This window comes from Rhipicephalus microplus, chromosome 6 (genome assembly GCF_043290135.1).
Source record: "Rhipicephalus microplus isolate Deutch F79 chromosome 6, USDA_Rmic, whole genome shotgun sequence".
Taxonomy (NCBI): domain Eukaryota; kingdom Metazoa; phylum Arthropoda; class Arachnida; order Ixodida; family Ixodidae; genus Rhipicephalus; species Rhipicephalus microplus.
The window spans coordinates 95,685,050-95,757,138 of record NC_134705.1 but is presented as its reverse complement, the minus strand read 5'-3'; positions in this window follow the sequence as shown (position 1 = coordinate 95,757,138).

Genomic DNA, 72,089 nt, shown 5'->3' with positions numbered 1-72,089 from the left:
TGCAAACCTCTCTCTCTCGACCGCCTCTTTCTCCTTCTGGCTCACCAACTTTCGTAGTTTGGCACCGGAAAGACCCATCTGCTCAGCTTCTCCCGATTCATGGTGCCTCTCAAATAAAATTTTAGCCGCGTGCACAAGATATCTACCAATCTCAGTCTATCGAAACACTCTGCACACTCGTTAACGAGAACACTTAGCAACAGCCGAAAATCGTTCCGATAGCACTATCAACGAGTCAAGGCTCTTTCTCTCTACTTTGGACACAATGTGCACCAAAAAGGTCCTGTCGCGGACGCCAGGTTAATTGTCACAGGTCCCGTTAATTAGGGAGGCAATCGTTGGGCTAATTCCAAGGGAAGAAGTATCGGCCTCCCGAACTGCACCCGGAAAGCACGGACCATTTAGAGGTGGTCCTATTTGGCGCGCCAGCGACGCCAGCTGTGGCCCAAAGAATAAGTCAGAGCCGAGAGTTGATAAACAAAACCAAATTATATTCTCAAGTATGGCAGATCAAACGATACACACATAGGCACACTCGGCAATAGTTGAATACGATATGTCAACAATCAAACAACGTACTACACAGTACGATCAGCTACACTCGAAACAACGGACTCAAACAACAATACGCGCTACAATGCAATCACATGCATCGAACAACCAAGACACTTAGGCTAAAGAGCTCGAAAACTTAGTCAGTCCAAAGTCCTTGGAACAAAGTCTGAATGACACTTCCAAAAATCACTCACTCAAAGTCCAGCGCTGTTGCCGTTCCGCTGCCGCCGAAGTTTCTCTTCCAGGAAACGTCACGTCTTCAATTGACCGCTCTCCAAGCTACTATCTTCTTCGCCGGTAACACGTCGGCTTCCCACGCGCTGCTGCGACGCGTCTTCGCTCGCTGGCAGTAGACACACTCTTCTGCTTGTAGTACGAGTCTTCACCTCTCAGGTGAAAATCCTCTTCATTACCTGCTTTCTCACTGAAAACAGAAGCCTTCGCCGACAGAGCGGAACACCCTATGCACCCTGGCGCAAACTTTTTTCTCCTCCTTTGTCACTGAGGACAAAAGGCTTCGCCCACATGGCGGAAAGACCCTACGCACACTGCGCTAAGTTCCTTCTTCTCCTGTTTTCTCTTCTGTGCTGCTCGCTTGATGACCTTCTGCGCTAGATTTCAGAAAATTCGAATCGTTTCGTCGGCTCGATGCACAGCCAATGCTGGGGAAAGAGCGAGACGTATCGAGGGCTGTCCGAGACACGTGACGAATTTCTGCATCACCACGCCCCTTTCCTCCGAGAACCTTCGAGGGCTTGCTCGGCCGCCGATGTGACGAGGTTGGTCGGCAAAACTACGCTTCCGATAGAGCGAGGGAGACGGTGCGCCCGGGGAGTCTTTGGATGCTTGTTTTTTCTTCATCGCTGACATTGAGGCGCCTCTCTGGCGCTTGGTCGCCAGAATTCGGCGGCGCGCCTTTTTTTGAGCGCTCGTTTTGACAATGGTATTCTGGATGGATGGATGGATGGATGGATGGATGGATGGATGGATGGATGAATGGATGGATGGATGGATGGATGGATGGATGGATATGGCTGTACCATTTAGATCGGGCGGTGGCTAGCGCCCCCAAGCCGTAATACTTAATGAACAAAAAAGTAGATTTTTATCTCTTGAAATAGTGAGGTTGGGAACTCGTATTTTTGCAGTGAAGGGTTTAATTTTCACTCGAGCATTGACTTTAGCCACCAATCAGATAACCTCCTTCTAGTTAATTCTACCCGCTTAAAGTCTATTTTGCCCTCCTTGTCCCTAAACCCCAGTGCTTTGAAAAACTCTGCGCCATCATCTTGAACTATAGATTGAAGCCCTTTACAGAACATTATGAAGTATTCGGCAATGTCCTCTTCCTCTCCCCAGGCACTGCATACCGTATATATCCCTTCGTATTTGGCCCGAGTTATCTTTGTTCGCAATACTCCCGTCCTGGCCTCAAACAGTAGAGAACTACCCCGAGTATTACCAAAGATCCTTTCCTAGGCAATCTTCTGCTTAAAAGTTCGGTAGATCTCTATAGTGCGGGCTTCTTAATCATTCCAAATCTCCACATATCGCTTTCAGCTTCCTACACCTTCTCTTTAACCGATAACTATTTTTTGGTTTGGCCCCCTGCTGTTTTCTAAGTATTTACCAGTCAATTTTCTGGTTCGCTTCCTCCATTTTGTGTCGACATTCTTCATGTACAAGCAGCTGAATACCTTTGCTAGCCCAACGCTCCTCCTCCTTCTTCTCTCAATCGCTTCTCAAGTTTTATCTTGGAGGCGCTGCGTTAGAGTGCCTCGAGCGTGCAGCGGTGTTGAACGAACCCATAAAGGCACGTCACTCGTGAGACATGAGCGCCATCTGGCAGTTTTCTTGGAAAACGAAGCATGCGGCTTTTAGGCGGGTCTGCGTGCCCGTGTCAGAGGTGATAAGGTGTAGAATGCAAGGCGACGGGTGGGTGCCACAACCATCTCGGCTTAGCAAAACGTTGGATACACTCGCCTTTTCATGGAAGTGTTCCATAGTCAGCGTAGCGTGATAAGGACTACAGTCCTTAGAATTACTTATGCATGCCTTCTCTAAAAAAAAAGCGCATTTGCAGAATCCATTTGCGTTGTTGTGGTGCCCCAGATATGCGCAATAATCGATTTCAATTCTCAATCGCACTAGTATGAACGGTTAAGCTTGAGCAACATTGGTGGGCACTGCGGATAGGGTTGGCCGTTTGAGGTATCGGCTGGCGCCGTTTCAAGTACACGGTGCTGTTAAGAGTGGACAAACAGACAAATGTACAGGCAGACACACCAAAATTTTTGCGTTGAAAGTCCCCAAGAAAGACTATCGTCTTTAAAATTCAGGAAAACAAATGATTCCTTGTAACACTTAAGGTACTCGGCTGCTGAACCGCAGATAGTGGTATCGGATCCCGACCTTGGCGGCCGTATTTACGATGCAAGCTAGAATGCCTGAGGCCCGTGTTCTTAGATTTCGGTGCCTTTAAAGAACCCCAAATGGTCGAAATTTCCGGAGCCCTCCGCTATGGCGTTTCTTATACTCATATGGTGGTATCGGGACATTAAACAAAAAAGTGGACTTAAACAATCCAGTCCGCTTTGTAAAGAATGTACATAGCGGAATGTTCTGGTTATGGAGAGCGACTGCTGACCCGAATGTGGCAAAATCCAATCCCGGCCACAGTGGTTCCTACTACTGCGCATCCGCAGAAAGTCGCCTGCGGTGGCCGAATTTGTATGGAGGTGAAAATGCCAGGAGCCCGTGTACCTATATTCAGCTTGAAAGTACTCCAGGTTGTCAAAATTTGCGGCTCCCTCCATTATTGCGTCTCCCGAAAACATATTGCGCTTTTGGAACATTGAATTTCAACAATTATTATTGTTATGTGTCACTGTTACGTAGCCCGTCCATTGAAAAACCGCACAGCTTATTTTGACATCTTGACTGGTAGAATGCGTTTGTGAACAGCACACACACATTCTAATTGATGTGCTTTCAAAGTGTCACAAGTCTGAACACACTCGTTTTTTGGAAGCACTGACACATCTCTGCACAAAGGTATATACAAAGAAACACAAACATTCAGAGAGTCGCAGTCATCAAGGCGTAGTTGAACTGAGTGGCTATTCGCCAATGTGTCATTTGGTGCCGCGAGCATGGTGTTTCAGCGAAGCTGTGAGGCTACAGCTTTGAGGAAGCGAATGTTATGAAAAAGGAATGTCTAACAAGTTGAGAATAAATCAGATATTGTAAAAACTTCTAATTGTCGAGAGACAGCTTAGCTCCCATGCCTATACCGAAGGGCGCTGAATTTTGAAAACACTTTCTTGTTTTGCGAAAAGAACACGCCATGTCGACATTTAAGCAGTCGTTCTCTGCAGGTCGACTTACTTCGACATAATAGATGACCCCCCCCCTTCCTTCTCACCTCTCACACAAGAAAATCACATGAAATCAGCGCTTATTGCACGAATGTTTTCAAGCGTAGGAATTTAGGAGCACGCTTCTATGATTTCGTAGCCTCAGTGTGAGCCCGTGACATCGGTTCAGGTGAAGAAGACGCTTGTTAAAGTAGACATATTGGAGATATTTTTGAAAAAAGCAGAAGACGTGTGCCTGTGTACACGTTTTGTACTGCGAAGACAGACAAGACAGACTTCCAGCCCATTTAAATAAACATAAAGGCGGTACATGGCCAGGTGTGCTATTAGGTTATTTACATTGTCGCGTTCTGATAGTTGGCTTTATATTGCTAAGTACACATGCAGGAAAATAAGAGAAGGGGCATGCCATTCAGTGCTGACATCGATGACCTTTTACAGTGTGAGCTGTTCAGACCAAACAAAAACAGAAAATTTTAAGGCGCAAGCCATTCTACATCCCCTTATCAAGCACATAAATGGACCGTCAGTGACGTCAACACGAGGTAAGATAGAAATCATTGTCCCGTGACGACGTCCCGATATAATGTCATCATGACGCCACAGATTGCCTGCTAGAATTTGTGCCATCCCCTTGAAGTCGCACAGCATCTCGTCACCTGGCAACGCCAGCACTTGGCGTCCTTGCATGGTAAAAGGATGTAGTGCTGAACCGGGTGTGGTTCAGGAATACTGGCGGAGCTTGCACAAAGGCGCGAAAACCTTGAAACGGCAACACATTAGTAATCTGGTTGCTTCTGCAGGTTGTTTCCAGGCCTTACGTAGGTGATGCAGGCTGACTCTGTAAGTTACTTCTGAGTCGTTTCCGTGCTTTAGCTAGATGATGCGAGGATGTTTTTCCTACGCTGATTCTTCACGAAGGAAGGTTTGAGCGAACCAACGGGAAGCCACAGACACGACGCCGATGTCCACACTCCAGAGATAGAAACTTGGTGTGAAGCGAAGCATTCGCACACGCCTCATGGATCTACAAGCACGCCGTCGTTAATGTGTCAGTGTTCCATTACTCCGACGTCTTCTCGCAGCCACCGTTGCAATTCCCGTTCCTTATAGCATTATCTCGCTTGACGCACTCGTGGTCTTCGGGTCTTTGCGTTCTCTTCACAGCCATATTTTGTTCGGTTAAATGTTAGATTATTCCTTCAGTGATGAGCATCTTGAGATTTGCGGAGTTGCTGTGGCAGATACCCGTTGATGATGAATTGATGATGTTATTTTTATTGTGGGACAAGGAACGGCTTGCTAAACGGCTTCTCTGCTATGTATATCTTACGCATATGTCATGTTAGTAAAAAAATGCATTAACGTACGTTCTTGCGCGGCAGTAGAGTATAATTGCGCCAGGCCTTACATTATGTGAATCACGTCACGAATTCATGGTTTGAACATTTCCACGCAGTACAAGTGGCTCATAATCCTCATGATGCTCCTTCACAGCAACAACAAAGTGTGAAACTACGTGGGTAAACATAAAACGAAGTTTTCCTATAGGGGCCCCAAAAGCTTGGTGCCCAAAAGCTTTTTTTGTAGCATGCTTTTCATGAAGCAGGATTGAAGAGGTTTCGAATAGGGTCTATGGTGCCGTCGCGACACAATGGGTGCCGCGGCACGTTTACCTGGCGCAAAGCTTTTGTGGCCGGCTTTGGGGCCTCCAGTAAAGTCGAGAAATAGAGTCCCCAACGAAAATCCAAATCATGCTTGAGTTTCGCGCATGCGCAGTGGCCTCGCTATTTCTTCGTGCCCCCGAAATGATTGGGGTCCCAGATCGGGCCCATAGCCCGAATGCTGTTGCTTCTTGCATGTCGGCACCGAAGTCCGCAGGCCCTGTGCTGGAGTTTATGACCGGATAGCTATGATCCTGTGGAACAGGAACGTGACGGCAAGAAGCCTCTGTCGGTGGAAGTCTTCTTGGCTTGGGTCCGAAACCCGACGGCCCATCTTCAGCGCCCGGTCCGGTGACAAGCTTCCACTCGCCACGTCCTCTTCGAACTCCCCGGCTCTTCTGTGGCCCATGATTCACTTGCCTTCAACCCTGGCCCACTTGTCCTGTTCTCATTGGCGATGCTGCAGTTTCGTGGTGCCGAACCATTGCCCCTTGAATATTCGTGGTGATTGGTGATTTGGCCACTTTCCTTTTATGTTGTTTGCGTGGCGCCCTCATGCTGATGTTCGTCATTGTCGTTTTCATCCAGTTTCTGTCTGCGTGTGCACTGCTTGTCTTCTTTCTTTTAGTGTCGCGCACTTCTCCAAGGGACTCAGAAACGCGCACTAGTCTAACGCGCACCACTCATCACAAATAAAGGGGGAGAAAAAATACAAAGAGAGAAATACACGAAAACATGACTATGCCGCCACTTCCTCTGCTTATTGAAAATACAGTATGCCCGTCCGCTTCGTCAAAAACTGATCAAGGAAACGGACAAATTGGTGACACTTTGCGATCTTAAGAACGTTATTTCTTGCGTCTAGATTTGAACTTTCTTTCTTGGCCTTGGCAGCTTGGAGTACCTTCAGTTACTTTGCACAAAAGGAATAGAAAGAAAATCAGCGACGTAAACCCCGAAGAAAAGTTTTTGACACTTCAGCAAATGTAAAATGATAGAAACCATTGCACATTTGCATTCGCGGACCAATGTATGAAAGCTTGATTGCGGCTTTTGACATGCTGGCATATCAAATAGAACGAGATTTGTAACTTTTCCGAAAGACATCATCCACAGTAGTGGCGCTTGTTGCGATGTTACAAGCGTCAAATTTATTGTATAAGGCAAGCAAATGCACAAGTATAGGTGATAGATCCGACCACAAAGGAACCCTACTAATGTAAAAGGAATTTCATTTTGATATAGACGATAGCGTAATGTATGTGACCCTACAAACAAGTACATTTTTTCTGTGACCGGTCACGAGATTTGTTTTGAGTGGCTTCCGAGTCACGTATACGTAATGGGAAATGAAATTCCAAATAAATTGGCCACTGCAGCGTGCGAAGAAAAATCACTTGACACCAGGGCTCATTCTCTTCTCAGCGCGTAATAAATTTTTCTGAGCTGTGCCACAAACTGTTCAAGGACGCTCGGTTTAATGAACTTACAAAGCCTTTACTCTTACATAAAATAGATCCGTTTCTGCGGTTTAAAAGCAATCAAAAGATCGATCGGCCATTCGACTCACTCTGCAACATCTACGATCATGTGTTGCGTACACACTTCACCCCTTATGCCACGTCAGAAGAAGAATGTCCCCACACTGCGACCACCGTAATCAGGCCCATTCGTCGGGGGAGAATATCATAATAGAATGTCCTCAATATGACGACAAATACGCTCAACTGAGAGATAGATTGAACCGCTTCGTCAGACGACCCCTTCTAATTGGCAAAGTGCTTGTACCATGGCCAAATACTGGTATTCAAAAGCACGCAGTGAGCGCTCTTCATGATTTCTTAATGGACACAACGAAGGAAGGAACAGGCGAGGACGGAGAGGCAGGGATGTTAAGCAGTCTAGACGGGCCGGTATGCTACCCTACAACAGAGAAATACATGAGGGAGTCTATAGTGCTTATAATCCTTGCCATAGATTGCGGAGAAAAGAGTATATTGCATAGACGCAGTAAGTACCATAAAACATAACTATAGACGAACTCTATCTGTGATGCGACCGCGCTGTATTAACAAAACTATACCCATGGACTGTGCTCAGACGTTATATGCCCTACATTGTATATATCCACACAGTGCTTCTGATTAATTTTTTAGGGGCGAAGCTTTTAAGGGCATGGGTCTGTACATCCTAAGGGGTTCGTTGTTGGTTATAAACGTAGTCACCAGTAGCTCACCGGTGGTACATACCTGCTCTAGAGCGGCTATGTGCCACCGGTGGCGGTACTTGTATGTGGATCTAACTGGCGGTACTTTTAGTTGGTGACGTTTGTATGTGATAAAATTTAAACATAGCACAAGAATGCACCGCTCATGCTCTTTGTTGATTTCAACGTTGATATCGCTGACACGACCAATAATTGGCTTATCCAACATGTGGCTTGTAGATATGCACTCAGATGTATATCGTATGAACATATTAAACCAACCACGATTCGAGCAACATGAATTGATCCAGTATTTGCAAATTTTCAACTGCAACCTATACAGGAACCGCTCATCCTTCATTTCACGGACCATAAAGCCGTCAACATGAGGGAACATCACTAGTCATCCGTCGTCTCTAAGAGCAAATAAAAGTTGATTTCTATATATACACACATAGTGTTTCTCATGATGCCTTTAGATCATGATCTACTGGGCGAATTACTCACAGAAGATTCACGGTTTCACAATGATTCTCTCTAGAGCTTCGCCCACTCGTCATCATTCACGCCGAGGATATGGCACAATTTTTTTCTTATTTTATTCTTTTTATATTTCTCTGATATTTGTGTGTATCTTGTTTAGTACTACTATGACATTGGGGTGGCCGGTCCTAATGTAACGTACCTTCCCATGTTCTCTTTTGAATATATATGTATTTAAAAGAAAAAAGTTTTTAAAAGCGAAACCAAAACTGTGTCACACATTTTGGGTGCAATGCTGTGACGAAAAAAACAAACAAACTAGCAAGTAAATCTTCACCAGTGATGCACTACTAAAAATATTGGCTGGAAATTTACACACTGGAACTACAATACATAGCTGTGAGGTGCACCGTATAAGAAGACTGGACCCCCCCCCCCCCCAAAAAAAAAAAAAAACTACAGTCCTACAGCACGCGATTAGCACACGGCGGCTTTCTGGCATTCCATACCGCAGCAAAGGAAAATGCCGGAAATTTAATAGCGTAGTGTTTTTTGATGGTCATTTGCACCTCAGTACACACATCTAAACCTAAAAACTCTACGATGTTTGCCTCCTTCGAAAAGGCCAGAGCAGCGGCCAGGATCAAACCCGTGTTCCTCGGGTCAGCAGCAGAGTACCGTAACACCAGAGACAGCCATTCCTCCAAAAAATGAAGGGAAGAAAAAAAAAACACCGTGAAGTTGTCACGATTGAAACCTGGACTGCAGAAACCCCGTGCGAATTGTTATCTCACTCGCTCGACCAACTAAACTACATCGCAGCCTGTCAGGACGTGATACAACGGGCATTATCAAGCAGCTGTGGTTGAACACATTAGACGAAGACGCGACTGTACTTTAGGAAACTTCATTTAGAATTTAGAACGCAAAAACATGACTGCCGGCTCAAATGAAGATTTCGTTTTCGTATTACTTAGACTTCCGAGAAATTGGCACGTTTCCGTTTAGCTTTTTCAGACTGCCCGTTTTCGTCTCTCAAAAGAAGCCACCGTTCCGGTAGCGTCCATAGGTTCCTACTGTTTGAACTTGGGTAGTCGTGGGAAGAGAATATGAAGCCCCGATGTTAACAATGCCGCGTTGGTGAAGTGCGGAACAGCTCCCAGAACGTGCCCCTTCAAGAAGGTTTGGCATTTGTCCCTATGCAATTTTTTATCGCCGAAAATGACACTGTCTTATTGATGATTTATGATCGATGTTTTGTGGCGCGAGGGCCGTTTCATGGCGAAAGAGTGCGAGTTCATAGGACTAGAGATATGGACAATGCTTGAGATAAGCGGCCGTATTGTCCCATTGTACGGTCCTAGTGGAAACATGGGAACTTACAGGAGTGGTTGCTAGGAGCAGTGATCATCCAGCGTCTCTGAAAGCTGAATATGAGTAACAGCGAAGCTTTTAAGCTAGCTGTAATTTGTACGTGTGGCCTATCAGAAAACAATCCCCTTCATAAAAATCTGACTGCTAACTACTGGTCGACTATAAATGAAGAAAGCGATAGCTAACTTCAGAATAAATGACTGCGAAGCGACGGCGGTGAGCCAATATCCTGAATGCGTAGAAAAAGCGAATATTAGGTAGCGAGAAAGACAAATGGTGGCTGCGAGTATACCGCGAAGCTGTGGAAGGCATATGCCAACGAGAAAGGAAGGAAAACGAAAGAGAAGAAAGGCAGGGACATTGACCAGTTTGGCATAACCGGTATGTATACCCTGCACAGGGGGAAGGCATGGGGGAGATTGAGAGAAGAGCGAACAAAGAGAGAAACAACCTGCCTGTAAGTTTACGAGATGTGCGGACGCTTGCTTTCAGTGCGAGTATTCGTGTCTGAAGTGTGAAGATGCGTGACTTGTTTGCGAATGTCTGTTTCTTACGTTTAATGTTCAGGGAACACCAACTGTGTTTGAAGTTTCGGCTATCAGCAGTTGTAATAGTGTAATATTCGTTATCTATTGCCACAGAAAGCGCGGGTGCTCGAGGCACACCACACTGTGAATTGCAGGTGTCGGGAACCAAGCGAAATGCCTACGGTCCGCTTGCGACAAACGAAGCCAGTTGCAATGTACCTGCAATCCCTGCATGCGCCGTATCTCCGAGCGAGGGGCCAGCGCAAGTGACGAAGGAATAATGTGAGGTTCAAGGCCAGTGGCGCAAGCTATCGACAGACTCTGAGGTCGCTTTTCTAACAGCCAAGCTATTGAGGATATCCGTAATTTGGAAGGTCTACCGTTACGTGCCGTGTTGCGCACGCGAAAATTATCGTCACCAATGGGTACGCGCCATCGAAATTGAGTAAACTCAACTTGGTCCACTAAAGATTAAAAACACACGCCATCAAACGGGTATGTGCAACTGTGCGGCCTATCAGAAAGCTGTCATCCTATGGTGTCATCGATTGGCAGATTCGGAGTGGCTGATGAACTCTTCGCCGGAGCACTCCACTCTGGCGGAGGCATAGAGTTTCTTAATATACACTAGAGGGAACTCTGGCGCTAGTGTCTATGGGAGCTGCAACACACGGCGCTTCAGCGAGCATGGGAATGATGGGTAGTACACACATTTGTCTAATTTTCGTACTTATGGCCTGCTTCTGGCTCCGTGTGTGTTCGTTTGGCTTGGAGTTGTTTTTTCTAGAAAACATAAATTACCAAATGTTCACCGTTTGCGCTTCACAACCTTGTTATTTTCGGCTTACCCTTTCGAATCAAGTCACTATGTTCAAAAGGGTTCGTACTTTATTTGAAAACAAAACCGTAACCAGCAATAAACGAAGTCGCCCGCAAGTACGAAGACTAGGCAAATGTGTGTACTACCCATTATTCCCATGGTCGCTGAACGATCGCAGCGCCAGAGTGCCCTCTAGTTAATTTTGGGAAACTCTATGGGCGGAAGGACACAGAAGGGACTCTATCAATGGAACACACGCGCTCCCTCTGGAGCAAACGGCAAGGTCAGAATGGAACGCGATGCGCGCGTCTCTCTTTTTGCATAAGCGGGCACGCTGGGCGCAGTGACGCTACGCTATCAAAACGGGAGCTCCGACGCGAGGCGCACCTAACGTGGCCGGCATCCGTTAGCGCGCCCAAAGTTGGCGCCGTTTCAAGGCACAGGGCGCGCTTGCAACTTCCGGGCGCATCTGAAAATTGATGCCGACATCACAGAAGCCGAAGTGTATGCAGCCATTCTAAACTTCGCACAACTTCGGCACCAGGTCCAGACGGCGTCTCCAACAAAATAATCCGCAACCATGACGCGAGGTCAGTAACTGCCCTCACTGAATATTCCAACGACTGCTGATGTGCCAGCCGTATACCAGAAAAATGAAAGTACGCGACAATAGTGTTTATAAAAAAGCCCGGGAGAAGGGCAGATTTATCAAATCCTTGCCCCATCTCGTTAACTACATGCCTTGGCAAACGTTTTGAGCACGTGGTCTTGGCTCGGCTAGAAACACTTGCAAAAGAGCAAGACCTTTTCTCTCCAACCATGCTCGGTTTTCGCGTCCACTTATCTACTCAAGACGCCCTGGTACAAATCTACCACAATTTATTGAAAGACCCTGCACGTGCGGGCACGCGAGAAATGCTAGGCATTGACTCACGCAAGGCGTTCGATAACATGACACATCAAGCGATAGCCCAGCACTTGGCTTCAAAGAACCCTGGTGTACGTATTTACAACTACATGTGCTTCTTCTTACAAGACCGTACTGTGGAACTTTTCCTGAATGACAGAAACGCCACGAAGTGACTTGCCCTATCCAACAAAAGTCCGCCACAGGGGAGCCGTTCTTTCACCTTTCCTCTCCAACTTTGTAATGAGCCAACTCCCACAGCTACTAGACCGCATACCATACATCCGACACACCCTATACGCGGACGACGTGACGGTATGGACCACTACCGGCTCCGACAGACAGATCGAGAAGGCACTGCAACGCGCCGTGGACACAGTCTCCGAATACGTCGCGCGTGCGGCTCTCGAGGGCTCAGTGGAAAAATCGGAACTCATCCTTCTTCGTCCTTCTCACTACTGTAAAGTTAAACACCCGTCACTACCAACCATCACTCTCAAGATCGCCGGATCCGAAATACCAATAGTACAGTACATGCGCGTTCTCGGCCTTCACGTTCAAGCCGTCAGGAGCGATACCATCGCACTAGAGAGGCTTGCGGTCACCGTCACTCAGGCTGCCCGTCTGTTAGGAAAAAACTCTGCGCAGAAACATGGCACGAAAGAAAATAAACTTCTCCAGCTGTTAATGCCTTCGTAACCACAAGAATCACTTACGCCTTACCGTACCAACGACTCCTTAAGGCTGAAAAGAAAAAGTTGACAGACTTATTCGCAGAGTCCACAAGATCGCCTTGGGCCTCTCCCGCACCACATCAGCCACGCACCTGCTTAGCCTTGGAATTCACAATACAATAGATGAACTTATCGAAGCACACCGAACTGCACAGATCGAATGATTGCGTGATAGTAAAACCAGAAGATGGATACTCCAACGTATCGGCATTCCCTCGTCACAAAGCAGACAAGACATGATCTCGCTACCACCCCTCATCAGACAGCGCTTCATTGTGCAGCCATTGCCGAAGAACATGCTGACCGACAATCATGATGGTAGACGATCGGTCCCTGCCAGAGACCTTCACAGTACTTACGGCATGAACACTAAGACGGCTCACGTCGACGCGGCAAGATACCCCGCCTCCAAATAGGCATATGCTATTAATGTCTCATCGAAACGTACCCCAGTCGATAAAGAGCCTACCACGATGTGTGCCGGCTCCATACACACACAGGACCCAACCGAGGCTGAAGAAGCTGCCATAGCACTCGCCGCAATAGCCGGATTTGAAACAATCATTAGTGACTTCAAATCTACCATCACCCGATTTGCCCGTGGCACTGTTTCCCCAACCACGGCGCGAATACTCCGTCCTCTGCCCCAAGCGGCACGCAACGCCTCAGGCGACACTGCTTCCAGCAGCACCGACGATGACGATCACTGTTTAACTAAACTCGTTTGGGTCCCAGCGCACGCAGGAAACCCGGGTAACGAAGCCGCCCTCAGACAAGCTCGAGGACTCGTACGCCGAGCGGTGGGCCAGACTTCGGACCACGGTACCGAAGCAACTGAACCACTCATCAACTTTCACGATATCACGCAGTCCTACAAGCTATCAAGGCAAAACAGACCACCCCCGCACCCGCAACTAAACAAAGCTCAACAAATCATTGGTGGCGGCTTCAAACGAACTCATTCCCTTCCCTGTACATATACAGACACATATACCCAGCCTTATTCAGATCTACTCGCACCCTTTGCAAGACACAGGCCGCAACCTTGGACCACATCATCTGGGGATGCAGCAAAGACCCTCTCCCACCAAACCTTCTAGGGACAGTCACATTCAGGTGAGGCCTGGGAGAGAATCCTCACGACTACAAGCCTGGACATCCAGCTTTGGGCCATCAATCGTGCTGACGAGGTGATGACCAGGCATGACCTGACAGCCCTTGCCACTTTGGAAACTGTCAGCTGCCTTGATAAAGTTGTTTACTACTATTGCCAATTTTCGCGGAGTAGAAAAAGTTGCTCCGCGGAGTGGGTGTCATGTCGGAACTGCTCCAGATCTGCTAATGGAACATACAGGGAGCACTCTCAATCTTCCAATGAAATAGACTTGCTCCGCATGGATCAGAAGAAAGTATTACTGGAAGTACTCTGAATCTGCTAATGATTGACAGCACTAGAAAATGGAAGGCCAAAAATTATCTCAACAAATGGCGACCCCGAGTGCGTCCAACGAGGGAATACCAGGGAACGCGAAAGCCGACGGCGGCTCTGAGAAGATAATCAAATATAGAAGGCCTACGCCAAAAACGACGAGCCCGTAGATCAATGACAGTTGCGAGCACCTCATTTGCGTGCTTCCGTCTATGCACTTCGCACATCCGAGTCATGTGTGTGCTTTGGCTCTAACCTCTCTGCGCTGAAAATCAACGCTAAAAAAACTAGCATTAGCTATAGCTAAAACCTGAAAACGACCTAAAAATAACCTGCATCACCTATATAAGGCCTAGAAACATCCTAGAAGCAACCATATTAGCCTCAAGAATCGTCTAGTTCCGTTGTTTCAAGCCTTGGGTGGCTCAGTGCAATCATCGTGATTTGTTTCATCCTCGTTCGCTGTTTCAGTTACACCAATGGCTACGCCGGTCACCGCTCAATAACTGTGCTCTAACAGACGATGATTTTTCACGAAGGCCTTGCGGAATATTATGCTAATAATTTCAAGTTATCTCTAAGCCATCATGCACTGCCGCCACCGAAGACTGCTCACATCACCAAAAATGTAGACTTTGCGAAACGTCAAGGCCAAGCTCGCGTGTCTATCGTCGCAAGAAGCGCCTCCTAGAGGGCTTGTTCAATACGCTGACGAACACTAGAACAAAGACGCCAACGGCACCCGAAAACAGCGTTTTAGAGAAACTCGCCAAAAGCAATACAACTTCAGGAGTACGCATGAATGAAACATTTTATTGGTCCCTTGGTAAAGGCAGAGGAATGATAGCACGAAGGTTGGTGGGGCTGGAACTACTTGAAGTAATCCTCCGCTACCTTCTCATTCCTCTCTAGCATGGCCTCCTGAATGACGGACTGCGCAAGCCAGCCGGCTTCTCAGTAGAAATTAGGTGTTTCAGGAAAAGGGGAAGAGGTTACTTAGAGCGGCAAGCGCCGCATTATGTGCTTTAAATCTGCTGTTGTTTAGACAAATCCCAAAGTGGATATTTCGTAGATATTTTTAGCGTAAGATCTATAGAGATTACTTTGACATTGAAATAGGCCTTAACTCAATTGGTGTAAAAGATGTACTCCATTGAAGCAAGCTTCTAAAGTAATGCAGAACTACTATTTTCCCATGGTATTACTGTTATGTATGCCGGTAAAAACCACACAAGGAACTTGTATGACCACGAAGGTAAGGTTAGATAACAGATGAGTATAAATTATATTTAAGCAGTGTGTTTTTGCAAAATTGGTCAATGATCAGGAGCGTGGAACGGGTTTAATGCTCTGTTAATGTAAAGTACATAGTATCTTAATCGTAAACCACTTTCTAAAACACAAGTTGTTTACCGATACATGTGTGCTCATGACACGCAACGTGAACTCAATCACGGCGGAATTTTCGTCAACACGGCCACATCAAGTGTGAGGTACACGGGGCGGCTTTAAGCACTCCCATTGTAGAGTACCAAGTATACTCGAAAGCGTTACCTAGTTTTTCTAAACACTTATGATCACTGGAATGCCATAAGGAAACTGGCTTTCTTAAAGAAAGCGTACCACTCTCCTCAGCAGAATAAGTGGTACAGCAAATATGCGAATATCTTCTTTGAAATAAGTTTCAAACTTTTCATTTTTATGAAGCTCAAAGCCAGCTAAACTTTGAGACGTGGTGGTATTGTGACGATTCCGGTAGGAAATTTAGATGCTCTCTTCAGCCTTATTGAGCGAATTGAGGAATGCGCGCAGTCATAGGACGGGCAGTTTTTTTTTTTTTGCGCATGAAGGGCATTGGCTTATCAACAGGGACCAACGGCTTCTAAAGGTGAAACATTTAGCACATAGACAACCTGTTGTTTCAAAATGAAAAAAAAAATGTACGAAGTTCGTCTGTTAGGTATTTGATCTTGTCCTTGAAGCTAAAGTTATCTCGTCATTCTGCGTTGTCAGCCGGTTCATACACCTCTATCTTGCCTTTTGAGCACGTCTAGCGCGGAAAAACTTTGCATTTTTCGAGTTGCACCCTTGTACGCAGGCAGCGGCATAAACCGTGGTTAACGTAACTGCCTCCACGTGTAGGTATAACCACAGTTCGCGTATATTGCATGGCAGGCGAAACCGCGCGGCTATGCCCCTAACCTGCGTTGTAGGAAACCGAGCTCGGTAATCTCGGTTTAGTGGGGAACCGAGGAAACGCTGGCGCCTATAGAAGATGGGTTAGCCACCTTAACCGAGACTGCTTTCGTGCTGAGTAATGTCAGTTGACGTGGTTGGCGCTAACGGTGGTTCAACGCTGTTAGCCGTGGTTGGTCGTAACTGTTATTAACTTGCCAGTTTAGCAAGATTAGAAAATGTTTTTAGAAAATTGCCATTCTACCTGACTTTCGTCCACCGACCCGATCCTCCAAACCTATCCACATTAGGCGCGTCACACCAGAGTTCTCGAAACGTGCGTAAGCGGCGCAATGCCACCTGACATAACTATTTTCTCGCGCTACATCTGTGTCCTAAGCTGCAAAAGTGAGGAGGCTGTATCTTGGCAGGCGCATTTCAAGCGAAAACGAATGTGACTCGGCTCCGAAGATATTTCATCTCCGCCTGCAAAAAAAAAAATACATGTGGAGCTTGGAGGCAATGACCACTATTGTATTAAGAGGCACACGACCGGCACTTATTAGCACTGACTGTTGTTCGTCAATACTCTCCGTCTACTCATATAACACCAACACTGTCTCTATTCAATGTTACTACAGAGACTGGGTTGTCTGGATCAAAAATCCTGGGAACGAAAAGTGCCAAAACAATGTATCAAACCATAAAAACGCATTCGACGAATGCTGGATATCAGCAGTAACTGATTTCAAGGAAACTCAACCGTACATTTTAAATAAAGAAAATGGTGTTATTAAACTGATGACTACTCAGCTGGAACAATAATGTTTACAAAAGATTGATGACGCGGTACCTGTCAAGTAAGACTACTCGGTATAGACAAAAATGCGTTTTATTTAAGTGTATCATTATACAAAGAAGTAGTATACGGTTCTTTGAGGAATAAATTGAACTGAAGTGTGGCCCCGTCGAGGGCAGCCCTACAATAGAGTGCAATAGTGTGAATGCAATAGTGGAATAACGTGATAATAACTCAAAGCTAAGTAGATGCACTCCTGGTGTTTGAAGCTCGACCTCGCCGTGGCTGATTTTGCCGCCCTCTGAGGTGGTTTAGAGAACTTGATAGCTTCCGAGCAATGATGAGGCTGCGAGGTAGACAACAATTAGCGCATCTCCTCCCAAACGATCAATCTGATGATCTCGCGCAAGGTACCAGAATGCAGTGCTCAAACCTCCTCGCAGGTCATCAAGAGAATGCGGTGGTTGAACTGGCTGGTATGCATCTCAAGCGCCCTTTCAATCGTTGTAGTTTTCGAGACGAATTTCATAGCCGTCTTTGGTGGGGTACGTACAAGACAGGCAAACAGTTCCTGCTTAACGTCCCATGTCAAGAAGCCAACCTTCCTATCCTCACGCATGGTGGGGTGGTATGGCAGAATAGCCGAGTCTTCTTCGGCGTACGCTTTCCCGTTCGCAAGCTGCATACGTGTTTCCTGTTGAGTTTCGGCCCTTTGCTTTCGAAGGACACACATAAAGATGTCCTGGAAGCACAAAAGTCATTCCAGGTTGTCAGCGTTGCCTCACTATTCTCAAACCACGTCCTGGCACAGTCTTCAAGAGAAAAAAATTGGCAGCATATCCACGGAGTGAATAAAGGAGAGTGGGGCGAAGCATTCGTCCGTCCATTCGTTCTTGCTTCCATCCGTCCATGCGCCCGTCTGGGTGACCGTCCATGCGTCCATCCGCCCGTCCGTGCGTGCGTCTGTTCGTGCGTCCGTCCATGCGTTCGTCTATGCATCCGCCCCTGCGTCTGTTCATGCGTCCATCCATGCATCTGTCTGTGTGTCCATTCGTCCACCTATTCAACACTCTAAGTACCACCATCTCGCATGTTTTCATCATATATTCCCCATATACAAGCATCGCCATCCAGCGGACATTACAAGGACTAAACGAGAGGTGGCAAACGCACACTTTCTTACGGCTTGTGCTTCGTGTCTACTACCCACCTTTAACCACCTCGAGTTCATGGTATATACTAGTTGATTTTATTCATGGCACTGCGGCCCATCGCTCGCTAAACCTTTCTAAAACCAAGGAGGTTGCCCAGCGAGTATAACGGAGTAACCTTTTCCTGTCAGATAGTGATAGTACTCATTGTACATGCCAATGGCTGTTAAGAGGAAGTGAGGGACAGGAGAATTCGGCGCACGTCTGCCATTGTTCGCCATTCGAAAAATGGACCCGAGACCTATTTTTGTGGTATTTGCTATTTCCCGGAGAGTGGTTTAGCCAATCAGCGACGGAGGAGCGACATGGGTGAGCCGCGTCGTCTGCTTTCGCCTCTCCGCATTGTCTGTGTCGGCCGCGGGACCCTTCGAGCTGCTTGCTTCTTGCTCCGCGCTTTTCACGATATGTCGTACGTGTGGTTCCCAGACTACGTTCCATCAGTGACTAGAGCATTTTAGCCTGTCCGGTATTTAAAAAAGCACACAGCACTTCAAAATGACGTTCCCAAAGCAGGCGTTTAGACAAGTGGCGCAAACTATCCAGCGTTTTCAACAACAAACAGACGTGTAATGTATGCCTTGTGAGATTCGGGCAGGCTTTCTTAGGCCGAGAACATCTGGGAGTATCGCTTTGAGTATGGTTCTCAAAAACGGTACCGAATTGATTGGAGTACTGTGTTGTCGAAGCTAAAGAATATGCATCTAAAGCAAATGGAAGCATCAGTTCGGAGCTTGCGAGCTACAGAGCGCACGGCTGCAGCTCGATAGATTTGAGGCGGTCGACAAGTGTATGCGGAAGGGCAGCCATTTTTGTCGGAGGCTGAAATGCCTCGCTGGCGAAGTTTGCCGTGCACTTTGAACAGCTCTCCCGCGCAGGTGGTGGCGGCCGATGGTCTACGGCGCTGCGCCGTTACGTTAGGCTTGCCGCTAGCGTGAACCGACCCTGAGCGGTCATCGAAGAGATGAAGGAGGATTAAAAAATTGCTGGAGTGATGAGGATGATGATGATGATGTTTGTCACTCTGGCGCACAACCACAAAGGGGGATCGGCTAAGAACCGGGCGGCAGGATCTTGAGTAAAAGGCTTATTGTTTTACAAACACAAAGTAATTTTGGGCTAAAAAAAAAGTGCAAGCTCCCGCAATGCCCCGCCAGCAGAAGTAAAGCCAGATTTTGCCACTGCCAAGATGGCGGAAAATTTCTCGTTTCTGGTAGTGCCCACTTAAAGATCAAGTGGCTTTATTATGTTAATGTAAATGCTACGTTATTCTATATTAAAAGATAGTTGTTCCAACACACAGAAACGGGTATGGGTGACTGAATCTCCGAACAACTTTGCCTCCTATTGGAGGCTTATTAAGGAAAATTAGTAACACTAAGAAGCACTTGGAGCACTATGTGACTCGAAAAAGTTTCCACATTAAACTCGTTGGGCGTGCGAGGGAAACTTCTGTTCTTAATCGCTTAACGGGGATACTTTATCATGCCCCTAGTAAGGTGGCCGCTGCAGCTGCCACCTTGCCATAGGCAGGGCTTCACTCCTGGGCAATCATTTCCACTCCATCGATTTTTTTTTTGGGGCGAAGCTCCTTAAAGCGGCACCCGTTCATCCCTCGTAGTTGTGCGTAACATGTCTTACGCTTTAACCTGCAAGGTGGTGCCGGTGGGAGATTTCTCCTGTGTGTTGTTAAACAATAAAAACTTCTCAGCGTGCGCGTTGACTAAAAGCCGAATTCTCCTGTCTGTCGTACCCCATTAGCAGCAATTGGCATGTACATTGAGCACTATCTGACAAGAAAGGGTTGCTACGTTATACTCGCTGGGCGTAACCTCCTTGGTTTTATTTAGAAAGGTTTAGCGAGCGTTGGGCCGCAGTGCCATGAATACAATTGAGCTGGTATATACCATGAACTCGAGGTGGTTAAAGGTGGGAAGTTGACACGAAGCTCAAGCCGTAAGAAATGAAAGTGTGCGCTTGCCACCTCTCGTTTAGTCCTTGGAATGTCCACTGAATGGCGGTGCATATGCGGAATATATGATGATAAGATGCGAGATGGTGGTACTTGGAGTGTTGAATAGGCGGACGAACGGACACACAGACAAATGCATGAACAGACGCACGGATGGCTGCACGGATGGATGGACGCATAGACGGACGCAGGGGCAGATGCATGGACGAACGCAGGGATGGACGCACGAACAGACGCACGCACGGAGGGGGGCGGATAGACGCACGGACTGTCACACAGGCGGACGCATGGATGGACGGACGGAAGCAAGAACAAATGGACGGACGGATGCTTCGCCCCACTTTTCATCATTCACTCCGTGGATATACTGCTATTTTTTTTTAATCTTGTTTGGAAGAGATGTCATTGCAAGCGAGACAACTGTCGGCCACGAAATCCACTGAGCGCCTCTGAATGCGTTATCATGGTTTGAAATGGTGTAGACACTCACTACCACAGAGTTTCATACAATAATAACTAGAGAGGAATTTGGCGCTGCGATCGTGTACCTCCTTTTAAATTGTGTGAAGTACAGGCTTTGGATTGGATAGGGTTAACTGGCGAAGTGCCTACGGTCTTTTTACTACAGTTTCAGTTTCGTTCCTCACACTGCGCGGGTAGAGAGGTGCAGTGAAAGAGGCTAAAGCAGTGCCTTTGTTTTTCGAAGAGGCTGACGACCACTGGATTTCCTGATTTTCCGCCAGGTTGGAGCTTTGCGAGTCATATTCGACAGTTTTTAACGAAGCATTGTCCATTTACCACTGCGCATAGCTGTAGCGTTTTATGCCAGCGCAGGATATTGCCTCGAGTTCGTGTTTTTCACGAGCGCGTCTTGCCTAAGCTCGTTTTAAATCGACTGCAAAGCGATGACGAAGCAAAATAGATGCACCGTCATGCTCCGCTGACTTGACTTCACAACACAACAAGAGGTGCGTTGAAGGCATACCACTGGGACCACTGGGACAGGCGCATCTAGTGTCACAGAAGAGGAAACAATAAGTGTTTCACACCTAAAATTGTACTGTTATTTTTATAAATAGATAATACGTACTTTTGAGAAAAAAAACAATCATGTTTGTTTTCAAGTGTTGTAAAAATGCTTCATTAAAGCTTGATGGGAAATCTGGACCGCAATGGCACAGCGATCCAAAATCCGGTGATTGAATTCGCCCAGGTTTCACTTTTGCCGTCTTGTCACGAAAACTTTTTGCAAAAAAGTTCTCGCACAAATTATTTAAGCAAGTTTAAATTAAATCTGAGTTCATATCACTTTGTTTTACACCCGAAAAAGAAGCGCCGCGAATCGCAAGAACGTAATCCATCCAAAGCGGATCCGAACGCTTGTACTTCCCATAATTCCCATGGGGGTACAAGCGCCGCTGAGGAAGCCAGCGGAGACACTAGCGCCAGATTACGCTCTAGGTATTATTGTATGAAACTTTATGCTCACTACATTTCAGGGGCATAGCGAAGGTGAGTCATATTTGACAGTAAATTATGTACATCATATTTCATCAATCGGACAGTTATTCCGTCTGCGTGATAAAAGCCATGCGTTCCCTTATGTGTTCTGCCATACCAAGCATTCTCTCTCGTTTTGAATTCAATTGTGTGTAATGAAGACCTTTTAACTGCGTCCCTCACCACGTGGTAGTTTGCGGGTCCATAATAGGGACAAAAGTTCTTGTTTTATGACCATTGTGCGAAAATTGTGAACCTTTTTTTTTGACCGCCAATCACCAGGTCGTTGCAATTCCTCATTGGCTTCTTTTTCTGGTCGGGTGGAACAGAGCTGGTTTGCCGAGCAGCTCTTGGGCAACCGAGAAACTGCGGTGGATTCACATTCCCATCCGTCTCTGTTCGCTGCCGGCTACTTGCCCTACGATTCTTACTTCGGTTGTTGCATGGTGATCAGTGCGCCGCGCGTGATCTTGCCTGTTATTTCTTAGGCACCAAACTACGCTATTTACTACCAGATGCACGGCTTAATTCTGCACCGCAAACAATTAACGTGCCTGCATTCTACTCAACGGCAGTAGCATTTTATTGACACGCGCAGCAGGTTTGTCCCGATGTGGACATTCTTGAAAGCCGCATTGTAGATACAACGGCGGCTCTTCTGCTTCCTCTGGTTCCTCCAGCCCGTCTAGCACGATCGAGACATGTCTCGTGGAGCGCGATAACGGCATCGTTTTTGCCTGGTCACCTCCGTGACTTTATGTAGCGTCTTGAATGGAGAGTACTCCCAACACGGGACAGACTTAAGAGGTGGGCCGTGGTCCCATCTTCCACTTGTCCTAACTGCCCGTTACAGGAGTCTAACCAGCATATGCTGCAGCAATGTGTCATTGCAAAGGTGTTTTGGAAGTCAGTTAACACTAGTTTTCGTGGCCTAGGTGTTAATCGCTTTGTAACAAATGGTCGCTGCTCGCGTAGTCGCCTTGCACGCCTTCTATTAGCTGCGGGAGCTTTTTGTTTATGGCGTAATAGGTGCGAAGCTGTTGAGGCAGGTCATCGTCGTCGTGCTCTTTTTCCGATTCTGGAACGCCTCTACTCTGAACTCTTATCGTTTCTGTCGGAGGAATTGTTCTTCCGTGGGGAGGAAGAATTTCTGCGACAATGGTCGCGCCGCTTTCTTTCCGTAGTTGACAGACGCGTTCGATTAGTCTTCCACCTGGCCTGGTTCCTATAGCCAGGTCGCCTGTCAATGTCTGATTGGTGCATGTAATCAGTATGTGTTTACTATTTTTATGTGTTTGTGTATGTCCCATATTGGTGTGAGCTCTTCTATATATGCACTTCATTATAACGCTGAAAGTTATGTATTTTTTATGAATATTGATACCCGTTGTACATATTTTCTAACATCTTCACGAAGTCTTGTAAATTCTGCACATATATCATCATGAACATTGTCTATATTGTGATTAATGCATTTATGTAGTGTATGTATAGTTATTAGTACTATGGACTATAGACATCCTACGGACTTGGACACTTTTGTTTAAATGTGTAATGTATGTTGTGCTTTGTCTTTTGTTTGTTATTGTGCCTGTTATACAGACGCTTGTCCCTTAGCTTTGTTGCGTCCCATGAGAGAATAAACTTATTCTAAACACACATATTTATTGGGATGCAGCAATTATTCAAATTGTTTGTGTGTTTGCGGCATCATCAAAAGTGACGCACACGGGACGGCTTTAAGCTCTCCCATAGTCGAGTATCACAACTCGGCTCTTAAAGCACGCTGCTCAAACAGAAAGACGCGTGGAATGAACTCACAAGTATACACAGGACGAGAGCGAACAACTGTCACAGTTCGTCGTGTGTGAGCAGCGTGCTCCTTTTGTAAACGCGGCCGCGGCAGTGAGCGAAGTTCGCACGCTCTCGAATCACGAAATGAGCGCGCGCGCACGGGAGACCACGCCACGTGTAGTCCCATGCATCAGGGCGACGACGTCTACAGGGCTCTCAACGCGCGCTATTCGCGCCATCGTATTACTAATGGCAAAAACACGCTAAAGCTTCGGAGCTTTTAGTATCGCTAAACGCGATATGGTGTATGTGAATAGCTCTTCATTAGCAAGCTGATGAACGTACGCTTGTGGCCTAGTAATTTCGAGCTGCGCGCTGCTAAGTGAGTCGCAATGGGTTCGGCGCCCAGTGACGAAACTTTTTCTTTTCGTTTTTTTAATCTGTCGTTACATATTTTACGTCATATCAATGACGGAAATACGTCAGTGCCGGCTGTGGTAAACCCCGGCATAAAACAATCTCGTGTTGAGAAATTTGGATCAAGGGAAGTACACTAGACGGGCGCGAAAGCCATCTGTAATACCGAAGATCAAAGGAGCTCAATATAAACAAACGTCAGCCTGATACGTGCCTATAAAAACAAAAACCAAAAAAACATCACATCAGAAAACTACATGAGAAGCGCCAAACAAACATTATTCAAAGTGATATGCAATATAACAATGATCAGCAATGGCTTGCGCCAAAGTGCACTGGAAATTTTGTAAACACTCCCTGTCCTACAGGACTAAGAGGCGTGATTTCAGGAAACCATGTAAATTATGCAGCTCCTTAGGAAACTCTGATGTGTACTTTCCTTCGTCTGTGTTCTTTGGCGCAGCCCTGCTTTATGCATTCAAGAAAGCACCAACTATCACAAACGAGAGCTTTACTCTAAGAATCAGGGTCACATCCCAATTTCGTAATTTGTGCATTTGTACTTTCTATGCCTTTCTTAACTCGTGAATTTGCTTGTTTACGTTTTTGTCACAGCATACATTAAAGATACGCTTTCTTGAGTGTCTATAGAATAATGTATCATCATCATCATCATCATCATCATCATCATCATCATCATCATCATCATCATCATCATCATCATCATCATCATCATCGTCGTCGTCGTCGTCGTCGTCATCATCATCATCATCATCATCATCATCATAATCATCATCATCATCAGCCTGACTACGTCAACTGCAGGACAAAGGCCTCTCCCATGTTCCGCCAGTCAACTCGGTTTTTTGCTTGCTGCTGCAACTTTATACCCGCAAACCATCTGCCTTCCAAACATTCTGTCTCCCACTAGCACGCTTGCCTTCTCTGAGAATCCAGTCAGTTACCCTTAATGACCAGCGGTTACCCTGCCTACGTGCTGTATGCCCAGCTCATGTTCAATTCTTCTTGATTTCAACTATGATACCCTTAACCCTGCGGAGACTGTGGACTCAGGGCGTCGAAAAACCATATATAAACATCCTGGAAGAAATATATAGAGTATCAACTGCCGATATACTGTTTCATAAAGAAAGCAACAAAATACTAATAGAGAAGGGTGTAAGAAAAAGGGGGATACAATCTCCCCAATGTTATTTACCGCGTTTTTACAGGAAGTTTTCGGAGGCCTAGAATGAAAAGAGTTATGGATAAGAAATAATGGAGAGTACCTTAGTAACCTGCACTTTACCAATGACATTGCATTGCTGAGTAACTCAGGGGACAAATTGCAACTCATGATTAGTGGATTAGACAAGCAGAGCAGAAAGGTAGGCCTTAAAATTATTCTGCAAAAAACGAAAGTAATGTACAATAACCTCAGAAGAAAACAGCGCTTCGAGGTAGGGACTAGTGTCCCCGAAGTTAATAATGACTACATCTACTTGGGACAGGTAATAACAGCGGAGCCAAACCACGACATTAAAGTAACTAGGAGAATAAGAATAGGGTGGAGCACATTCGGCAAACACTATCAAATCATGGCTATGCTCGGGGACAACTTTCTGTGGCTACGTGGGTGGAGCTACTGCTTCTGTATTTCTCTGCGAAGTAGTCCGGTTCGGCTCGTGTTTTGAATGACGGCCACGTTCATGTAATCCCACTGCACACAATTTGCTACGGCTGATTACACAGCCATTTATGAGAGAAATTCATTACAAGCTCCTTCGGCGAGTTGTCGGAATAGCTGGAGAACGATGCGCGCTCACCTAAAGACGAATACGTCATTCCGAACTTGAGGAGCACGCAAAACGTGCGACGTTCTTAGACGTACAAAAACGCGATTGATTGATTGATTGATTTGTGGGGTTTAACGTTCCGAAACCACCATTTGATTATGGGAGACGCCGTAGTGGAGGGCTCCGGAAATTTTGACCACCTGGGGTTCTTTAACGTGCACCCAAATCTGAACACACGGGCCTACGACATTTCCACCTCCATCGGAAATGCAGCCGCCGCAGCCGGGAATCGAACCCGCGACCTGCGAATCAGCAGCCGAGTACCTTAGCCACTAGACCACCGCGGCGGGGCTACAAAAACGCGAAATGACTTTTGAGAAAGCAACAGCAAATAAACGTATCTCAGCGGCGCGTGCAGCGTCTCTTTATAAACAGCATCTGGTAGAAAACAGTGTCGTTTCTTTATGCATTTACTGCGTCTGGTTGTACTGGTCTATTCGGGGACTACGTTATGGTTGCGTTATTACAGTCGTCATATAATTAGACGCACTCTCACTATAGCGCATAAAAACAACTAGGTATACTATAAACAAAATACAAACATGAAAGCAGCGTTCACACTTTGTTTTTATTTCACTTTATATCCGTCGCTTTATTGTTTTCGTTATTTTTTGTTCTGAAACAATGCATATAACGAATCGCAGACGGTAAGCTCGTTGCACTGGTTATCTAAAATTATTCCAATGTGTATTAGTTTATTTCGAATTCACCTCTTGTCGTTCTTTTACATTTTTTTACACCTCCTCAGCTTTGGGCGTACTGCTTTCTACTCCTTCTATTCAGCTGTAGATGGTCAGTTTGCAGTCCATATCTGTTTTTACTGTACAGCTTACGCTTTCAAATTACACCTTACGGGCTAACGGCAATGCCGCTCACATTCGCTATAACGGGAGAGTACTCCCCTTCACCTCCTCAACCCCTCTCAATTTTCTTCGCTCCCTTTCAATTTTTAGCTTCGAAGAATCTAGTGCCGGGCATATAGTTTACCATGAGTACACTGGAGAGGGAACTCAGGCGCTAGTGTCTATGGGAGCTGCAGTGGACGGCGTTTCAGCGAGCATGGGAATGATGGGTAGTACACAGATTTGTCTAGTCTTAGTAAGGTTGCGTAGGAAAGCTTAGTAGGGAAATAAATCAAGAACGCTACTGAGGTGAAAGTAAATGACCGTAAAAAGACAGCGCCAACAATGACATCCAAGCTGGCGCCATCATAAAATGCCGAGGCTCTTGCTCTCGCAATCCTAACGACGTGCCTCTTTACACCAGCGTCGGCTTATCAACGCATGCTGTTCCTTCGCTCAGGGATTTCGGGGACGCGCGAACGTATGTCTTGGCTATGTTGTCGTTGGACTAACATGCCACGCTGAAGTTCGGTGAGCTCATTCTTTAAAGAGGCTTGCTTTGCGTCATTTACGCAGCGCTGTTTATTCCATATTCTTGACGAGGGGTGGTTGAGGAGGATAGAACACGACCAGAAAAAAAAAAACATCCGATGGTGTCACTAAAAAAAATTCCAATTCGATAACTCACGCTACTTTGGAGTAATCAACATTTTTGTTCACATTGCCTTTGCAATAATTTGAGAAGTTTTGCGGACTTTGTTCAAAATTCGTGCGTATCAGCACACGCCTCAGCACGTCGAATTTTCCGGCCTACCTTAGCTTTGTTGTTTTTCTGTCATGCAGCTCTCAGTGTAATCTGTATCCAGCACCACTCTTGTGGTCTGTGTTGATTAGTCGTTCATTTTGCGAGAGTAGAATGCATTCAATCCCTATTCGCAAGCAATATGCGGTGCTCTCAGTGATGCCTTATTTGGGGGGAGACAAGACCCCCCCCACTCACTTGTACCCCCCCCTGCCCCCCCCCAGCCTCAAGGTCTCTTTTATACTTCCGGGCATGCACTTACCATGTACGAAAGCAGCATTGTTTCAGGCGACAAAAGAAATAATACCTAGAGTTGTACAGGGAGCATCAGGGAGCTCGAAACTTCCAAGTCACCGTTAAGAGCATGGCCTCCATGTCTCTAATCGTCAATGCTGGCTGCCTGGTGATCGGCGGCGAGCGTGTTCAAGTCGTTCCCGTTGGCCTACAAGTGACCAACGTCGCCTGCCTGTTCCTGCCATCGTTCGTCTCAAACGAAGCTCTCGTCCAAGCGTTATCCCCATATGGCAAGGTGCTCACTGTCACCAGTGGTTTGATGAGCGGGCGACGCGGCGTACTCACTGGAACGCGGTATGTTCGAATGGAGATGAACGCCGCTAATCCTGTGCCGAACTACCTGCGCATCTCCGGTCACCGTGCTACGTTTGATTACCGTGGTCTCCAGCGTGTATGTCGAAGATGCGGCTCAGGGGACCATCTACGAGCCCAGTGCACAACACCGTATTGTGGTCGCTGTGGTGTGCACGGTCACGTTAGTGAAGGATGTGACCGCCCATGTCGACGCTGCGGGGACGGCCACCCAACTGTGGTTTGCCCTGTCCGCCGCTCTTACTCAGACGCTGCCGCTGGTGCCTTTCCACCACTGACACCGGCAATGGAACCAACTACCGACTCGGGGGACGCAGAGGAGGTCACCGACGCTGTGCTGGCCTCACCCCTACAAGTTCCTTCAAACGAAGCGCACAACGAAAGCGCGATTGTCGATGCGACGCTTGGCGCGTCGGCCTCCCCGCTGGTGCAGGAACCGTGCGCTTCGAAAGACGCAACGCACTGCCCTGAAAACGGCGTCGGCGTCTCTTCTTTGACGCCACTTGATGTTCAGTGCACAAATGACCCCAGTTATCAGGCTACTGCTGTTGGAGTTGGCCCTACGACCCCGGTTATTTTGGAAAACAGTGGCGAAAACACCACAGCCTCTTCTGTTGCGGCCGCTCCGACCATTTCGACATCGCGTCGTACACGTAAAAAATCGCCCACACAAAGGGTGCCTACACCGGACTGCCGAGACGCGGACAGTGCTGCCAGCATCAAGAATGTGGATCCAAGCTTGCCGGCGGCTCAGTCCCTACCTCCTCAGGACACGTCTTCGGAAGACGGCTTCAGCCTGGGACTGGATAGTAGCATCGGACTGTCTAGCCTTGCCGATTTTGACGTTGAAATGGGAGCTCCACGTGAAACAAAGCGAGGGCACACTTCCAGCTCTTGCTCCGATGAACGCAGTGATGGCCGTGGTAAATCCCAACGGTCCAAAAAACCTCGACCCTCTTCTGGAGGGTCGAACAGTGCGTTGTAATTTGGTCGAGCAAGTGTCCCCTGGACACTTTCCAGGACACCGTCTAGAACTATGCGTCCAGGTTAGTCTTTACTTTTTATTATGGCTACTACACTGCATATTATTTCATTGAACGTTCAGGGTTTTCGCAGTCCGGCAAAGCAGGCTGAAGTGATTAGTGTCGCCCGCGCTGAAAATTGTGATGTTTTGTGCCTCCAGGAAACAAATTTTTTCTCGCTATCCGACGTGCTTGCTTTTAAACGAAGGTTCAACCTAGATTGTTATTTCTCTTTTGCTACATCTCGTTTTACGGGAGTAGGTATTATTATTTTTAACCGAGCTCTATTAAGGGATCATCATGCTTTTTACGATGGCGTGGGCAGGGTTTTGGCTTTAGACTGTAGCTACTTTTCTTTCAGATTAAGGATACTGTGTGTGTATGGGCCAGCGCAAGCTGGACAGTCTAATGACTTTTTTAGAGACCTGGATGTGTTTTTTCTTGACGGTCGTGACGTCATTTTGATTGGCGACTTCAACTGCGTTCTAAATACGCGAACCGATGTACAAGGTCCTGGCTGGGGCCGGTCTGCTTGGAATTCACGCGAGCTTCGCCGCCTTGTCCACCACTTTTCATTACTAGACGCGCACAATGTAGTGCACGGAAATACCTTTGTTTGGACATGGCGACGTGGACGATCCTCCAGCAGGCTCGACCGGGCTTATATCCCACGAGCGTTAGAGGCGTTTGTCTCTGATTTATGCGTTCCGTCCTTCCCCCCTTCTCCTGTGTACGTATCTGATCATCGGCCTATTGTCTTGAAGCTCGAAGTTCCATTTTCTTTCTCAGAAAAGCCATGGCGTCTTGATGTTCGCGTCCTGCAGGACGCGCGCTCAAGATCAGATTTGTCACGCGCAATACGTGTGTCGCTCACGGCGTCTGGTCCTGAAGATTGGGATGCGCTTAAAACACAGTGGCGCCTGCGCTGCGCAGTAGAGGGGCGTTCGCTTCGTCGACGCGTTTCTGAAGAGCTTGCTGATACCGCGATGAAGTTACGCATTGCTTTGCGCGCCGAGACGCCTTCTCCTCTGATGCGAGCGTGGCAGCGTGAACTGCGTGAACGCTTTCAGCGCTTGACTGCTGCTTCGTCCCTGGCGGCAGCAGCATGGCGCTGTAGACACAACCCATGTGCACATCCCGAGGTGCTGCGCTACGCGAGGCATTCCTTTTTTGGGCAATCAGAGTCACCTGTCTCTATGACAGCACAAATACCACCTGCGCAGCGGCTTCCTACGCGTGATCGATCTGTTTTCTTGGCGCATTTTGAAGCAATGTCGTGTTCGGCCATGCGGACTAACTGTGATGAAACACCGCCAATGTTTAGAAGTTTGCCCCGTATTCCTCAAGAAGTTGCAGATTGCCTGCACATCCCTCCGTCGGATGAAGAGGTAAAGGTGGCACTGAAATCTATGAAACGTGGAACGGCCCCAGGGCCAGACGGTTTACCTGTTGAGTTTTACTTGACATTTTGGGATGAGATTGGTGCTACAATTACCACGGTAATCCGGCGATGCTACGAGGACGGTGTCTTTCCATCAAGTTTTCGAGATGGACGCATTGTGCTTATTCCAAAGGGTGATGCTTCCTCTGTTAATCCTGAAGATTGGAGACCTATCACGCTCCTCAACGTTGACTATAAGATATTCGCGGCGGTAGCCGTTCAACGTTTGAGGGGTCTGTTGAACACCCTAATAGGTCATCACCAGACTTCATCAGTGCTTGGACGAGAAATACACAGCTTGTCATATACGACACGGGATATCATAGCTTATACTTTGTCGCGATCTGCGCGTGGTATCCTTGTGTCTTTGGACCAGGAAAAAGCGTTTGACCGACTAGAGCACGCGTATATCTTTAATGTGCTCACAGCCTTCGGCTTTTCTCATTCGTTTGTGGAAATGATTAAAAATACGTACACTGGTCTGAAAAGCACACTAGTTCTGGATGGTTGGGAAAGTGCCGCCTTTTCCATAACACGTGGGGTCCGTCAGGGATGTCCATTGTCTCCTGTGCTATTTGTCCTCAGCCTTGAGCCATACTTGCGTGCTCTTGACGCGGATTCACATGTCCGGGGTCTTGCGCTTCCTGGTAGCGGTGTCGTGAAAGTCACAGCTTTCGCTGATGATATAACCTTGTACCTTTCAGATGAAGATAGCCTTTCACGCAGCCTGCATGTATTTTCCCAGTATGGCGACATTTCAGGTGCAGCGTTGAACATCTCCAAATCCCGGTATTTATTCATTGGCTCTCCAAACTCCAGGCTTAGCGCCGGTGTTCCCATTCAGCCGGCCGCGTCCCTTCGTATTTTAGGTATTTCATACAACCACTACGGCATTTGCGAATCTGTTTGGTTAAACGCTCTCGAGGAAGTAAGACTGAAAATTCAGGATGCACGGGATTTTGACTTCCCGCTTCTTGAGCGGAGGTACCTTGCGCAGACTGTATTTTGCGGTCGCATTTGGTACCTTTCTCACGTCGTGCAACCATCTTTACGTATCGTGCGATCACTGCAGTCTGCTTTGTGTTCCTTTTTTTGGTCAGGCGGCACTGAGTTGGTCTCTCGCGCGGCACTGGGACAGCAGCGTGCTCAAGGAGGCTTTGCTTTCCCTTCAGTGTCCATACGCTGTCGGCTGCTGGCACTGCGTTTCCTTTTGCGCCTAGTGCAAGGGGAGGAATCTCCCGCACGAACGCTTGCATATTACTTTCTGGGTACTCACCTTCGCCATTTGATGCCTAATGTGCAACTTAACAGGGGGCCACAGTCAATAACACTTCCTGCGTTTTATGCAACAACTGTTGCATTTTTTCGCCATGTCAAGTCGAGCTGTCCTGGCATAGATGTTTTGAACAACCACATAGTTGAGACACATGCTGCTTTGTTGCTTCCGTTGGTCCCGCCAGCCCGCCGTGCTCGCTCTAGACGGGTGTCTTGGAGCTTCTTAACGGCTTCTTTTCTGCCTGGACACCTTCGGGACTTCATGTGGCGCCTGGGATGGGGTGTACTTCCCACTCTCGACCGACTCGAAAGGTGGAGAATAGTCCAGTCAGCAACATGTCCGAACTGCTCCCTTCGGGAAACAAATCAGCATTTTCTGAGACATTGTATCATTGCTCGCGTTTTTTGGAGAGCCGTACATGCTGGATTTCGCTGCCTCAGAGTAAATCGCTTTGTTTCTTCTGGGCGTTGTTCGCGAGGCCGCTTCGCTTGTCTTCTCATTGTTGCCGGCGCTTTCTGCCTCTGGCGCAACCGCTGCGAGGCGGTTGCAGCGGGCCGCCGCCGCCGCGCGCTCTTCCCGATCCTAGAACGATTGTACTCGGAGCTGCTGTCTGTTTTGTCGGAGGAGCTCTTCTTCCTCGGTGAAGAGGAATTTCTTCGGCACTGGTCTTGCCCTTTTGTGTCGGTCTATGACGGACGAGTGAAACTTGTCTTTCGGCAGGCCTGGTATTGGTAGGCTGATCTGTCGATGCGCCGGCAGAAATGGCATGCCAACATGTAAATATGCAAAATGTACATATTTATGTTTTATTTGTCTCTTGTTTACCTTGAAGTATTTTGTGGTTGTGTTTGTGTGAACCATTGAATGTACATGTTTTTTCAACGTCATCTCATATCCATGTTCATGTAAATGACGTCTGTCTTGTCATCATCGTCAGAGTATGTCTAAGACGGAAATGTTCTGTTGAGTGTTATTGACGTTTGTGGCAATAAATTTTTTCTAAACAGTAATGCCTTATTTGGGGGGAGACAAGACCCCCCCCCCCTCTTTTGTACCCCCCCCCCCCCCCTAGCCTCAAGGCCTCTTTTATACTTCCGGGCATGCACTTACCATGTACGAAAGCAGCATTGTTTCAGGCGACAAAAGAAATAATACCTAGAGTTGTCGCTGCTTGTTCCAACCGCGTGTTGAGAAGACTTACTACCGTGCATGATTAAGCCTGCTGGAGCACCACGCGCTGTACAGTAAATAGAGGGGTACGTTCCCCTACATACATTGTACCTCGGTAGTGGTGCTTTCCTGATTGTACATGCACCCTTTGTAGTCGTGAAGCTCGATGTTTTTGTCATGAACTTTTATCCTTGGTTGGAAGTCAATAAACTTCTCCTTGCTGCTCTCCCATAGTTGAGTACGATATACTCGAAATCGTTGAACTTGTTGTTCTAAACACGTCCTTCTTTCTTTTCAGAGCCCTGATTTTTGTCGATACCGCCTCATTTAGTGTGACGCCCATGGTACGGCTTCAAGCTCTCTCATAGTAGAGTGCCTCGCACTCTAAATTGTCAACCACGTTTTCGAAACACGTTATCATCAGGCTTCTTTACTTTTGCTTACTTGCACAATAAAGTAAATGGTATAAAACAAAGGTGACTAAGCTGATTTAACTTTCGGATATTTATAACAATGGACGCATCTTGAATAATTTCGCTTTGTATCGTGCTAAATGTTTATGGAACTGTCTCCCGGATGAAATTGTTTCACAGTCGAAAGGAAGAGCATTTTCTAATCTTCTAATTGAACATCTTGCCGTTTGAGCCACCTAATACGTTTCTCTCCCTGACATATTTCTGCTTGCTAATAAAACATGTCCACCAATCCTCATCATCGTCATGTGTTCTGTGATTGTTGATAGGGTTAGTGGTGCTCTCTTCCGCCTGCTATTTCCCGTAATGCAATAATGATGTCATCAGAATCAAGTCCCATGACAGTTAGGATCGTTATTACGTGGTATTTCAGCAACAGCATGCTATTATGCATGTACATCTTTTTATGGTGGGTTATTAGATCACTGCAATTGCGTGGACAGTCCTTTTACTCTGTGCCTTATATTGCAGCGATGAAATAATAAACTTCTTTTGCAGTTGTGGGATGACGGGTTGACAAAATGAGAAATTAAATCGTGAAAACAACACTGTTCAGTATCGGATCGAGCGTACTGACGCTACGCTCGTCAGACGTGCGGAGCCATGATGATCTTTTGAGCTTGCAGCCTGTGTTTATAGCCACTGTCGGTGACGTAAGCCTCTGGTGACGCTGTGGCGGCGCTGTCTCTTATCGGAGGCGTTTGGCAGCATCACGGAGGAAGGAAAAAGGTAAGGAGAGGGCATGACCAGCCGGCGCAGGGCGTAAAAAGTGTGGCAGAAATGACATCATGGCGGCCATATTCACTAGGCACAATGGCGGCGTTGCTATGGTTACGTGTTGCGCAGTGGAGCTGGTCTAGCAGTGAGCGGCCGCGGCTGGCGGCGGAATGTGTGCCTCCCCAGGTCTCGTGCAGAGCCGTGGCGGACAATATCTGTGCTCTGCGCCGCGTTATTGGTTACGCAGTGTTCTCCTGGCTGTTACATTACTCTTAGCAACGTTTACAAATCCCTTTGTCCATCAAGGGGTTTCAACAGTGCCTAGAACAAGTGCATATCCATGTGTCGTGCAGCGGATGACGCGGATCAAGCAGTTAGTGTTCAGCGAAATTGCGTTGGGCACCATGACGAAGCTGAATGACAACGAACGCCTTGCAGGTCAGTGACGGTTGAGCAGTGCTCCTGCTTGTGACAACGGACGGCGCTGTTGAGCCCAGCAAGACGCCGTGAGGACCATGTGCACATACGTAGTTTCGTGTTGTGTGTGTACAGTAACAACTTGCATGTGCGTATTAAAACACCTTTTCCGTTCCGCTTGGTACACTCTCCACCAGCATTGCATGTAATCTCAACGTAACAGCAACCACGTTCAACTGTCACTAGCACCGTGCTCAGTCACCATGGTCGCAGAATGCTGACGCCAATGATTTTGACGCGGAACATGGACACAGTGGCAGGACGCTGCGTCGGCCGCGTGGCGGAATGCAACCGTAGAAGGCGCACGACCGATCGTGTTGTCTGTAAGTTGCTGAATTAATGACGTGAAAGCACTCGTCAGTGCATCTAGCGCGCGTTCTCTCGTAGTTGCTTCGTTGTCGGCAGCTGTTACTCCCTGTTATTACTTGGACGAAGCGATATCACTGAAGGTGTCCCGCTGGCTCAGAGTGATGAGCCCAGTTCCATTAGTTTCGGATCGTCACGACACACGCGCTGCGCAGCCCACGTGCTTTCCGAGCCAGAGAGAGAGTCGCGCCTTCTGCATCGCATTTATATGTAAACAAGAGAGGAGAATTTGCCTAGTCAATATGGCCGACTTCCGGCTTCATCGCGGCTTCACAACGAGTGACGTCAGGGCCTCTCCTTACCTTTCCTTCCTCCGTGGGCAGCATGCAGCCGTGTCACGCCGGGCTCCCAGCTTCGAGCGCAGTGTGTCGCCACCTAGTTAAAAAATCCTACGACGGACATTGTGGGCTACGTAATTCTAACAGGTACGACGTCAACGACTTCGAGACAATATATTTCGCCTAATACGTAACTTTACACATTACGTGGAGTCTATACCGACTCCACACACCCCAGCTAAAGTATTGGCCCTCTCTTCTGGGGTAAAAGCTGAATTCATTGCCTCCTCTTCGCTCGTTTAGTAAGCAACTAGGATGCCTCATTTACATAGTCATTTTCACTCCTATTGATTTATAAATTGCGGATAACCTGTTCGCCGCGGATGACAACGTTCCGCGTGATAAACTCGTGTTCGCGTGTGTTCTTATTTTGTATGTACGTATTTGCCTGCTTACGAGGTTTAATTTGTTAAGAGTTGCTATGCACAATGACGGCTTGAAGGCCACTACACTATTTCGGAAATGAGCAAAAACAAGAACCAAGATAAACGCCAGTCGTGGCAGCCAGGGGCCTTATTTCGCCAAAGGCGTGGAATGCTACGTTGAGAATAGGGTATGACTCTCTTTCTTGAAACACACAAAACCTGTGTTCGAAGCATGCACTGGCTGGCTTTTTTAAATGTGTGTACTGGGAACGCTCCGCGAACGATGACTTAAAGCAGTATGCGCACAGCCGGGCTCGCTACTGTGATATCCCAAGCAAACATTCGACGTAACGATGGACAACATATACATGTGCGTACTTTTAACGGTGTTTCCTCAACCTTTGGCGGTCGCTGCTACTGGTGTTATAGAACCTAATGGGTGTTCTGTAGCCTGTAGTTGCATGAAGATGCGGGAGTGTTGCAAAAAACTGACATTCCTTCAGAGGTCCTTTATTAGGCAGATTGTGAAGTTCCCACGCAAAAACAGGGAGCTGCTTTTCCTCGGAGAAGAAGCTCTCAGGGTGTTTAGAATGAATTGGTTGGCGATTCGGAGCACTCGCAACTTTCGGATCAGCAGTCGAGCTTCAAGACCAACTTGGTCGGACAAAAACCAAGCATATTCATGTGGCAACCACAAGATGAAGTTACATTCACGCGAAGTATCTTGTGATCACATCTGGTGGTGATAAGTTTTTATTGACAGAGCTGGTGGCGTAAACGCTGTTTCACAGGTCGTCATTGCTGCGAAAAAAAATGTTCCCTTCTTCCCATTTGTTTTGCTATCAAATGGCACTAATGGCGGTTTCGTTTGACACGGCCTCCAAATACTATGTGACTTTCGCTCTGCGACTGCAACGGCGAGCAACATTTCTTAAGGGCCACTGTTCTTTGTGACAGACACTTCAGAATCATTTAAATGTAGTGTAAAGATGTGTGCGCTATATTTTAGATTTCAATGAACGATATCGAAGAGCACGCGTGTTTCGTCATTTAAAAACACTTTCCAATTGAAATACATTTTAAGATGCGCAACAGAGGCCATTACCAAGACAAACACATCGACGCGATTTCGATGGCTTGGCGGGCTCGGCCATATTTCAATGGGTCTTGGTAAAAAAAATAGCTCCACCACTGCAACTAGAACGAAAAATTTCCGACATATCTGTAGCTCGCCGCAGACCGCTGCGACGGGAGCGAGCTCCCCTCTTCCGCTTTCTTTTTTTCGCTGCAAGTGAATTCAAGGACTGAAAATCAGTAATTTTTGTGTCGTGTGTAATGTTCTTAAACAGGGTGGCGCATGAATGTTGAAAATTGATTTAAATGTAATGTGTTTTTGGTGCCATCGCGCTATGTGAGCCACATTTTCTTGACACGAGGCTAACCTCGAGGCTAACAATGACAACATCTGCGTATGCTGTAAGGATTGTTTATTTCAAGGTAGTTATGCATGCGGCCCCCACCGTGGTGGTCTATAGTGGCTAAGGTACTCGGCTGAAAATACAATCCCAGCTGTGGCGGCTGCAGTTTCGATGGAAGCGAGAATGCTTGAGGCCCGTGTGCTCAGATTTGGGTGCACGTTAATCAATCCTAGGTGGTCAAAATTTTCCGAACCCTCCTCCACGACGTGTTTGATAATGATATGGTGGTTTTGGGACGTTTAACCGCACATAATAATCAATCAGTTGCGCTTGCGCTTGCTTTCAAATATCAGATCCAATAATTTCCCTTATTAATGGGCACGGGACGGCTTTATGCTCCCCCGTAGTAGAGTACCGAGTACCAGTGATGCCAAACCCAGATATTTATCTCTATAACTAGGAATTCTCAACATCCTTCAGGAATTTTGGGTCTTTTTTCTTGAACCCAGAGATTCTTGTAAGGCTCTCGAAATGACAATACGTGGCCTGATTAATGGCATTACTTAGTGATCAAGTTCTTTGAACTATAACGACTGTAAAAAGTGACAATTTAGGCTATCTGATGTTCTTTTTTTAATTGAAGACAGTCTTGAAGTTTTGATGGACCGGGTTTTGTAACGCGAGAATATTATAGTCTGAATATTGGGAAAAATCTCTGTATTTGCAAATGCTCAGCACGTGCAAACCATGAGCTCCTTGAGTGATTTCACTGTGCGAAAAAGATAAATTTTGTTTTGTAGTGAACACAGACACTTGTTATGGTTACGCTTACTGTGTTCCTTTGCCGAGCGATGTCTTCATGTGAAATATTGAGAAATATTGTAGAAGAACAGATAAAAAGCAGGACTGAAGATTTGGCAAAGTAATATCGGTTCAGTATTGCGGAAATGGTGTGATGAGAAGAAACGAGAAGGCTACTCTGGTGTTTCAATCATTCCGTCATACCCTTCACATGAGAGCGAAAAAGTGACAAATAGAGTTGGCCGAACGGGGAGCTGATCAAAAGTACAGGAAAAGGGCATAGCTATCAGCCAGTAATAGAGCGCCCACTCACATTTACCGAAAATATTGCAACACTGATTGCAAATGTGCAAAATTAAGAACAGACCACCAGTTATTAAGCTGCAAGCGCAAGAAAGGCACTAAAGACTTGCTATTGACCCGAATGACCACATCTTCCTTCAATGCGTGTGCAAAGGAAATTTGACATGCAAATCTGTCTCGGTAGAAACAGGTGACACTTTCTATGTAACACTTTATATGCAACTGCACAGGACGTGTAAATAAACGAACCTAATTGATGGTTAATGGTGATTTTTATTTTTAACAACACTTATAAGACCTTGGCCACAGAGCACACTCTCTTTATACTTTGTTAAGAGTCAATTAGCCTGAATAATACATTAAATTATACTAGAGGGATTTTTCTCGCAATCTTGGGATTTCCGAGGGTCAATCTAGAGATAAAGCGTCTCCTTAAGTTGGTATCACGGCCAAGTACTCTAAATCTTTAAGTACTTTTTTTCTAAACACAGGCCGACGGAACGGTTTTATGTTCTTTCATAGTAAAGCACCAATTGCTCTAAGTCGTTAACTTCTTCTTTAAACCAAAGTTCACGACCCAGCGCGTAACTGTACAGGAATGGCTTTAAGCTCTTCCCTAGACGAGTACTTAACCACTCTAAATCAATAAACAATTTTTCTAAAGACGCTTTGGACAGCTTATCGCTCTTTCGTAGTAGGATGCATCGTCTTCTACATCGTCGAACAATTGTTCTGAGTACTCGTAGGTATATTGTTGTTGGCAGTTAGACAGCTTATGGCTCTTCAACAGCAATTTGCGTAGTAGTGCTCGAAATCGTTCCGAATTAATTAAAATGCAGGTTCCAACGCCTCAGTGCTGCGTTTGACAAGACGTTTAGATGTGAATCATCCAGACTGTTAAGCGACGTTATAAAAGGGTCGCAAAAGGGTATCTCCTAAAACAACCACGCGGACCCGCTGAAAGCCATACGTATACTCGGCGACAACTTTATGTGCAGGCACAGACAAGGCTAAGAAGCTCGAGCACGCCCTTTCTTACTACGCTTCTGCATGTAGTCCACGAACGCTTATTTTGGTATGCTGTGTAGCATTATGGAAAATATAACTAGAAAAGATGTTAATATTATGTTCAAGATTGTTCGAAATAATATTACGAAGCATCATCATCCGTGCAGGTTTTTTCGTTCTTGGCTGTTTCAGGTTTTCTTGCTTTCTGGTGCCATTTGACCTTTTTCCCGTCCCGGTAAACAACGATGGCGTCGCTACGTTGCAGCAAGTTCACATCGAAGCTTGTGAACGAGGATGAGTGCGTGTTCGTTAGGTGATCTGTAATCATCGAGCAGGGAGAAACGAAGACAGCGTTGCGTCTTTAAATATTAGAAAGTTTTAGTACTGCGTACGCTGCGTACGTGGCAGCGTTGCGTACGTAACGCCACGTTCTGCGTAGTGCGCATGCGCAGACTGCAACGCGCTCGTATCACGTTGCGTACGCAGGCGCTACGTACGCACACATGAGATGCGTGCGTGCGTACGTATGAGGTGATCGCGCCGCTCTCGAACAAGTTTGCGACAGCGCCAGACTTCGTTTTGCAAAATGGCGGCATCGAAGGCAAGCACCGACCGGCTCTGTGGCTCAAAATATGGCCATAATCTGGCTATAACACTTGGATTGGCTCACATTTGCTGTCAACAACACGTGCTTCTGTTTTGATCTATGAGATGACGCAACACGCTTCACGTTCGTTACGTACGCGGGTACTACGGCGTACTAAAAGCCGATTAGTGGCAAACGACGCCACGTAACGCAAGGCGCTTGCGTGTTGCGTACGTAGCACCATTCTGCAGTACTAAAACTCTCTATTGTGTCTCCCGCACATGCAATCACCAAAAATTTGTGTGCGAGTGATGTCGTCAATGAAAGTGGGACTATAATCGCTATAGCCGCCTTTAAAGTGACACCGGTAACCTGCCATTCTTCGGCAACACCAGCTGCTTGGGAAAAAAAAGTGCAATTGGCAGCTGTACGTAAAACGTGCAATGACCATATTCCTAAATTGCGTTGCGTACGTGGTCGGTGTTTCAGCTGGCTGGACGCTGAAGATTGCGTACCGTAACACCACTCATACCGGTGTCTACGGAGGTAGTCGTTCCTTGCGCTTTGCCTAAGTAACAGACTCGTTCATGTATATTACAATGTTGGCTGTGAAAAAAGAAACAGCGCTCTTGGCCGAGTAGACATTGCGTTCCACCAACGAACGTCTGACGCCCGCTCATGATCGATCGGTGTCAAGATTTCTGCTTCTCGTTTCTGCCTTCGCGTCTCTTAAAAAGATAACGTGAGCATATCCAGCACGTTTCTGCGTCTCTAAAAAAAAAAAAAGGAACACATTGCTGCCGACCAAGTAAGCTCTCAAATTAGAAAAGGATTTCTTGGCTTTGTGTTCTTTCACTCGCGCAGTATACCTGTTCGGTCGTATTTCTTTTTTCTGACATAAATCGCAATGCTCAAAGAAGCTTCGTGTTTTTTTCCCTCTAAAAATGAAAATTTTATTTATTTCCTCAAAAATAAATGTAATCTTTATTTGCATTGCGGCCGTGCGAAAAAGTACATGTTAAATGCACTTACGAAACCGAAACTAAAATCGCACGACATCGAATTACTTGGCATAGTAACACACGTGCAAAAGCTCCGCCCACGTAGCTTTGGCTGTGCTGCTACAGAAAGTTCCCGCCGAGTATAACTAACCAGGGGATGTCAGCTAAAGTATAGTAAACGCACATCGCTTATGGCAGTCACCGATGAGCGTCCCCACACGGACACATACAGGTACTTCAGCGTTCGGCGTTCCTCGACACGCGAAGCGTCCATGCAAGTCTTCTCTATAGGCTAACCTCACCTACAGTGAGTGCGTCTGCCGGCAGTTTCGCACTGTTGTTTTCAAAGCGACCTTCTTGACAACCCCGTTGACAAGTAATATCAATCAGGTGGTCGACCTCGCTCCTACAGGAATGCGCGTACTAATTCAGTACCGAATACCAAACAGACTTATAATTTAGAACAAGACCCGCGGCAGGTCTAATTGTCTGTTTGCGTGATGTCTTATTTCTGATCTCGCGATCGCGCTTGGCTAATGGTCAATCGTAGTCACAACGTAGATATAGCACCAATCGTATCAGTGACTGTTACAAACAGAGATGTGAATAAGATACCAACATACGTATCGTTTTCTAAAGCAGTTTGAATTCAAAGAGAGTGTACATATCTTGGGTGTCAGTCGGGGAAGTACGAAGCATCTGTGGTTGTTTGTGCAAATAAAGAGATTTGTGGAAACACGCCTAGGTGCCTGCACATTTCGACATTATGGAGTTTATGCGCATACATACTTTGCTTTGCATAGGCGTTTACGCATTCTTTGGCTCGTTCAAGCCATATCATAAGCCGTCAATTGCCGAGTAACCTGTCAGGGTATTTTTGAATAATAATATCCAAATGTCATTTCGACCACAATCAAAGAAAACAAAAGTCACCTCACTCTTTTTCGAGAGTTTCTGTCCCGTCACGTACATAACTCCCTTTCAGGAGGCACGTCAACTCTCTTTCGAGGTTATCATACTCTGTTTTGAGAGCCCTGTGAGCCACAATAGAGGTAACGTTCCTTTTAAAGACACTCGTTTAGGTGGCAAGCCAGAACTACCCGAAGCGGATCACATATACTCTTTTTTGTACTTTTTCTTAGGAGAAAAGGTCCATAGGACCTCGCGATTTTCATCCGGCATCAATCCATCAAGGCACCTTGAACAGTGGAAGCGCAGGCGCAAACGATCTGTGGACGAAACCCTCGACAGAGCGCACATAGCGCGCATCTGGTTTAAAAAATAAAATGCCACAACACAAATAACTAAACAAAAGGCTGTTAACCAAAACGAAATAGAAAGCGATGATTCACAATGCGATGCACACTGCCTCGCCCTGTCATCAGCAATTCCTTCCCGAATCCACTTTAAGTTTTTTCTTAGAGTGTGCTAATACGTCTTTTTTTCCAACTAAATAGTGAAAAAGAACAACGACGAAAAGAAGACGCGCTGAAAATTGAGGAAACAAGCGCTTTTTAACAAATGGTGGTCTATCTAAAACACCTAGTTCATGAGCGCACAAGTTGAGTTACCTGAACACGTGATCAACATTATAGTAAGTATACGAACTGGCATTATTCATATGCGTTACATGAGCACGTCATTTGCTCGTACTGTTTGAAGAAAAGAGGTCCATAGCATCCGGCGCAATTAAAGCTACACCAAACATTCAGCTATTTTTTATATGCGAAAATTGATGCGAACTTTATCTGAGCGAAGTGTTGAGATGTGAAGTTCAAAGATCGAGGCGAGCGATAAGGAGTAACGGTGCATGAGCGAAAGGGTCGTGTACGCAAATATCTTTGCCAACAGATAAATTTCACAATAAAAATAATAGTTCTGAGGCAAGTAAATATATTAACGTAATACAGAAACACAGTTGAGGCCAGTAATTATTAGACGTAATCTACCAGCTGTAGTAGATCTCAGGATTAACCAGTATCGCAGTGTCGCGAAATCACATCACGCTATTGGTACGGAAACATCTGCTTGCAAATGCCGCACACAGAAGCTCCTTCCAATTTATCCACTATACTTGAAGATGATGATTCTAGCACGCTACAGAGGCATAAATAACTTAGAAGGCTCGCGCACCAACATATTCAACTGCAATAATCCCTCGTATTGCGTGGCTTTCCCTGCGTTTTTTTCTTTTCGCGTGTGTCTAATGGTAGGGCAGAGGAATCAGTAGTCATTTACTCTATAACCAAGACCATTCCCAATCTTGGCTCTTCTGTGCTGGAAGCCAGTGCTGCGTTTGAGTTAATGCCATGCGCACAATAAACGCAACAGCACCAACGCACGGCCTGTAGTGAAACCAAAGCATGGTGCCAACGCATGCGCAGTACTGATGAGGGAGAGTGCTTTCGAAGATTACTTTTTCACACACTTCAGATGCACTTCATCCCAACTGAAATGACGTACCCGTAACTTCTAAACAGACAGCGCTCGTCTGTGTGGCGTGTTCTTCGTCCATTATCTAGATCGCGCTCTGCCTTCTTGTTCCAAAAAAAAAAAAAAAAAAACATTAGGAACATGCAGTGCAAAGCTCTTCTGCTGTTTGGTAATGACCGCAGCAGCGGTACATAAATCTTTGAACCGGAGAAAAAGGTGTATTAATAATGATTGTTGGTGTTTTCTTAGCCGACATCTTAATTCTATTATGAAGCAAGCATCGGGGGGTGCTTTGTAAATTTTGACCATATTTTACTCTTTAAAGTGCACCTAAATGTAGGTGTGTGGGCCACGAGCATATCGCCTCTTTCGAAATGTGGTCCTTACGCCCCCCCCCCCCCCCCCAAAGAAAAGGAAAAGAAAGAAAAGAAAAAATTTTCAGAGAAAGGAAAAATAACCTTCAGGTGATTCTCTTTCTTCAATTTTTGGTAGAGCTAATTACGCAATATCAAAAGAAATTGATTTTAACTGTTTTCTGCATGTCGGCTTGAATTCGACATATTACCCATGTATGGAAGGAGTGATGTCTGGTATTATGATGATTGATTTGTGGGGTTTAACGTCCCAAAACCTCCATATGATTATGAGAGACGCCGTAGTGGAGGGCTCCAGAAATTTCGACCACCTGGGGTTCTTTAACGTGCACCCAAATCTGAGTACACGGGCCTACAACATTTCCGCCTCCATCGGAAATGCAGCCGCCACAGCCGGTATTCGATCCCGCGACCTGCGGGTCAGCAGCCGAGTACCTTAACCACCAGACCACCGTGGTGGGGCTGTCTGGTATTATGAGAAGTAGGCATGATAGGTGAATTAATTTTACATATACCTAAAGTGCCTTGTATCTTCCCGTGATCTTTATTTTACTAATTGTGCAATAATGACCAAGAACTCACAGCTGCCAATATGTGACTATTTCAAAGAACGCCGATCCTAAATATAACTTGCGCATTTATCTTTGCAGTTTAGAGAGAAAGCCATCGCTAAATGTGAAAGTGTTGCGGACCATAGCCTGTATTCGCAGAACATCTCTCGACAAAATTGTTGCGAAGAGAAATTTACGCCACTGATTATGCCAGAAATATCCTAGGCGAAGGCGACCCGCCAACCGCGAAGACGACTAACAAACGAAAGTATTTGTGAATACAGTTCCTTCAGCAGTGTCTACTGCCACAAGCTTGCCTTTTGAAGACCGCAAGACTTTGAAGCCGCTTGGGGATTATCTACGACAGTAAGTCATCATCTGAAGGTGTGCAGCTACTGAATAAAACTACACTCGCAACCTTCCGTCTCAGTAGTTTTCATCATTCTCTCCTCCTATCTGGTCAGCCTCGGTGAAACAGTGGCTAAGCTGCTCGGCTGCTGACCCGAAGGTCACGGGTTCGAACCTGTCCATGGTGGTCGAATTTTGATGGAGGCGAAAGCGTAGGAGGGCGTGTACTGTGTGACGTCAGCACACGCTAAATAACACTAGATGACCATAATTTCCGGAGCCCTTCACTGGCGTCTCATGCCGTTCTTTTGGGGCACCGAAACTGTAATAATAATAATAATAATAATAATAATAATAATAATAATAATAATAATAATAATAATAATAATAATAATAATAATAATAATAATAATAATAATAATAATAATAATAATAATAATAATAATAATAATAATAATAATAATAATAATAATAATAATAATAATAATAATAATCTTAATAATAATAATATAAACTTTTATATTTCGTTTTAGTGCGTTTCGTTTATAAGTGGTGAGATGACGCGACGGGCTCACGTTGGACGCGCTCTAAAGGTCGTCGGCTCCACGAAGCGCCGCCCCCGCGGAGCGTAGTCTCTCATGCGCGCGCGCCTATATAAGACTCGTAATTCGGGAGAGGACCAAGGCGACTTCACACGCTGCCACGGCCACATCTACGTAAGCAGCGCGCTGCTGACACACGACGCAGGAAGAATCGTGACAGCTGCTGGCGCTTGTCCTGCATGTGCGCTCGTTTCTTGCGTCTTTGCGTTTGAACAGTGCGCTTTAAGTGTCGAGCTGCGACAGTTGTTAGTAGGCGCTCGTCCGGTGTATGCTGATTTCGTGCGTGATTTCTGCTTGGGTTGTGCGCTGAAAGTGTTGAGCTGCTTGCTGTTCTTACAGTGACTTTAGTTTGTCGCTGTTGCTGAAATAATGCACAATAAACGCTCGACTACCTCTGTAAAGACACGTTTCACTTTTCTGTTATACCGATTCCTATATAGTAGGATTAGCAATTTTTTTCTCTTGCTTAGCAGTTATTTACCGTTTCTGCAATTGTTTGAGCTATGTATTAAACCTAATTTTGGCATGTGAATCTGCTTTTAAGGGTGTAACAGCTTTGTAAGTGAAGGTTGTGTCTTGTAGACACTCTGTTTTTCTGCTCAAGAAACCCACCTTTACGTTAACTATTCCCTTACGAGGACTTTTTGTGCATGTTAAAGTGTAATGTTTTCTCTTTAGCGTAATGTTTTACAATTGTTTCTATTGTATTTTTCTAAGTATATATATATATATATATATATATATATATATATATATATATATATATATATATATATTATTGTCTTCTCACTCAAGGCCACTCATGTGTACCTTGAAATAATTAAAAATTAATAGATTGATACGTGAGTTTAACCTTCCAAAACCACCTTATGATTATGACAGACGCCGTATGGAGGGCTCGGCAAATTTATACCACTTGGGGTTTTTTAACGTGCACACGGGCCTACAACATTATCGCCTCCATAGAAAATTCAGCCGCCGTAGCCGGGATTCAATCCCGCGACCTGCTGGTCAGCAGCCGAGTAACTTAGCCACTAGAACACCACGGTGAGGCGAATAATAACAAAAAAGACAGCGGATCATAAAGAAGTGAGGGGTGAGGTGGGGGGCAAGGTCTAGCCAGCACGAGGGCGGAATTCATCGATGAGTCGTTTGATTTCCACGCCAGGACAAATTGTCTCCATCATGTTCAATTCTGGGCGAAACACCCTGGTTATAGGGCTTCTAATATTTTGAAGAAAACGATACAAAATTCACAACATATTATTTATGACTCAGAAACATCGCATATATCTGTACACCACTTAGTCACTCATTTACATGCGTGAGTGGGCAGAGAGAGAGAGAGAGAGAGAGAGAGAGAGAGAAATAGAGAAAGGAAGGCCGGGAGGTTAACCAGATATTGGCATCTGGTTTGCTACCCAGCAATGGGGATGGGGAAATAGGGCAATGCCACAAGGGATTTACGAAGACACCGAACGATCCCACGGCTTCACCCACTCATCATCATTTACTTCGTCGATAGGCCATGCTTTTTATTCCATTCATTTCGAAGCCATCGACGTCGTTCCTGGGGAGTGTTCCTACGCAGCACTGTTGCTCTGTAGCAACGCTAAAGGCTCGAGCACGTGAAATATTTAATAAAGACTGAGGAAAAACAGGTTTAACTAACGAACATGTTTTTGCAAATGAATATTTATTTAGACCCCCTGCTAGCATGAGGATAGGGTCTAACCAGTGTTGTGTATTTTTATGTACTAATTAGAACTTTGAGTAAAGAATGAATGAATCAACAAAGTGAAATGTGCGAGGAAGTGCTCGGGCAAGAACGAGGGTGCGATTTATCGATGCGTCGTTTCACTATCATGGCCTCATCATTTGTTCCCGTCATGTTCAATGCTAGACGAAGGCCCTGGATAGAGACCCTCTCCAATTATCCCAGCGTAAACTGAAACAGCTCAAGTTGCGAAATTTCTTGACATCATCGCACGATCACCGCCACCGTCATCCCAGTCCAGACGGATACAGTGATATGCCCTGTCATAGCAAAGCATTTCAACCCTAATGTCACAGGACAGTGCCAGTGCTCCGGGAAGGTAGCAGACACCTACCACAAGGTGTAGGCCTGCCAAGATAATGCAGCCATTACTCCTAACCGAAATCCTAGGCGAGAGCACTGGGAGGCGGCCCTGCTAGGCTGCTCAGACCTTCAGGCCCAGCGGGCCTTGGACCAGAGAGCCCGGACGGCAACTTCAACCAATGGGGTTCTGAAATGGAGGCTTCACCTAATCTGTAGAAACATCTAAAAAGGTCCTACACCTCTCTTTCTTAAATAAATGTTTTTCACTACCACCGCCATCCCAGTAGTTATCCAATCCTGCGTTTCAAGCTCTTCCAGACTTTTGCTCGTCACCAGTACACAGAATGAGAAATAACTTTCGGAGGTGTTACAACTTCTGTCCGAATTACTAGTATATACTTTCGTGGGCGTTTCACACTTTGCGATATACGCTGCTTTCGAAGCCGCAAATGTGGAAAACTATGTGAAATCATTTTCTCGGGCACCGTAGTCATGCGAGACACTGAAGAACGGGTATGCGACACTTTGGCCAATCAGGGTAGTTGCAATTCACAATAGACATCTCTTGTATATCGGCCAATCAACAGATTTTTTCTTCCTGACGTCACGTGATCAGCCTGTTGACGTCACAAATGGAGCGGAAAAGGCGGGAAACGACAGGCGCGAATGGAGCTTTAGAATAGCACCCACGAAGCTTAGCGTTTGCATTGCGCATGCGTCGAACGGCAAGCTCTGGCAGGCTCTCGATGATTTATAGACGCTAACACTAAGCTCGCGACACCCGCAAGCTTTGCGTATGACATTCCAAAGCTTTCTATTAACGCGCATATTTTTTTGTATATTTAGAGGCGGTTTCGGGTCCCCTTTACGCTTGGCTCAATCCAAAGAAATTGGTGTACGTTGCCTCTCGATGATCGATTCCGATTTATTTCATTCGCGCTGTCCGTGTGATCTACCAGAACAATTTTTTTGGTACAGTTGTCTTGTAGGTAATGTCATTGAGGCCTTTGAGCAGGCATCCCGAAATAAATAAAAAAATGCTGCGCCATTACCCAGAGCTTCTTCTTGCGTTGCCGACTTCATGTTCTGCCTCACCATTGTATACATTTTTTTGCTAACCCTGCTGTCTATGAATTACCAAATTTCTCAAGCTTCTTTTCTTCGCCCTGTATACCAAATTCAGAACTATGTCTCAGAACAAAATTCAAGGGTGTGAGAGTGTTATTTTTAGTGGCACGTGCCACGAGCTACACGTGACCTTTTAGATATTTTTCAAACCATTTTGTCGGAAACTTATCTTCAGCTGTTCGAATATTTAGAAAAAAAGGCTTGCAAAAAATAATAGTGGCACAAAATTGATGGTAGTTTTTCATTATGTTGAGAGTTTGTTGAATACATGAATGATTGGAGAATAAATTTGTTTATTATGACGGTCTGTGAACTACCTGGATAATTCATTAAGATGATTGAAGACTAGACAGTTTCCTCGTGGGCAGTTGTGATCTTAGCGGCGCCTGACGTTACAAATAATAACCATGAGCTTCTCTGTGTGGTCGGTTACAACCTTAGATGTCCGTGGCATTTCCTTTTCATAGGCGGATGCACACAAGCCTCCCGCAATAGGTGTGTACTGCAACCTATAGTCATGAGCCGGACGGCCCTTGATCCCGCCTGCAGAGAACGTTGCTGACAGCATGAGCGGGACTCTTTCTTTACTCGCCGACGTGATCGGCTGGCGCTCTTGGGTGTCTGGGCGGGGCCTCCTCTGACTTCTTAAGCTGTATTCAACTGTATGTAGCCTCCGAAATCTACTTGAGCAGTGCGATGAAAGAGGAGGTTAACCGAACGAGTATGCACCACTTTCTTAAAAAAAAAAAAACGGAAAACTAGTACGTGTGACTCCTTACAGGTGTACTCCCGTCGTGCCACTGACATGACTCCTTTAGGAGACATGCTGACTGTTCACACGACTCTCCAAAGAGAGTATAACCCCTTCTTCCCCCCAAGAGAGTTAAGTGACTGATATGTGGGGTTTAACGTCCCAAAACCACCATATGAATATGAGAGACACTGAAGGGGAGGGCTTTGAAAATTTCGACCACCTGGGGTTCTTTAACGTGCACCCAAATCTGAACACACGGGCCTTCAGTATTTTCGCCTCCATCAGAAATGCAGCCGCCACAGCTGGGATTCGATCCCGCGACCTGCGGATCAGCAGCCGAGTACCTTAGCAGCTAGACCATCTCATCTGGCCATCCCAAAGAGAGTCCTCATGCCTCTTTTAAGAGAGTCATATACGTCGCACGTCAGGACTACCCGAAAAGAGTCAAAGTACTCTTTGTTTTTGTTTTTACCGTGCAATACACACTAAATGCTGGCAACGTTCGAGTGCTACTATACCAGGAAATACCTTTGTATAAAATAGTTTACCTTTGTAGGAAGCGTACACCATTTAAATGAGGACACGCAAGTAGAGACATAAGCGCTTTATTCGTGTCCTCGTGTAATGGTTGTGCGCTTCCTACGAACACAAATTCATATGAACTTGCCCCTTATAATTGCTTATAGAGAATTAGGGCCGCCTTCCATACATAGTTTCTTCAAATGCATTCCTTTCGATGCACTGACCCGAAATCAGCGTGACATTATTCAAGTGGCATGCAATCAGAGTCCCACTAGCGACTCTTGCCACTTTAGGGTAATCCTATTTTGCCTTCTCGATCTTATACTGGGTCGGAAGGAATACAACTGTATGTGCAAGAGAAAACTCCGAGCTGCTCAAGAAGATCCTAATTAGCATAGCAGAGTCCGACTGCAATCAGCCGGAGTGGGCAATGTTTCTCCACACGCTGTCGATGGCAGTTTGTTTCAAGTATGCAGGTAAATTGTAAAGGTGGACTGATGCAATGAAATGAAGAAAAAGAACTTGATGCAATTCCAATCAGCGGCAACTAAGCTTCTCTGTCTTCAGAATGACACGGACTCTCTTTTTGTCGCACTCATTTGTCTTGCTGCGTGCCCGGGAGTGCGTTCTTGAGACAGAAGAAGGAAAGCGTAGGTGTCCGTCGCTGACTTAGCAACAAGGAGGAAGCATATTCCACATCGTTCACGAGAGTCTGCCCGTGAGTTGAGCTTTCTTAGTTAGCCGCTCTCTCCCACGCTAAAATTGCGTCTAACGTAAGTGCGTGCAGAGCTCCCCGCTTGGGAGGACACAGTTTGCCGCAACGTGCACTCTACTAACTCCATTTAACTCCTTGGTCTTTACGACGATGGTGATGCGCTACACGTAACAAGGAGGAGGCGGGGGGGGGGGGGCATTTGAAAAAAGAGAGGCGCTTTGAGCACTGCATTTCGTGCGCGGATGTAGCCTTCGACAACGTTGCTCACCAAACATTGCAGATTAGTAGGAGGTCGCAGAAAACCACGCAGTACAATTGAAAAATACGCAGAGATGTTTCGGGGTCCACAGGCAATAAGTCGTATAGCGTTGAAGGTTGTGGCGAAAGTATAAACGTGCCGCTTCTTTGACGCACATTCAGCGCAATGCAAGGAGGATGGATGTAATGACTGTAATGCAGCTTACAGCGTTTAAAACCCATCGTACAATTCTTTGCCCAACATGGGGGCAGAACAAAGCAAGGGGAATATGGGTATTTAACCAACGGAAATTCTTAGTGCACTGAAAGCAACAGAAAAGACATGTAATTTGTCCAGTCACGAGCATAGTCACAGTTCCACGGGAAGGCACGCGTACCATAATTACGCTGGAGAGAGGAAAGTTTCCAAGCTGCCGGTCGCAGAATTCCAAGCATAATAAGCATCACGTGTCTACGTCAAAAATGTACGAGGAATGGTAGAGAGAATTTATGATATTCCAAGTATTCTTGCGCGCCGCTGCTGACCACCATGTGCGCTGCATATTTTGGCCTCGTGCGCTGCATATTTTGGCCTCGCTTGCTGATGTATTCACAGTTTCATTTCGCTGCACGCAGAGCTCTCTGGCCTACAAGATCTCATTTCTTATACACTTATACAACTATTTTCCGTTGTTTCCTAATCGGTCAAAACTGTAGTGGCTAGCAGGATTGTTCGAATAACTTTCAGAAGAATGAAAAAATACAAGCAAGACCCAAAGTCACTGTTTGGTATTTATCTTTCATTCTTTTTCTATTTTTTTTTGGGGGGGGGAGCACATTTGCGCCTCCCGTTTGTCCCATTCAGGAGGCGAGCACTAAGCAATGCAGCGTGTTTATATTGTGGACGCTTTCATGCTTTCAAGCCATGTGGTCTTGATTAAGTTTACTGGTTTAACATCTCGACAATGTCGTAAAGTGCACAGCGAGTGCTGCAATTAACGCTGGCATTGCAAACACTGTACAATGAGCTAGAAAATGAGGTGTTGGACTGAGTCTGTCCTCTTGAGATTTACATATGGCGAAGTTCCTTCACACCTTCGTATTATGCACATTGTTTTAACGCACATAACGACCACGTTGTGTGCCTAGGCCTTTTACACGAACTTTCTGCCACGGGCAAATTATCTAATGGCATATAAGGAAGTAACTCTGCTGTGTGCACCGAATGGCTCCTTAGTGTGCACATAACTGATCTAACAATCAACGAAAGAAAACTCGGCAGATCCCACGTACCTGGGAATCCGCGTTATGCGAAGCCTGTGAAAGAAACGTGACCGTGTTGCCATTTTTTTATTGAGTGACACGCAATGAAATGACCCTACGAAGGGTCACACAGAGACATGTGTGCAAGAGATACGATGCTTATATAATCAGTTGCTTGCACTTCTGCAACGATGCCAACTACAACATGCGTATTAGCAACACTAGAAGCTGATATGAAGCGCTGATGCTCGCGAAGATGATGGCCCTGGACACTACTACATAAATCAACTTCAGCGAATGACAACTAAGCACATCTGACGTCAGCCCGACGTGACGGCTGCATCAAAACAGTACATATGTAATGTTTATAAGATTGGGTCAGCAGCACTGAAACTACTGTTAACGTTTCAAGAAGATTATCATCTATTTGAAAAATAGTTCCGAGACCTGTCGTAGCTCTCTGGTAAAATGGTTCATTGGAATCCAGAATGCTTGGGTTCGATTCCAGTTGGAAACCTTTCTCTAGCTACCGATGTCGGGTATTTCTTAATGCTTCCGCGTTAAAATAGTACATGTGTGTTCTCGTCCTTCCTGGCTAGATACCTAGTGTCAATCACCTGTATCCCGTACCAGCGGCACATACCTAACCATGGGTATGTACCACTGTCTGGCGGGAAGTGTTTGACGAAGTACGCGACGGAATTGTGATATTATTCATGTCTTGACAAGCGCGTCGTATTCGTGATTTGATTGATATGTGAGGTGTAACGTCCCAAAACCACCATATGCTTATTTGAGACGCCGTAGTGGAGGGCTCCGGAAAGTGCACCTGGGGTTCTTTAACGTGCACCCAAATCTGAGCACACGGGCCTACAACATTTCCGCCTCCATCAAAAATGCAGCCACCGCAGCCGGGATTCGAGCCCGCGACCTGCCGGTCAGCAGCCGAGTACCTTAGCCACTAGACCACTGCGGCGGGGCGGCGTCGTATTCGTCAAACGATATTACCCTCTCATGCTAATTTTGGTTCTTGCCAAGTAAATGAGGCGACCACGAGAGCACCCAAACGTAAGCGGCTAGATAGATAGATAGATAGATAGATAGATAGATAGATAGATAGATAGATAGATAGATAGATACGCTAAAAGTCGCCGAAGTTCACTAAAAATGCTTCGCATTTAATAGGACACATCATCATCGTCTCGACCACGTCCAGCAAGATGCAACGTATGATCTCTCAGTGGGTTTCATCAAAAGGCGCGTTGAAAGGTACACTAATGTTAAACAATAACTTGGTTTAGACTGATAAACCCTACTATGGGAAGTATTGTGCCGCAAGTTTTGCTATCATATGTTCAGTATTAGCGCAGACAATAAAGGTTGATGTCTCATTTTTAAATTTCGCGCTGAAACATCTGTGCGTGACGTCACTAATTTCAGAATTTATTTTTTTTAGTTTCGCAACATGGGCTCAATGCAAATTTTCGAAACTTGATATGTAAAGCAAAAGGCAGCTACAGATGACAACGAACTTTAGGGAGCTACAGATGACAGCGAACTTTATTTTTACTGATTAAAATCGACGTAGAACACCACAGGTGCCGTCAAATATGACGTCATGGTGTTTCGTGAAGGAATTTCGAAGTGGTGTCTGTCCTCGCTTTATTTTTCCCTCGTTTTTTCGCCTCCCAAGCATCATGTAGTGTTTAGAATGGTGTTTCCGGGACTGTGAAACTGTACTTTACTTATTCGCAAAATATTTTAAAGACGATAGTCTTTCTTGAGGACATTCGACAAAAAAAATTTTGGTCTGTCTGTCTGTCTGTGTCTCTGTCTGTCTGTCTGTCTGTCTGTCTGTCTGTCTGTCTGTCTGTCTGTCTGTCTGTGTCTCTCGCCTGTATATCTGTCTGTCTGTACTATTGTCTGTCCGCCCTGGACGATACTACAAACGGCACCAAATGGCCGACCCCGTCCGCAGCGCCCACCAATATTGCTCATGATTCAGCGTTCATAGTTGTGTGATTGCCAATTAAAAAGCAATTATTGCGCATATATGAGGCGCTATAACAACGCGTCGATGTTTTTATGTGTCCTTTTATACTAGAAGAGGCACACACAAGTCTAAGGACTGTAGCGTTTATCGCGCTGCGCTGACAGTGCAACGTGATGGTCAAAAAGGTAAGTGTTTTCAACACTTTGCTACGACGACACGGTGGTGGTACCTGCCCGTCGCTTTGCGTTCTACACCTTATCACCTCCGAGACTGGCGCGCATCTTTCTCCGCGGGCGCGCACGCCTTTATTTTCGAAGATAACTGCCAGACGGTGCTCGGGTCTAACTTGTCTCGGTGCGCTCGTTCGCCTCCGCTACACGCTCAAGGCACTCTAACGCAGCGCTTCCAAAATACCATTCGCCGATTTTATTGCGCAAAACATCAAATATACGTTTTGTTCCCTCTCTCCAGACGCAAGACTATTGTCTTTCGACGCCATTTCCAGTGTAACATGATGCTTGGTGGCCAATTTTTTTTATTTGCGATCGTTGTTCGCAGAACACTGCTTTGCAAATTTTTCCAGTGTCCCTTTAATACCTAAATCACGGAAGCATCATAGCTGCATCACAGGGTTTGTAGCGCATCCTTTTTTTTTTGGTTAGATATGAATTTCGGGTATTATTTGCGAGTGAAGAACAGCAAGCGCAAGTACAATTAAACTACAGCTTTGCCGTGAAAGAACGCGAAAGTCCTCCGGGAGTGGACTCCTATGACGAAGGCTCCGTGTGTCCATGCAGCTATATCGGAGGGCTTAGCTTGGCGTTAGCGCACGGCACACAATTAAATTTGTCTCTTTAAGTAGTTGTCGTTGGAGCGATCTGTAAAGTAATCAAACTGCTTTGGTTTAAAGCCTCAAATATACCAGAGATGTCATGCTCCTGTTTCTATGTACTCTAATGCTTCACCTCCCCTTCCTTCCTCCCTCTCTCCCTCCCCCCTTCCCTCACACACACACACACACACACACACACACACACACACACACACACACACACACACACACACACACACACACACACACACACACACACACACACACACACACACACACACACACACACACACACACACACACACACACACACACACACACCTGAGTTTCGCCTTTCAAACGACTCCACCAAAACACTGAACATACATGTGTAAAGTCCGCCGAAAAAGGTCTCGTACATTTTATTTCCTGGGGCTCGGAGTGTTGTTAGAGTGAAGAAAGATATGTGCAAGTTCAATAATTTGCTGTGGTCGCACACGTGTCTATATAGAAACATGAAATTCTTGTTTTCAAATAGCCGTAGAATTAATTGTTTAAACTTCGTGCATCAATACAATATTTTGCGTATTTTGCAGCATTTCCCGCGGGTGCTGGTTAGCGTTTTTTGTTATCAGAAGTTTTACAATTATTGTAATGTACAGCGGATGAACAAGAAAATGGCATTCGTCGAAGGCGGTGATACGAGCCTTCATTCTCGTTCATGGCAAACAAAGGCAGGGTGTTGCGATGCATACCAATTTAGGAACATCAACTCTCTGTTTATGGGTGAAACGATCAATTACGGGGTATGGTAGAAACGCTTCAGGCACTCACATGCATAAGATGTGTTCGAAAATGCAGCAATACGGAGCATCCAGACGAATGTTGTGTCTGTAATGTAGGTAGGGGACATGCGCCTTGGGTATGCTGATTGACCAAGAGAGTAGACAAGGACGATGAAGACTGAAATAAAATATTAAGCCTAGAGCCTTACATTACCCATCAAACGCAAAAAATGGCACCATATCCACGGGGTGAATGATGGAAAGTGGGGTGAAGCCACCGACCGTCCATTCGTTCTTGCTTCCATCCGTCCATGCGTCCGCCTGTGTGACCGTCCGTGCGTCCATCCGCCCGTACGTGCGTGCGTCCGCCCCTGCGTCCGTGCATGCGCACATGCGTCTTTGCAGCCATCCATGCGTCCGTCCATGCATATGTCTGTGTGTCCGTTCGTCCACCTATTCAACACTCCAAGTACCACCATCTCGCATCTTTTCATCATATATTCCCCATATAGAAGCACCACCATCCAGCGGACATTCCAAGGACTGAACGAGAGGAGGCACACGCACACTTTCTTACGGCTTGCGCTTCGTGTCTACTTCCCACCTTCAACCACCTCGAGTTCATGGTATATACTAATTCACTGTATTCATGGCACTGTGACCCAACGCTCGCTAAACATTTCTAATCATCTTTACTAAATGATCATCTTTCATTCACACGCATATACGGTAAAACATACATTTTTAACTCATCTGCACTCCCCCGTGTCATCCGCATGTGGAACAGCCTTCCAAATGAAATTGTTGCAAAACGCAATCGGGGAAAAACTCTGGCACCTTTTACTCACCCCTTTACAAGATTAACTGCACGTTTTATTCATAACAAAATCGGCACCTACGCGTTTATCCACTACAAGTATCTCGCTTTTTTTTCTCTTACTTCAAACTTATTTCGTTTGATGGTTTGAATACTAACATGCCATTCACTTCTGTTGTGTTTTATTCAGAGATGTTTTCTTTTGAATAATGGAAAGTCTTTTCACAATTTGTGCTTGTTTTTTAGCTTGTTTTAAATCAATATCTCACGCGTATACTCATCTGATGTTCATTACCGTTCTATTCCTATTAAACTATTATTAATATTTTCTCATTCTTATTCCTGTTAGGATTTGTATAATAATTGACATTTAGTTCAGGTTATTGTTGGTATGAAAAGTGTACCAATTCATGTATGTATTCCCTTTATGCTCCCCTTACACAATGCCCTGTAGGGTCTGTAGGGTATTTTGAATAAATAAATAAATAAATAAATAAATAAATAATTAAATAAATAAATAAAACCAAGGAGGTTATGCCCATCGAGTATAACGTAGCAACCCTTTCTGGTCAGATAGTGCTCTATGTACATGCCAATAGCTGCTAATGGGGAGTGAGAGACAGGAGAATTCGGCTTTTAAAAAGTTAACGCGAACGCTGCCAATTTTTCATTGTTCAAATATCCCACGGCCACCACCTTGCACGTGAAAGCGTAAGACATGTTACGCACTGTTACGAGGGACGAACGGGTGGCGCTTTAAGGACCTTCGCCCCTAAATGGTATCATCGGCGTCGTCACCATAAGACGTCATAATGACGTTCCAGGCAATTAAAATGTGTTGACTTATCATGATGTTGCTATGGCGCCATGCCACCATCAGCTGACATTATCGCTTGTTCGAAGGCGGGCCAGTGCTGGAGGTACTGCAGAACGAGAAAAATATGGCGTTGAATTTCGCAATAAAGTTATTTTAGACAAATTACGAATAGACTGTGGCTCTAGTATTTGCGATTTCTTAAACAACGTAGCCGTCTGTACTTGCAGGTAATGGAGGAGCTATGGACGTAGTTGGTGGTGGCTCCCTCGCTTCGCTCACATGCTTGTGAAAGGACAGTAATTTTTTTGTCAGACTACGGCTACCACGCCTAGCCGATTATATTATAAACCAACTACCCCCACTTTTTCTAAGCGCATTGTTATAGAAAAGCGCCACTTTGGGAGACTGAGAATGCCATAATCCGCCATTCGTTAGCGCCTGCGCCAGAGCCACCCGCAGCGACTGTGTTTGGCACCAATTAAAACTCGCGGCCCTATTAGCCATGCAAACACACACACAAAATAAGAAAAGAAGAAGAAATCGACAGAAAGAGGGCATAACGTACGCTTGTGTGTGGTCGATGAAAGGCCTGTTAGCTTCTGCATTCAAAACATTTTAACGCACACAGATACTACAAGCTCTCCTGACTGCAATGCAGTAGTGTGAAGTCGGTTTCAAACCTTTACACTCTATTGGTTCTACCAAACGTTTATCATCATCATCACCATCACCATCATCCTAACTACGCCCGCTGCAGGGAAAAGACCTCTTCCATGTGCCACCAACAAACCTGGTCCTGTGCTTTTTGCTGCCCCGTTGTATTAGCAAACTTCGTTATCTACTATGGCAGCCCCATTTTCTGTTTCACCCTCATGTGTTTTTCTTCTCTAGGAATCGAGTCAGCTCTCCTTGATGACCTGGGGTTATCGTGCCTACGTGCTGTGTACGTGCCCAACTCATGTTCCTTTTTTTTCTTGATTTCAACGAGTTTATATCTTTCACAACAATGAAAATTTTATTTTCCTCCACAATTCGTAACTGTGTTCTGTCGAACTACTCAGCACATCTTAGAACTACTCAGCACTCAACAATTCGGATTTCTCGTACGTCAAGTGGTCCTCGGCTTTCTCGATGAGTATACGTTTTATTTGTTTTGTTTTTTATTCCCTCTGCTGTTTCATCGAATAGGTGATAAATACAATCGGCATTCAACAACCCTTAAGCCGAGGGTGTAAAGCGGTCATCATGTTGTACCTATCGTTCATCCGGTATACTTGAAATTCAGGAGTTTACTTGGAATTAATAAACAAAATATATACTTGAGTAATGTGTGCAAAGTTTGAGGGGGCCGTTCATTATTATGTCGTCCTGTTCTTTTTTAACCTTGCGTTTCTGTCACAAGTCGTTTAAAAACCTTAGGAGCCATTGTCCCATGAGGTGAATGGTGATAAACGAATCTTGGCGTGGGTGTGTCTGACCTATACTGCTCTTTTCTCTTTTTCGGTCTTCTCTATTTTCTTGCTTTCTCCTTTCTTTCCTTTCTGTCTCTTTTTCTCTTTCTTTCTTTTGCACCAGTCTCCCTCCTATGGTAAGTATTCGGATTCAAGGGCGAAGCTCCATGGGGTAGAACCATGTACTCCCTTCCGTTGTCGCCGAAGTTTGATCAGAGTCCGCTAGGGACATTGTAGTCTACTCGTTGCGTGCTATGGTTTGACGGAGTCCGCTAGGCGCGCGGTAGTTTCGAGTTGCTCACTCTCGTCGCTCTCTCTTCTTCGGCTATGGATCGATTATGGCGCACCCGCTATTGGCAACGACGAAAAAAGGCGGACGTGAGTGGCGGCTCAACTACAAGTGGACCTGAGTTGCCACAGCATGGCGAGGAAAGCAAGTGGGCATGAAGGTGGCGAGAGTGTGGGAGGTGGCGGCAAAACGTCGGAAGCGTTCGCTACCTGAGGTTGGTGGTGCCGATGCATGGTTCAAGCGTGATTTCCTTGACTGAAGTTTCGGACACAGCTGCGAGGTATGCGATCGGTTTGAGAACACTATGACGACAATTGCTACCATTCAAAACGAACAGTCTCGAACCAGCGCTACTGCTGTGCTGCAGCGTGAACTTGCAAGTGATGACAATCATGGTGGGTAAAGTTGGTTTGTTCTACGCATAAACCAAAGTGCGCACCTCCACACCTTACACGACCATCAAAACATTGTATATGCGGTAAACGCGGGTTGTCACTCAGTTATGCTCCAGTGGGCATTGTACAGATGATTAATGGTTACCCGAATGATCCTATAGTGCTTCGTCCACTCATCATCATTCCCTTCGTAGATATGGGTTGCATGTGCAAATGGCGCCCGGGAAAAATGTCCATTCCAGATTTCGACCTGAAGCGTTGCCAGAGAGACCGCTTGTAACCGGCGAACACGAAATACTTCAATTAACCGCCAACACTGAGTGTCTACAGAATGTGCTCGCCTGGTTCAACAAAATCGACAATATCTAAAACGCGACAACTCGCACGCGGTCTATCAGTAGAATAAAGTATAAAAAATTAAAGACAGCAAAAAAAATTGACAGATCTCACGTACAGTGGGAACCGATTATATGCGAAGCACGAATGAAAAATGTTGATATGTCACTTTAAAATCAGCAAAAACGTTACGAGGTGTAGGCAAATGATGCCGTACATGACTTGCGTGTCATGATTAGCATGTTTGGATGTGTGGTTTACTTTCGTCTTCTATTCACGTCACGTGATACCAAATTTAGTATTTGTGGAGCTAGCAAAACAGCCGCGAGCTCATCATGACGGGCCCAATATACTCCAATGTATCGTTCACGCACCCGCACGCTGGGCACAGCGACGCTACGTTAGCAAACACCGAGCACTTATAGTCTGACGCCAGGCGCGACCAGCGTCCGTTGGCGTTGGCCGACGGCAACCTACGCGAAGTGCGACATGGTGTTACATGACACGCACCTGAAGATTATCAAGTTTGCACTAGTCGCGTACTTTTGTCATCCATTCACGTGCCGTAATACCAAATTTGGTAAATGTGACATTCATGACATACATGCTATGATTTCCATGTTATGACTAGTCATATATGTTCTTCATACAGTCAGGTCATGCCGTACCAAGCTTGATACTGATACATTTATCGAAACAGCCAGGAAAGTTAAAAGTCGTAGGCAGCTAGGATAGATACGCTCAAACTCGCCGAAGTTCGCTAAGAAATGCTTCGCATGTAAAACAAATTATTTCATTGAGCGATTCACGAGAATCGAAAACGCCAGTGGGAAAGTGTGGAGGGAGGTAACTAATCTAACGAAAGGGAAAGGTAATAATGTGGTGAACGAGATTAGTACGCTGATGGGAATGTTGTACGGTTTTTATTTAGCCTGTGCTTGCAGTGAGTAGTTCGGCAATGTTGGTAAACCACTCGGTGATCCACCTGAACTTTACTATGCATTCAACAACGCTACCACTTTTCATCAAAGTTTTTGGCCCATATTCACAAACCCACCTCGGCCTTAACTCCCGTTTTCCTCAACTCCCTGTGCTCTCTAAATGCGTTATAAAGGCACTAAAATGGTAAGGGGGCGAAAGATAAGGACAAGACTGGTTTATGAATACTGGTCCAATCTGTTTATCACGTAGAATAAAAGTTTAAAGCCGATAAGGGAAACTCGAAGAAAAGTTGAGGTTGGTTTGTAAATACAGACTTTTCTTTTTCTCACCCACATACCCTCAGGGAATAGTGACTTTTATGCACTAGTTAAAAATGTTTTATCTCTGGGTCACGAAGATATAAGATCTGTACCGATTAAGTACGTTGTGCCTTTCATATCTGACGTATTGTCATATCTTGCTAGCCTAATGTTTACCACAGGTGTGTTTCCCAATGACCTAGAAATTGCCAAGGTCGGTCCAATATACAAATGTGGTACCAGAATGGACATGTCAAACTACCGACCAATTTATGTGTTGCCAGTATTTTTGAAATTATTTGCATAAATTGCAGGCTTGAATGTTTTTAACTAACCACAACATAACATCTGTTTGCAAATACGGTTTTATGATGAAAAATCCCGCAGAGCAAGCGCTACTTGTTATTAAAGATAAGATACTTGAAAACATAGAACACAAGCTTTACACCTTTGGTGTGCTTAAAAAAGTTTGTAACGATTTAGAGTACTGGTTACTCTACTATGGGAATGCTTAAAACCATCCCGTGGCTACGCTAAGGTAGGTTCTTAAATTTTCGAAAGGCGTTTGACTGCGTACAACACAAAATCCTGTCAGAAAAGTTAAATTATTGCGGTGCACGTGGTATTACACTCAACTTAGTGCCAGATTACTTATGTCATAAAATGCAGTACGTACAGGTGAACGACAATCCATCTGACCAATTAACTGCCACTTGCGAAGTACCTCAAGGCTCAATATTAGGACCACTATTGCTTTAATATATGTCAACGTCACAACCAAACTACGAGGTTCTTATAACATGATCATGTATGTTGATGATACAAATATATTTTTTACAGGAAAATCTTTTGTACAAGCGGGGGGTATGGTAATCGGGTACTTAGGTAACCTGATATCATGCTTGGCTAAAAGTCATCATGTTTTCTGTATATTTATCGAAAACTAGCTGTATTATTTTTGCACCGATTAATCCTGCAGACTTTTATGAGGTCGACATCCAGTTTGGGCCCGTTAGAACGCATGAGGTTTCTTGTATAAAACTTCTCGGTGTCTGATTCCACCAGAACCTTTCCTAGAACACGCATGTCTCAAAATTAGCGTCTGAAATAAACAAAAGTGTTGGCTGTCTCTACTGGGTGAGTAGTTTTGTACCCATGTAGGTGAGACTGCAGATGTATTATGCGCTTGTATATTCAAAACTAACCTATTGTATTCTGGTCTGGGGAACAAATACGACTACTAACTATCAGAAACTACAATAGAGAGCTTTGCGGTGCGTTCATGGCTACCGCGGCAGTCCCCAAGATCTTACCACTTCACCAGTGTTTCTTCACTATGCTTTGCTGAAAGCGAACCAAGTCAACTTTTTTGTCTGTTGCAGCATATAAAGTTACTCAATTACATACTCAAAACAACACTTTGTATTGCCACGTTCCATTTCCCAAGTTTTCGTTATCGTCCCAAAACACCACACGATTCTCAGCGCAAACCGCGCCTGCAGTTTTCCAGAAGATTCCGGACTGTAGTAGATCATTTTGATAAGATCACGCCCACTGTGCGAACGGTGCAGATTGTTCTGGAACCTACGCCACCGCCAGCGATAACGCTAGAACATTCGATGGCAAGAGTATAAATGCCGACGCGCTTCGCCGCGTGCCAGTTGTTGTTGATCGAAGGCCGACGATCCGTTCGCCGCTATCAGTTCGAGACTGCTATCTGTGCAAGACTGCTGCTGTAATTGAACTTTCCGTTTACCGGGCACAAGTTCGCCCAAATAAACAGTTAAATCCCGACACGAAGTCTCCTGTCTTCGGCCACGTCACGACCTCGTGACATCTGGTGGAGGTGCTGCTTCGTTCATGTACCGGACGCCCCCGTCAAGCCGTGAACCCAGCTCACGTCGCGAAGACACCGACGCCAACCCAGAGCAGCGAACAAGCCGCCGACAGCAAAGTCTCCCACCGGAGTACGGGCTTCTACAAGATAAGGCGCGGAAAGCCAAGGCCATGACCTCTACTGCAGCGACTATGACAACCGGAGCGTCCCAGCCCGCGATCGTCATTCATCAACCCAGGGAACCACCAACGTTTCATGGGTACTCGTTTGAAGACCCGGAAACCTGGCTAGAAACATACGACCGTGTGGCCACCCTCAACCACTGGGACAACGAAGAAAAGCTCCGTCGTGTGTACTTCTACCTGGAAGACACCGCAAGGACCTGGCTAGAGAATCGGGAGTCCACGCTCCGAACGTGGGATGTCTTCTGCGGCACATTTCTGCAAACGTTCGCGAGCGTCGCACGCAAAGAGAGGGCCGCTGCTCTACTAGAGACCCGGGTTCAGCTACCAAATGAAAAGGTTGGAATTTTTACAGAGGAGATGACCCGCCTGTTTCGTCATGCTGACCCGGACATGCCTGAGGAGAAGAAAGTTCGTTTCCTCATGCGAGGGGTCAAACAGGAGCTCTTCGCGGGACTAATGAGGAATCCACCGAACACCGTCCAAGAATTTGTATCCGAGGCGACCACCATCGGAAAAACCCTGGACATGCGCACCAGACAGTATAATCGTCGCCTTACTCCAGAATGCGCTGCTGCTCAAGCCAGTGACTCCGACAAGCTGCGTGAAACGATCCGAGCGATCGTGCGGGAAGAGCTGCGCAAACTGTTGCCTTCGGCGCAACCTCAAGTGGATTCGATCGCCGACATTGTGCGAGAAGAAGTTCGGCAATCGCTTCAAATTCCCCAAACACCGCTGCCCGAGCCAGAAACTATGAGCTACGCCGCTGCAGTGCGCCACAACGCTCCTCCCCGTCCACGCCGAAACGCCGCCCCGTCACACTTCCGTCGCCAGACACCACCGCCGCCACCACCCCCACCGACGACCTACCGTTCGCCAGCGGGCCAGCGCAGTGCGCCGAGGAAAACCGACGTTTGGCGCACCCCTGACCACCGCCCACTGTGCTACCACTGCGGCGAGGCCGGGCACTCCTACCGCCGTTGCCAGTACCGACAGATGGGACTGCGTGGCTTTGCCGTCGATGCACCACGTCCGCAGCCAGGGGAACGGCCACGTGACATCGCCGACTACCTGACAAGAACTCAATGGACACCACGAAGTCCTTTCCGTTCGCCGTCGCCCAGCCGCCGCATGTCACCGCACCCCCGGCAGTACTCCGGCCCAACGCGGGGCCGGTCTCCTAGCCCATATCCGGTAAACTAAGGGCAGCAACCGGTGTAGGTGCGGTTGCTGTGCGACGAACTACCGAAGATCCTCCTCCGACGACGACGCCGCGACGGAGCTTTCCGAACACAACGCCAACCAGGCAAAGCCCTGACGGCGAAAGCTCACTTACCGAAGGTGGCCTGACGACGCAACATGGAAGCAGCGGAACAAGCCGACGCAGCTGTGACCCGACGCCACGCCCTAACTGTAATGCGAGACGGCGAACTAGCGACCTCGACGTTCTTATCGACGGCCACAGTGTGACTTCTCTCATCGATACTGGAGCTGACTATTCTGTCATCAGTGGGTCGTTCGCCGCGAAGTTAAAGAAAGTGAGGACAGCTTGAAAAGGCCCTGAGATCCGCACAGCTGGAGGTCATCTCGTAACGCCTGCAGGAATCTGCACAGCGAGAGTCACCATTAACGGCCGTATTTATCCTACAGACTTCGTAGTCCTACAGCGTTGCTCGAGAGATGTCATCCTTGGCATGGACTTCTTATGCCTCCATGGTGCTGTCATCAACCTAAAAACAAAGTCGATAACGTTATCTACGGAAGAAGCACTACCGCCGCGCACGCCGTCAGGACATCATGCCTTGAATGTGCTGGAAGAACAAGTCACCATTCCGCCTCGCTCAAGCGTCATTATTTCAGTCGGCGCTCCTAAATCACCTGACTTGGAAGGCGTCGTTGAAGGCAGTCAGCATCAGTTGGTCACCCGAAATATTTGCGTCGCAAGAGGAATTGCAGAGCTGCGGGGAGACAAAGCAACGGTTATGCTCACGAATTTCAGCAATGAGTACAAACATGTGAACAAAGGAACAACGGTCGCATACATTGAAGAAATTGTCGAAGCCACCAGTGCTTTCGCCCTCGCCGATTCAGCGGAACCTGCTCAGAGGAACCAAGCCCCTCCCATAGCTTTCGACGTCAATCCCAGACTTCCGAACGATAAGCAAGAACAGCTCAAGGCCCTGCTCCTGCAATACGAAGATTGCTTTTCGTCGTCATCGAAAATTCGGCAGACCCCAATCACGAAACATCGCATCATAACCAAAGAAAATGCCAGACCACTCCGTCAGAGTCCGTACAGGGTTTCGACGCGAGAACGTGAGGCCATGAAGAGACAAGTTGATGAAATGCTGCGGGATGACATTATCCAGCCGTCCAAGAGCCCATGGGCATCCCCCGTGGTGTTAGTGAAGAAAAAGGATGGGACCCTACGTTTCTGCGTCGATTATCGCCGCCTGAACAAAATCACAAGAAAGGACGTGTATCCTCTCCCACGAATAGACGACGCACTTGATCGGCTCCATAACGCCAAGTACTTTTCGTCAATGGACCTCAAGACTGGCTATTGGCAAATTGAAGTCGACGAAAGAGACCGAGAGAAGACGGCATTTATAACACCGGACGGCCTCCTCGAGTTTAAGGTGATGCCCTTCGGCCTTTGCTCAGCGCCTGCAACTTTTCAACGCGTTATGAATACGGTACTGGCAGGATTGAAGTGGCAGACTTGCCTTGTGTACTTGAACGACGTCGTCGTGTTTTCCTCGAGTTTCGACGAGCATCTTCGGCGCCTTGAAGCTGTACTTCAAGCCATCAAGACGTCCGGACTGACACTGAAGCCAGAAAAGTGCAGATTTGCGTATGAGGAGCTCTTGTTTCTGGGGCACGTTATCAGCAAGTCTGGAGTTCGTCTCGATCCGCGGAAAACAGCCGCCATCGCCAACTTCCCGCCGCCCACTGACAAGAAAGCCGTGCGCCGATTTCTGGGCCTGTGCGCCTATTATAGGCGGTTCGTGAAAAACTTCGCCCGCATCGCCGATCCTCTCACTAACCTTACCAAGGCCGACGTGGAATTCAAGTGGGAAACGCCACAGGAACACGCTTTCCAGGAGCTTAAACATCGCCTCCAGACGCCTCCGTTACTTGCCCATTTCGACGAATTCGCCGAGACAGAAATACATACTGACGCAAGCAGCGTAGGTCTTGGCGCCGTTCTTGTGCAGAGGGCTGACGGACTTGAAAGGGTCATTAGTTACGCCAGCCGATCACTATCCAAAGCAGAAGCAAATTATTCCACAACAGAAAAGGAGTGCCTCGCCATCATCTGGGCTACGTCGAAATTTCGCCCCTACCTCTACGGCAGGCCCTTCAAACTTGTGAGCGACCACCACGCCTTGTGTTGGCTAGCCACCTTGAAGGACCCTTCAGGTCGCCTCGCACGATGGAGCCTGAGACTTCAAGAATATGACATTACTGTCATTTACAAGTCCGGCAAAAAACACTCCGACGCCGACTGTCTCTCTCGTGCGCCTGTCGACCAACCGCTACCTGACGACCCGGATGACGACTACTTCTTGGGAACGATAACTACAGACGACTTCGCTGAACGACAGCGGGCCGACCCGGAACTTAAGGCCCTAATAGAATACCTCGAAGGCAGGACCGCCGAAGTCCCGAAGGTATTCAAGCGCGCACTTGCGTCGTTCTTCCTACGAAACGGTCTTCTACAAAAGAAAAACTTTTCACCGCTTCGAGCTAAGTACCTCCTTGTGGTGCCTTCAGCTCTGCGACCAGAACTCCTGCAGGCCTTGCACGACGATCCGACGGCAGGGCACCTCGGTGTTTCTCGCACGCTCGCGAGGATACAAGAAAGGTACTACTGGCCACGTCTTACCACCGACGTCACTCGTTATGTGAGGACATGCCGGGACTGTCAGCGACGCAAGACACCACCGACAAGGCCAGCGGGACTTCTGCAGCCAATTGATCCACCTTGTCGACCTTTCCAGCAGATTGGTATGGACCTACTAGGGCCGTTCGCGACGTCGGCTTTCGGAAACAAGTGGATCGTGGTAGCTACCGACTACCTCACCCGCTACGCCGAGACAAAAGCCCTGCCAAAAGGCAGTGCATCCGAGGTAGCTAAGTTCTTCGTCGAAAATATCGTCCTACGTCACGGCGCTCCCGAGGTCCTTATCACCGACAGAGGAACGGCATTCACTGCCGACTTAACTCAAGCGATCTTGGCATACAGCCAAACAAACCACCGCCGAACGACAGCGTACCACCCACAGACCAATGGCCTCACCGAGCGGCTTAACAAGACGATCGCCGACATGCTGTCAATGTACGTCGATGTCGAACACAAGACGTGGGACGCCATTCTTCCGTATGTGACCTTCGCATACAACACGGCGGTGCAGGAGACGACGAAGATATCTCCATACAAATTGGTCTACGGAAGGAGCCCGGCAACGACGCTCGATGCCATGTTACCCAACGTCACCGACGAAGAAAGCCTCGATGTGAGCGAGTACCTTCAACGTGCCGAAGAAGCCCGACAACTTGCGCGTCTCCGTATCAAGAATCAACAGACGACAGACAGCCACCGTTACAACCTTCGACGACGTATCGTGGAATACCAGCGCGGTGAACGTGTTTGGGTGTGGACGCCGATACGCCGACGTGGACTAAGTGAAAAGCTTCTGCGACGCTACTTCGGACCGTACAGGGTGGTTCGACGTCTCGGCCCACTTGATTATGAGGTTGTCCCCGACGGCATCACGAACTCTCAACGACGCAGATCGCGACCTGAAGTCGTGCATGTCGCGCGCCTCAAGCCGTTTCATGCGCGTTAACAAACTGAAACAGTGTTTTTTTTTGTATTATTGTTTCATCGTAATTTATTCATTGTACTTTCTTGCATTATTATTGTACCTTCATCTTTAGTTAAAGCATCGGGACGATGCCTTTTTTTTCAGAGGGGGGCAATGCCAAGTTCCATTTCCCAAGTTTTCGTTATCGTCCCAAAACACCACACGATTCTCAGCGCAAACCACGCCTGCAGTTTTCCAGAAGATTCCGGACTGTAGTAGATCATTTCGATAAGATCACGCCCACTGTGCGAACGGTACAGGTTGTTCTGGAACCTACGCCACCGCCAGCGATAACGCTAGAACATTCGGTGGCAAGAGTATAAATGCCGTCGCGCTTCGCCGCTTGCCAGTTGTTGTTGATCGAAGGCCGACGCTCCATTCGCCGCTATCAGTCCGAGACTGCTATCTGTGCAAGACTGCTGCTGTAATTGAACTTTCCGTTTACCGGGTACAGGTTCGCCCAAATAAACAGTTAAATCCCGACACGAAGTCTCCTGTCTTCGGCCACGTCACGACCTCGTGACAGTATAATGATGCATACATGCATTTTCGAAAACAAAACCTGCAGGTCCCTAAGATGCGTACTAAATACGGCAAACAAGAACTAACTGATCAGGTGACTGTGGCTATGATTACAATGTTTACAAACGTTAATTTTCATGTTTCAATGAAAATATTTGAAAAAAAAACAAAAAAATATTTACTCGACTCTGTTTTCTCTTAAGTATAGCAACGTTTTCACTGCTATTTCGTCGTACTTTCCAGTGTAGCTGATTTATCTTGTATAATTATTATATTATGTTTTCACATTATTGTATTTTTAACTGTCACCACACTGTACAGTGGAGCTGAGATTTTTGTCAGGCATCCCAGCCTTTAACCCCGGCTTCCTTCTTTGTACGAAAGGAAATAAAACTTCGTTTCACTTCACTTCACTTCAAAGAAAATAATACAACAAGTGACCTAGTTGACAAGGCACGGGCTTGCCGACTGGTAGAATCCGGACTGGTGGGATCCATTGCACACGAACGCCGATATGCGAACACCGCTATCAGACACCTGAGCTGTTGATTGTTGATTTCCTCGCCATTTTCTTTTCTTTTTTTTACGTGAGTGTAGGTATTATCACAGCTATGGCTATACTGACATAAATAAAAATTCAGTTCAGGAAAATATGAATGAGGGCGAGATATTTTATTAACGTGAAATCACCAGAAGTAGCCTAACAAATGTTGTCAGCAACCTTCTGTCCCTCATTGGTTTTGGGACGTTAAACCCCACAAATCAATCAATTTCTGTCCCTCATCGAGACGAAAGAAAGAAAGAAAACACACAAAGGGCTGCAGACCAAGTCTTTACTCGCTTACCCTTGCTGCCTGTTTTCTCTGTTCTTGGCGATGCACCAACCAGCCTAGTTCAGTGCACTTCTGTAGGGCAAATTGAAACGGGAGCTCAGAAAACACAACTCTTGCTCCTTCCGTTCGATCTCGTTGCTTGTTATCGATCGATGGAGACGCGCGGCTCATTGACGGCTTGTACAGCGGAATACGAGCCACCCGAAAGCCTAAAGCAAACGCGTCTTCGATGGACCGAGACTGGCGCCGAGTACTTGGACAGTGGCCGCTGTAGATGTTTGCGAACCTGGCAGACGAAGAAAAGTAAAAGTCACGATGAAGCCACTGAGTACAGCAAGCGTGCTTACTCTTCTATGTCTCGCGCACTGGGAGAAGTCATCCGAAAAAATGAAGAAATAGGAACAGAAGAACAACATTTCGAGATGGGCAGCGCAAACACCGTTCCTGAGTGCAGCCGACGAATTGGATATTTCTCATCATTACATTCATTCATCAGTTTGTCGAACTGACCTACAACTTGGAGATTGATTAATCGTCTCTCTGTATTTGCAAAGTCTTCAAGTTTTACGTCGGAGTGACACACAGTAGCTGAATGAGCTCTACTCTTCTGCATCCTCTCCCAATCTTCCTTCTTTGGTTTCTTGTGGGTGTCGCGTCAGTATATAGGGCAACGTCCTTAGTCAATAGTCGGTGGAACCTGGCGTGCAGAGGCTCCTTCAAACAAAAGTGGCAGTGCACACGGCCTATAAGCCATTTCTCTATCCGATCACACTCGTCGCATTCTTTTGTTTAGAAAAAGTTGTTAAGGATTTTCAGTACTATGGTACTCTACTATGGGAGAGCATAAAGCTGTTCCATGCACACAAACAGTACGTCACTTCTACAAAGCACATCATACGAAAGCCTTTCTTTTTTCAGACTCTATTGGGTTGTGGATATTCTGCTTCAAGGGAGCAATTTATGTGCTAGCGAGGCATTTTTTCGCTCAGGTTTTACAGTACTTTAGCTTCATTTGCTTTTTTATTTATGATATTTAGACAGGCCTCAGGCGTTTCAAAGGAGCATTTTTTGAAACATCACTACAAGTTTCGTCCACAGGAACTTCACATAATAATTAATATTTATTTAGAGCACATTGTCTTATAACTATGGGAGGAACCGTTCGTTATTGTCGAAAGGCGTTTAACATTTAATATTGGAATACGAGAACTGTGTTCGGCACAAAATGCTTAAAGTAAAATAGAGCGTCCTAAATGGATTACCATGGCAGTGCCGTAAGCAATACGGAGGCCTGTGTTGTTATGAAAAGGGAGGAGGGAGTCAACACTCGAATACGCCTCATCCAAACGTTTATTCTCCTCGTACGCCATGAATGGTGGCGCTGTGGACGGCGCTTTGGTGATGCAACCAGAGAGGAGCGGTTTGCGACTGAGAAGTCGGCAAAGCTATGGTCAAAACGGCTGATTTTTAAATTATGTCTTGTCCCACGACACTACTCATTTAAAAGCTGTACTTTCGTCTAGAGGCACTTCTAAAGATAGCTACCGCATTACAAGAGGCCAAGAAACGTTTTCATTTGGTGTATGTTCTATACACCAGCAGACATCGTTGTCAATATCATGCCCCCAAGTTCGTTAAGTAACTTTTTGGGCTGAGTGGTGTTGACATATCTTACGAGAATGCGCGAACGTCTGGCAAAAGGAGATAACGAGGGTCTAAGCAGTTTTAGAAGCGAAAACGGCAAGATTTGGGGCTTTTTGGTAGAACTCAGCGCTGTATAAACAACACTTGATTTGGACAAAAATGTGCACATAGCCCGTAGTTTTCATCGTGGCCTGACAACGCATTTGTCGACAAAAGGGTACTATCAGCGCCAAAAGAAACGCCAGCACTGGCGCACGAGGCAGAGTTTTCGCTCACGTGATTATATATGAATGAATACACTCAAGTGGTGCTCAACATGGTGTTTCCGATCGCGCTTCTTCCTAACCGGGTGTGCGCGCTTGTCAGTGATGATGAGAGCACTGTGCGCAATGTACGGTATCGATGTTTCTGTGTCATTGGACACCGATAGGGCGGGCAGCTTGGTAAAAGTCGAAAAAGCGGCGAAAAGGAGTAGCAAAAGGAAAAAGAGCGCTCTTTTTCACCATCGTTTTGGTTTCTTTGGCCGATTATTTCTATTTTCGACCACACTGTAAATAGAATAGATAAAGTTTCGTAAATTTATCGCGTTAGCTGTATAAAAGGTCGACCGTTGCTAGTGACTTACACAGTTCTTTCGCAAATACATCTTATTACGATTTTCCGATGCGAAACAATTCTATTCATCTAAGTTACGGTGAATAGAGTGATACCGTTCCACGTACTTTCCGACGAGCATGAACGAGTTGGAAAACGCCGATTTATATCAACGCAGGCATTGAAATATTGCCGCTAATAAACCCCAGTGTGTTTATCAGCATGATAATGTCGACGAACGTTGATTAAGAGACTAGCGTAGATAAACCTATGATTAACTTACACCGCCGTCACGCATCTAACTTTTCCCTGTCCCCGTGCCATTTTTATCGTGTTCTTTAAATTTTAAGTATTAAGATGTGCTTACACAATATATACTTTCTCAAATGTTGCATCTAGTCAATGGTTCTTGCATCTAATGGTCATTTGCTCTATTTGAATTCAATCACACGTTATGTATCAAAAACTGCGAAGAACGGAGCAGGCTTGGCTTCCTAAGAAGCGCTGCACGTTGTTTACATACATTTAGAGCTGTGCGCTGCCGCGCCCCGCCGCCGTCGCCTCTTTTTTTCTCACGCCGTTTGCGCCACAGCCGAAGTTCCGAGAGACCGCACCGCCGCCGCCGCTGCCGCGCAATTTGCAGCGCGCCGCCTTTTCTCGTATTGTAATTTGAGTGGAGAATATGGGCATCAAATATATTACTTCACCTTGTTTTCTGCAGCTTTAAGATTTCTTACAGAAGCGTTTGCGGTGTCTTCAGTGCTCTCTTGCGTCTGTGTATTCATGCCCTGTCTATATAAGGGCCCCAAAACATCTTCTAAAGATTGACAATCCAACGTGTTACTCTTTCTCGGC